This window comes from Phoenix dactylifera, chromosome 5 (assembly GCF_051530095.1).
Source record: "Phoenix dactylifera cultivar Ajwa chromosome 5, Ajwa_hap1_PhDact_Kaust_v1.1, whole genome shotgun sequence".
In the NCBI taxonomy this organism is placed as follows: Eukaryota; Viridiplantae; Streptophyta; class Magnoliopsida; order Arecales; family Arecaceae; genus Phoenix; species Phoenix dactylifera.
Genome location: NC_143194.1, coordinates 174,870 through 246,958, shown reverse-complemented (window position 1 = coordinate 246,958; position 72,089 = coordinate 174,870). Strand labels below are relative to the sequence as shown.

Genomic DNA, 72,089 nt, shown 5'->3' with positions numbered 1-72,089 from the left:
CTGTTACTCCATACATGTATTATGTCTCTTCTCACTACCCTATGCCTTTTGCATTAAATATGTTAAACTTAGCTTGATATTTTAGTTTGGACTTAACACTACTAACACAGTAGTAAATCGCATTAGCTTCTTGCGATCCTTCTCAGTATGAAACTTTGCAAATAAACCTAAGAATATAGTATAGAATTTTTCCCTTTCAATGGTTAAGTGAGGTATCGACCACCAATAATTAGTCGCAAGACAAATGTCTCAGCAATGGGGCAAACCTCATCAACATTATGCACCATCTCAACCTTACTTGCCTCCCAGCAGAAAAAAAGGGAAAAAAAAATCTTTATTAGGAGTGCTAATGCCTTAGGATCTTCCAAAAGTTAGAATATTTTAGCTTCCAGCAATTAGTGTGTGAATAAAAGAAAATGACTATGACTCTGTTCATATAACAGAAAATTATCTCCTCAGACATTTAACTTCCATCTAAACTTCTTTGTGGATAAACCAGATCTAGATGAAAATAATTTTAAGACAAGAACATTTACCCCAACTAGACTGCCATACTATGTAGACAAAAATTGTCACGCCCCGAACCCATCACCCGGGTCCGGTACGTGACCGGCCGCATGAGCCCTAGAGCAGTGCCCTAAAGATCATGCAAAGCCTAAGATAAACAAATAATTCCAATAATTTCATAAATGCCAAAATCAAAGATTAATGTAATTCAATCAAATCCAACTAAAATGTACTGATTTATTACATAATTTCAAATGTCCATAAATAAAAGATAGATTAACTTCTATCTATCCAGCAATCAGACTCCATATTGATCTTATTTCTCGTTCCACCCAATGGTCTCTACAAATCCAGTGCCTCTGAAAAAGGAAGTAAGTGTAGTATGAGCTTTTCCAGCTCAGTAAGAATCCCAACAACCACACACAGTAATAAAAATAAAATAAATCAAGTATCAAAAAAATGCTATTTCATCATTCAAAAAGCTCAACAAACAACAAGTGTATATATCAGTACATATACATAAATCCTTTTTCACATTATGTGATCCATTCACATATTACTCTGATTCCCAAGTTTCAAAATTTTTCACTTCTGGCTTTGGACTAACCAAGTTCATGACCCAGTCCAAGACTGCACAAATCCCACGCATAAGCTCGTGGCAGCTATCCCACGCGTAAGCCCGTGGAGGCTATCCTACGCATAAGCTCGTAGAGGCTATCCCACGCGTAAGCCCGTGGAGGCTATCCTACGCATAAGCTCGTAGAGGCTATCCCACGCATAAGCTCGTGGCAGCTATCTTACGCATAAGCTCGTAGAGGCTATCTCATGACAAGGTTAGTCCAACCCATTTTACATGTCTAGTTTTACATGTTTAATCACATTTCAATCACGTCACATATTTTCATAAATTCTCAAAAATATGTTATTCCTTTCCAATTTAATTATTCCAATACTTTCATAATAAACAAAATGCACACCTCATAGTGTCATACAAGCTCAAAAACAAATAGTAACATACTGATAAAATATATCCAACAATAAATCCAATATATGCATAAATAAAGTGCTCAGATATAGGGATTCGTACCGAAATTGTAGACTGACTTAAACACGAATTCGAATCACAACCTACGCGCTGGGGTGCTGAGTCCCCTGATCAGAACCTCCTGGCTCCGCCGACTCTTCCTCTACAACATCAATTACAAATCACAAACTAAAATCATTTAATATTTAAATATTCTAAACCATAATTCACATCTACTATGGGGTCCATCATCAGGTCCCCAAACATCTCAATCCCTCCAGATCTAGGGCAGTCGGGATAGCCCGACTCCCATCTTGTACCACCAGCCTACGTCATCGCCAGCCATAGCCGCAGCCACGTCGCGACAATAATCGGTCCCGGTGAAGAGACCAAAAGAAGGGGTGGATGAGAGAGAAGGGTTCTTCCTCCACCTCTTTGGTCCAAGGGCATCAGCCAGGGTGGCTGTGCCCTCACCTTCCCCACCCTCGACCACCATTGGCCGAACCATCGCCGGCCGCCCCTGCTGCAGTCGCCGGCGATGGTGGCTAGCCAAGAGAAAGAGAGAAGAAGAGGTCTCCTCCTCTTCTTCTTCTTTTTCTTCTCCTTCTCCTTCTTCTTCTTCTTCTTCTTCTTCTTCTTTTTCTTCTTCTACCGACACTGTCCCCTCCCCCTTCCTCCATTTCTTCCACGGAAAGGCCACCGTGATGGTGGCTCGGCTCCCCCCCACCCGACGGCAGCCACGGTGGCCCACGCCGTCGTCATCGTCGTCACCGGTGGCCAACCGACGGGGAAAGAGGAGGAGAGGACGGAATCACGAGGAAGAAGGCCTCGGATCCGCCATCTCCCATCTCCAACCAAAGCCCTAGAACCCTACTCCGACCTCCCACAATCCCGATTCAACCCCCAATGCCATGGATCCCGGCCAACCGGCGGCCGACGGCGACGAAATCCGAAGGAGAAAAGCCGAAATAGGGGTACCCTGTTTCGGATCCTTCTCCGACGGTCTCGTCGGCCAAATCCCCACCATCACCGCCCTAAGTCCAGGAAATGAAGCATAAGGAAGGGAACCCCACTTACTCGGTCCAACGGCGTGCTCCGGCGACCTTTCCGACGAGGAATCGGTGGAGAAATCCGTGAGTAACCCGGATCAACGCGCGCGGCCCAAGATCTCTTCACCCGTGGGGATCTTCACCGAAGGAGAGTGGCCTTCCTTCGCGGCCGGCCGGATCTCGGCATCCGGTCTCCCCTCCGGCGTCCGGTCTCCTCCGGCGAACCAACTCACGCCGCCGCCTCCCTTAACCCCTCTCTTCCTCCACCACGATCGTGCCTAGGGCACGATCGTAATAAGGGGATGGGCCCGATCTTTTCGGGCCGGCCCATCCTCCTTTTTTTTTGGGTTTTTTACATTCTCCCCTCCTAAAAAAAATTTCGTCCGCGAAATTAACGTACCTGGAATACCAAAGAGTTGAGGGTGTTTGGCTTTTATTTCTTCCTCGAGCTCCCAAGTAGCCTCTCTTTCGGAGTGGTTGCTCCATTGCACCTTTACATAAGGAATGGTCCGACGTTGCAACACTTGATCCTTTCTATCCACAATCCGTACTGGGTACTCTTCATAAGTTAGATCCTCATGCAGACTTATAGGCTCAAAATCTACCACATGGTTCGGGTCCAGAATATATTTCCTCCGCATTGAAACATGAAATACATTATGCACACTTGATAAAGCTGGTGGTAAAGCCAAACGATATGCCACTTCTCCAACTCTGTCCAAGATCTCGAACAGACCAACATACCTAGGGCTCAATTTTTTACGAACCCCGAACCTCATCACACCTTTAGTAGGAGATACTTTCAAGAAAACATGATCACCAACCTGGAACTCTAGTTCTCTTCTTCTATTGTCAGCATAACTCTTTTATCTACTCTGAGCTATAAGGAGCCGTTCTCTGATCACCTATATCTTATCCACAGTTTGCTGTACTATCTCTGGACCCAACACTTTTCTTTCTCCCACATCATCCCAACAAATTGGAGATCGGCATTTCCTGCCATACAATGCCTCAAAAGGAGCCATCTGAATGCTGGCCGATAACTATTGTTGTAGGCAAACTCAACCAGCGACAAATGACTATCCCATGCACCACCCAAATCCATGACACAAGCCCTTAACATATCCTCCAAGATCTGAATAGTGCGCTCCGACTGTCCATCAGTTTGTGGATGAAAAGCTGTATTGAAGTCCAGTCTTGTACCAAGAGCTTTATGAAGGCTCTTCCAAAATTGTGACACAAATCTAGTATCTCTGTCCGACACAATTGAAACTGGAATTCCGTGCAGCCTCACAATTTGCTCTATGTACAAACTTGCCAATTTCTCCAGAGGAAAGCCAACTCTAAAAGGCAAGAAATGTGCTGACTTGGTTAGTCGGTCAACAATCACCCAAACTACATCATTACCCCGAGGGGTCTTAGGCAAGGCAGTCACAAAATCCATGGTGATATGCTCCCACTTCCACTGAGGAATGAGAAGAGACTGTAATGGTCCAGCATGCCTCTGATGCTCAGCTTTCACTTGCTGACACACTAAGTACTGAGCCACATACTGAGCTATATCTCGCTTAATGCCACTCCACCAAAAATTTTCCTTCAAGTCCCGGTACATTTTAGTACCTCCTGGGTGCACTGTATAAGCTGAGTTATGGGCCTCATCAAGAATCTCTTTCTTCATTTCTGGTACTTTTGGCACACATACCCTGTTTCCGAATCTTAAAGAGCCATCTTCATGCACTCGGAATTCTGACCGCACACCCGACTCTACTATTTCTCTGATCTTCTGTAACTCTGGATCCTCTCTCTAAGACATCTTGATCTTTTCAATCAGAGTAGGCTGCACTGTGAGGGTAGCCAAATGTACCTTAGGATCATGTAGTTGTATCTCAATCCCTGATCTCTCCAGATCTAATAAAATATGCTTCTGGGTAGTGATCAATGCTGCCAATCCACTTGAGGATTTTCTGCTCAAAGCATCAGCTACTACATTTGCTTTCCCCGGATGGTAACTGATAGTCAGGTCATAATCCTTCAGTAGTTCTAGCCATCTTCTTTGCCTCAAATTTAGCTCATTCTGTGTGAAGATATACTTCAAACTCTTATGGTCTGTGAAAACCTCACAGTGTTCTCCATACAAGTAATGCCTCCATATCTTCAAAGCAAAAACTACCGCTGCCAACTCCAAATCATGTGTAGGGTAATTCTGTTCATATGACTTTAACTGTCTAGAGGCATAAGCTATCACCTTCCCATTCTGCATCAGAACACACCCAAGTCCTTTACGAGATGCATCATTGTAGATGGTGAAGCCTTCTGTCCCAGATGGAATAGCTAGCACTGGGGCTGTCACTAGACGCTTTTTCAGCTCTTGAAAACTCTGTTCACAGTCATCTGTCCATTCAAACTTTACTTGCTTCTGAGTCAAGCGACTTAGAGGCATGGCAATACGGGAGAATCCCTCAACAAATCTTCTATAATATCCAGCCAATCCTAAGAAGCTGCGCACTTCAGTTATATTGGTAGGTCTACACCACCCAACTACCGCCTCCACTTTCATTGGATCAACAGAGACACCTTCTTTGGAGATCACATGCCCAAGAAAAGAAATGCTATCCAACCAGAATTCACACTTTGATAGCTTAGCATACAGCTTCTTTTCTCTAAGAATTTGCAATACAACCCTTAGATGTTCTTCATGTTCCTGTGGGCTCTTTGAATACACCAAAATATCATCAATGAACACTACTACAAATTGATCCAGATAAGGTTTAAATATGCGATTCATAAGATCCATGAAGGCAGACGGTGCATTTGTCAAACCAAAAGGCACGACCAAAAATTCATAATGCCCGTATCTGGTCCTGAAAGCTGTCTTGGGTACATCCTCTGCCTTTATTTTCAATTGGTGGTAACCAGAACGAAGATCAATTTTCGAGAAAATCTGAGCCCCTTGCAACTGATCAAACAAATCATCAATCCTTGGTAGTGGGTATTTATTCCGTACTGTCACCCTGTTTAGTTCCCGGTAGTCTATACAAAGTCGGAGGCTACCGTCTTTCTTTTTTACAAATAATACAGGAGCGCCCCAAGGAGAAACACTAGGCCTGATAAAACCTTTATCCAGTAACTCCTGTAGTTGTTCCTTCAGCTCTTTCAATTCAGCTGGAGCCATTCGATATGGAGCTTTTGATATTGGACCAGAGCCAGGAATTAAGTCGATGGAGAACTCAATCTCCCTATCAGGGGGTAATTCTGGCAATTCATCTGGAAACACATCTGGAAACTCTGTCACCACCGAAATATCCTCTAACTTGGGCTCCTCTTTCTGTGTGTCTAACACAGCAGCTAAGAATCCTTCACAACCTTTTGCAAGAAGCTTCTTAGCCTGTAGAGCTGAGATTAATTTCATTTGATGAGGTGACTTGCTACCCACCAACCCAAACACTGGCTGACCAGGGATCTGAAACTTGATCGTTTTTTCAAAACAATCAACAGTAGCATGGTATGTTGCCAACCAGTCCATTCCAAGAATCAAATCAAAGTCATTCATCTCTAAGACCAACAAGTCTGCATTCATTTTCCTGTCCTCAACGCCCAAAATACAGTTCTTGCAAACTGAATTAACTAATATAACATCTCCATTTGGCGTTGAGAAACAAAGATCAAATTCTAATGGCACCGGTGATATTTCAGTATTCTTTCTAACAAAATTGGCCGATATGAATGAGTGGGTAGCACCAGAGTCAAATAAAACATTTGCATCATATGACATTAACCTAATCATTCCTGTACATAGTCACAAGGCACCTAATCACAATCTTTATCCATACATGCACAACACATATAACCTAACCAAATTTTATGATATGCCAACAAAAGAAAATATTAGGGATTGATTTATTACCTGTCACCACTGAATTAGAGGCCTTAGCATCCTGCTCTGTGAGTGCATAGACCCGCCCCTGGGTCCTAGGCCTCTGCTGCCCTTCCTCTTGCTGCTGTCCCTCCTGAGGTGCTCGGTTTATAGGGGCTCTCTGAGAAGACTGAGGTGCCTGTCGCCTCTGAGGTCCTCTTGTTGCTGTCGACTAGGACATACAACAGCCTTATGCCCTTCTTGACCACAAGAAAAACATGTCCCTCCAATCCAAGTGCAATCTCGCTTAAGATGAGGTCCTCCACATCTGTAGCATCTAATGGCACCTCGGGCTTGACCTCTATCTCTGGTCCTCCCCATCAGTAGATCGAAACCTTTTCTTCATATTCTTTTCTCTGGCAGCCTGGGCATTGTCAAGCCCTTTTTCTATCACCAGGGCTTTGTTAACCACATCTTTATAACTAGACAGTTCAAAAACAGCGACTTGTTGTTGAATCCGTCCCCTGAGTCCATTTTCAAATTTCCTTGCTCGGTCACTATCCTCTGATATCAAGGTCGGAGCATATCGGGACATCTCTTCAAACTTTGCTGCATACTGAGCAACAGTCATATCACCCTGCTCCAGTCGGTCAAACTCCCTATATTTCTGGAATCGAATACCTTGGGAAAAATATTTCTCATGAAAATCCTTTTTAAATTCCTCCCAAATGAAGGGGGCATCACCCGGACCAAGCTTCCCTTTCTCCATTTCCCACCAGTCAGCTGCCTCACCCGGTAACATAAAGGTGGCAAAAAGGACTTTCTCCTCATCAGGGCACCTTAAAGCTTGAAAGACTTTCTCAATCTATTTCAGCCAGCTCTCAGCATCCATCGGGTTAGCCGTACCTTTAAATGCTGGGGGTGCATACCTCTGAAAATCCAACAGACTGACTCGGTGCTCCGGCTGAGCTGTAGTGCCTTGAAACTGTTGTTGTTGTTGCTGTTGTTGTTGATACATTGCTTGCTGCTGCTGCAACTGTTGCTGCAAGAACTGTTGCTGTACCTCTACCATCCTCATCATGTCTGCTCTGGCAGCAGCTTACTGGTGCACCATCATTTGCATCAACTGTGAAGCACTTATCGTCTCCTCAAGCTGAATACTTGGTCCTTCGGATGTCCCAATCTCCGGAGCTCCCATCTCTGGAGTACTGTCAGTAGGGTCAATAGTGTGCTCCTGCTGTGGCACACCCCGAGTCGGCGTGGATGAGGTACCTTCCTGCTGTCCAGAGGGTGCCCAAGCCGTGGAGCCATCTGCAAATCGGGTCGGCCTTCTGGCACGCCCCCGACCACGCCCTCGCGCCATATCAACCTACACCATTTTTCCAACATCAAGATTATCAGATTGAGAAAATTTTGCATCCTTATATGCTAATCACACCATTTTAATATCTTACGTGTTTAGTGATTTTCCCCACTCAGGCTTACTCGAGTCTAAACCCTAGGATTCCTAAATCTTAAGCTCTGATACCAAATCTGTCACGCCCCGAACCCATCACCCGGGTTCGGTACGTGACCGGCCGCATGAGCCCTAAAGCAGTGCCCTAAAGATCATGCAAGGCCTAAGATAAACAAATAATTCCAATAATTCCATAAATGCCAAAATCAAATATTAATGTAATTCAATCAAATCCAACTAAAATGTACTGATTTATTACATAATTTCAAATGTCCATAAATAAAAGATAGATTAACTTCTATCTATCCAGCAATCAGACTCCATGTTGATCTTATTTCTCGTCCCACCCAATGGTCTCTACAAATCCAGTGCCTCTGAAAAAGGAAGTCTAGTATGAGCTTTTCCAGCCCAGTAAGAATCCCAACAACCACACACAATAATAAAAATAAAATAAATCAAGCATAAAAAAAAATACAATTTCATCATTCAAAAAGCTCAACAAACAACAAGCGTATATATCAGTACATATACATAAATCCTTTTTCACATTATGTAATCCATTCACATATTACTATGATTCCCAAGTTTCAAAATTTTTCACTTCTGGCTTTGGACTAACCAAGTTCATGACCCAGTCCAAGACTGCACAAATCCAACGCATAAGCTCGTGGCAGCTATCCCACGCGTAAGTCCGTGGAGGCTATCCTACGCATAAGCTCGTAGAGGCTATCCCACGCGTAAGCCCGTGGAGGCTATCCTACGCATAAGCTCGTAGAGGCTATCTCATTACAAGGTTAGTCCAACCCATTTTATATGTCTAGTTTTACATGTTTAATCACATTTCAATCACGTCACATATTTTCATAAATTCTCAAAAATATGTTATTCCTTTCCAATTTAATTATTCCAATACTTTTATAATAAACAAAATGCACACCTCATAGTGTCATACAAGCTCAAAAATAAATAGTAACATACTGATAAAATATATCAAACGATAAATTCAATATATGCATAAATAAAGTGCTCAGATATAGGGATTCTTACCGAAATTGTAGACTGACTTAAACACGAATCTGAATCACAACCTACGCGCTGGGGTGCTGAGTCCCCTAATCAAAACCTTCTGGCTCCGCCGACTGTTCCTCTACAACATCAATTACAAATCACAAACTAAAATCATTTAATATTTAAATATTCTAAACCATAATTCACATCTGCTATGGGGTGTATCATCAGGTCCCCAAACATCTCAATCCCTCTAGATCTAGGGCAGTCGGGATAGCCCGACTCCCACCTTGTACCACCAGCCTACGTCATCGCCAGCCATAGTGATGGAGACCTTAGCTCGCCGAGCCTCGATCCGGAGCCCATGGCCGAATCAACCCATGAAGTAGCCAACCTCCACTGTTTGGAGGTATGCCCAGACAGTGGACATCAGCCGCGCGCGGCCAACCGCGCGCCCAGGCCACAGCAGCCGCACGCAGCCCTTTGCGCGCGCCCGCAGCAGCGCGCCAGCCACGACGCGCCCAGACCAGCCACGCGCGGTCGACCGCGCGCACACCAGCCTCAGCAGGCGCGCGGCCCTCCGCGCGCACCTCTGCAATGCGCGTACCCGCGCGCATCAGCCCTGCCGCGTGCGCGCCCGCGGGCACCAGCCCTGCAGCGCGCGCGCCCGCGCGCGACCACACCGCAGCGCGCGCCCCTGCGCGCACCCGCACCCAGCCTGCAGCACGCGCCCCTGCGCGCGCCCGCGCCCGGCCAGCAGCGCGCGCCCCTGCGCGCGCCCGCGCTCGGCCAGCAGCGCGCGCCCCTGCGCACGCCCACGCCCGGCCAACAGCGCGCGCAACCAAAGTGGAGATGGGAGACGTGGCTGCGGCTATGTGTTGGGTACCCGGGGAAAGAGGAGGAGAGGACAGAATCACGAGGAAGAAGGCCTCGGATCCGCCATCTCCCATCTCCAACCAAAGCCCTAGAACCCTACTCCGACCTCCCACGGTCCCGATTCAACCCCCAATGCCATGGATCCCAGCCAACCGGCGGCCGGCGGCGACGAAATCCGAAGGAGAAAAGCCAAAACAGGGGTACCCTATTTCGGATCCTTCTCCGACGGTCTCGTCGGCCAAATCCCCACCATCACCGCCCTAAGTCCAGGAAATGAAGCATAAGGAAGGGAACCCCACTTACCTCGGTCTGACGGCGTGCTCCGACGACCTTTCCGGCGAGGAATCGGTGGAGAAATCTGTGAGTAACCCGGATCAACGCGCGCGGCCCAAAATCTCTTCACCCGTGGGGATCTTCACCGAAGGAGAGTGGCCTTCCTTCGCGGCCGGCCGGACCGGTTTTGGTCGGCGTACCGATCAGCCACTGGACCAGTACCGAACTAGCCAAACAGGCCACAGCGCGCGTCTATTTTACAGAATTATAGAGTTAGCCAAATTTTGATAGAGGTAGCATATGCATACCCCTAACATGCTACCGATTTTACAGAATTTTTTTGACAATTTTTTTTAAATTTTTAATCCAAAAAATATTTTTAATTTGAAAATTAATTTGAATTTTAATTGGTGGTATTGTGTAGGTCAAGGACGCCGAACCGCTACCGGTTGACGTACCGGTTGGCCACCAGACCGGTACCGGTGGAACCTTGGTAGGCAATTAGATAATTGTTCCTCATCCTTTTCTCCATTTTGTGTTTGCTTTTCTGGCATTTTTGGCAATTAGATAATTGAACCTTGAGCTATATTGGTTGACTATAGGAAACTGGCGAACAACTCTTCTTTCTTTTGATAAAGGTCAATGGTCCTGTTCAAGCATTGGTACACAATGGGAGGCTAGCCCAGTAGATTACCATTCTTGTAGTTCTTGTGTGAAGAAGTAAATGATTTGCGGATAGTAGCTTTGCTCGTTTGGTCGATAGGGCAAGCACTCGTTCCGTTCTTGCTTGCTTTCCATATGTTATAAGAGAGATCCGCCATTTCATGACCGAGTTCCTTAGCATGGATTACAGATATCAGAAGGTTACCCAAATCAAGTGAGGGAATGGTTAAGTCAAACATTCGGGCCTTAAGCCAATCCATCTTACCTAATAGATGCAATCAGTATACGAATAAAGGAGCGATATGGTTTTAGAAGAGGCACTCATTATACCGATATTGTTAAATGAATTGTTTGATTGCCGATTGACTGTGCCTACCTATCCCCAATTACACAAAAATTTTCGCTTGGGCATCTGCCAATGATGCCTTTCATTTTCAGACAGTTCCTCGCGCATCAAAGGACTTTAATTAAAAGGTAAACGTAAGGGTGGTCTACAATCAGGAATGCCTTAAGGAAAATTGGTCATAGAGAAAGCACCTATCTCTTATAAGAGAAGAGGAGGGCTATTGTTAGCACAGCTAGCTACTAAAAGACAAGAGCTAGCATCCGGCCTATAACTCTTTAGTTGCCATCCTCAAGGCAGGAGCTTTACGACATTTCCTTACCTGTATTAGAGTATTCCCGCGAAAAGGCGAAATAAAGCTCTATTCATTGACTAATCCATTTTATGACTCGCAATCACTTGTCTGGTGATTAAATTAGTCGTTGTTTACAATAGTTGCTCTTTAGCAAGAAGCACTGTTCAATCAAGTAGGCTAGTTTGAAGCAAGAAAGGGAATTCCATTAAGCAACACTTTTCATGCTAGGGTAAAGTGCTCTTGATGGATGGATGTCAAAATTGTTCTCTGTGTCAATTTGTTTGCAGCATAGGAAGTTTCAGGAAGGCAAATATGCAAAGCAGATTAAATGAAAGAGCCAGGGTTTGAGTATTCTATGGGAGCTACCGTGCAAAAGATTGGGTTTTACTTTCAAGTGCTCTTTCTCGGGCATTAACTTCTTAGCCTTTGGAAATAGAAGGGGAAAGTGCTCTCTCATATCTTATTTGTTCAAGCCATTCATATAGTGGTGCAGCTTGGAAGGCAGCTTAACAATCTAGTCCTTTTGAGTAAGGAATTTTACCAAGGGCAGGCGATCTCTTCAATCGATTCCCCTCCAGGAATTGCTTTTGTTAGTTAGCTGTCCCACACAGTGAAATATTGAACTTACTTTGTAACAAGTATCTCAAAAAGGCTTTCATTTATTTTAAGATTGTTAATGGAATTCCACAGGAATCAAGGAATTCCACAGGAATCAAGCACTTGCAAAGAAGAATTATGATCAGCCACTTGCCTTGTGGACTCAAGTTAGCAAAAAGAAGACTAAACTTAACAGGTAGACCTAGAATCAAGCTAGTAGGAAGTACACTTTGTTGTATAAATAATAAATGAAAGTAGGAAGAACTTATCAGTTGAGGCGTGATTTCACTGTCCTTAAGAATAGATCGCGCCCCTCGGAGAATGGATCTCGGTGTAGCAGGTAATGGCGGCCTATCCTCCAGGATACAACAACTGGATCACTCCAAGCGTACACTCACAGATGCAATGATTCTATCGAACAGCCCAGAACCGCTCAGGAAGACAGAACAAAGAAGTCCTCTCGGGAACACAGAAAACAAGAGACAAAACAAAACAATTCAAAAAATAAAACGGCAAAAAGAAACCTGACTCAAGCCCACCTCCCGCACGTGATGATCAAGCGCGACGCGCTCGATTAAACGTTTCCGGATCGGATTCGCCAATTTTGCCTTGGACCTCCATTGGGCTCCAAGCGTACACTCACAGATGCAATGATTCTATCGAACAGCCCAGAACCGCTCAGGAAGACAGAACAAAGAAGTCCTCTCGGGAACACAGAAAACAAGAGACAAAACAAAACAATTCAAAAAATAAAACGGCAAAAAGAAACCTGACTCAAGCCCACCTCCCGCACGTGATGATCAAGCGCGACGCGCTCGATTAAACGTTTCCGGATCGGATTCGCCAATTTTGCCTTGGACCTCCATTGGGCTCCAAGCGTACACTTACAGATGCAATGATTCTATCGAACAGCCCAGAACCGCTCAGGAAGACAGAACAAAGAAGTCCTCTCGGGAACACAGAAAACAAGAGACAAAACAAAACAATTCAAAAAATAAAACGGCAAAAAGAAACCTGACTCAAGCCCACCTCCCGCACGTGATGATCAAGCGCGACGCGCTCGATTAAACGTTTCCGAATCGGATTCGCCAATTTTGCCTTGGACCTCCATTGGGCTCGTGCACGCGTGGGCTATTTACTTTCTTTGCTTCACCAAGTTAAAAGGTTGAATACTACATAAAGACCTTTTCGGTTTTATCTCTTTCCAATGTGGGACTAAAGAAAGTACACTAGACAAAAGGCAAAAGACAAAGAAGGGCAGACTTGGAATTTTGAAATATTCCTAACACACTTACAGGGATTCAACGCAAAATAATGAGATAGATAGACCGTATTTTCTTCCCTAGTCAAAGTAAAGCAAGCAAGACTTATAAGTCGATTCGGGGCTGTGAGGGGAAAAGATAAAGGAATTGCAACAGCAAGCTTTGGGGGAACTCATGGCATTCATAACGCTCTTTTTACTTTGTATGTTACAGTATTCCCTTAGCTGGGTTTCACTAATGAACTAAACTAAATGACTACAATTAGTGTATATGGAAGAAGAAACTAAGGAGCAAAGCGACTGCAGTAGAAAATTTTTAAGTAAAGCATGCAACAGCAAATAGTAACCTCCCCTTCCCCCCCTTCCCCGAAGAGCTTTCATTTAAATGTATATCCTCCCTCTTAATGAGCAAGTATGGCTCCTTCTTCTAGATCAAATCTTCCTCTAAAGCTAATGTATTTGGCATGCCTTAAGTTAGATAGATCTTTTTTATCCATCATGCTATTGGATGCAGAATTCCCTTTAGATCTGGGTGTATCATTTGTTTTGGCATGTGACTCTTTTCTTTTGCTTGCTTTACATTGAATAGTTTTTTCTTTTTCTTCTGAGTTCTATTTTTCTGAATTTTGGATCCTGTTTGATTCTTCAGATTACCTACTTGATGAAGGTGCAGAATGTAACACTACGACTGATTTGCTATTGGAACGAAGTCATGAACAGAGCTTAGTTGATCTCATGATTCCTTTGCTTGTTTTACTAATTAACCTTTTAAGAATGTTACACGTAAGTTTTGACCATTTATTTTTTTTGACTATATATGCTTATAGGACTTCTTGTTCTTAATTTTTCTTTTCCTATCTGCTTTATATGGCTATAAATCATAACCAATATGCAACGTTCTATCAACATCGGTCTTACAAATCCATTGCAAATTGAATTATGTGATGTTTAAAAATTTTTACATAATCATAATCATAATTATAATCGTCAAGCATTTTCAATATTTGTGCGTACAAGAACTTATGTTGTAAAGTGAGACTTAACTTGAATTAGCAATGTTATAGGTCTGGTCAATGACTTACGCATTGCATGCCAGAATCGTGCTGGCCTAGCATCAACAGGATGTGTACCAAGCTGTACTGTGTTGATGGTGCCAGTGCTCGGCACACAATGGCATTGTGGAGTGCCAAGCATCATTATATATCTGCTACTGTGCTAGTGCCATGTATTGGTAAGGCATTGGCATGATTTGTGTCACGTTATGTTGACTGTGCTGACTGGCACTTGAATCCATGGATCTATGATACCGGTGCTTCCCTAATAATGTCTCATTACACCTAATAGAAAGTAGTTTAAAAAAAATTGTGCAGATCTGTTCAAATTGCTCAAACTTAGCCTGTTGTACCATATATGGCTTACTGATCAAGTGGATAAAATTGATCTGGTTCAAAAAGCAAGGAGAATCACCTTTTTCTACTATAATTAAGGCAAACCAAATAACCAAATAAAACACATACTGTTCTATTCTGCTGCTGTACTCCTGCTTTAATGCTATTTACTATGTAGATATATTTGATATAAAATCTTAGTATAGGAACTTAGGAAGAAATTTTACATAATGTGGATTTACATACCTTACATTCCTAAGATGCATAGAGTTAATGGAGCTCATTTGCAGTCCACGTAGAGGTATAAAATTTTGTTTGAGAAAATTTTGACATCTCCACATATGGGCTGCTATATTGCCCTACTGTGGCTCCCCAAGTGCCGAAGGTGTTGGTACCCAAAAATCCCTGGAAGCTTCATGGTTAATAATATTCGTTGTACTACTTAGTAGTGCTATTGTCAATTTAGTTCCATGGGTATGCAGCCTCTCATGGATGCCAATATATGCTTCTGAAACTACATGTTCTATGATTGGTTAGACCTTGTTCTCTCAGTTATAAAACATGCCGCAGGAGAAATCCATAAGAATATAATTTGATTGAGTTGCTAAAATTTTACTTCATGTTAGAAACTAATTGTTAGAAGTCAGATCTTGGAATTTTATATGTGTATGCATGATTATATTAGTGTTTGCATAAGCATGCATGCTCTCCTTGTCGAATGCTCCGAGTCTGAAATATGCTGGCAAATAAGTACACTTTATGTAGTTTCATATTGCATCAAGGACTTGTGAACTAGGTTTTGTCTATGATAATTAATGGAGAGTCAACTGTTTCTTTGGCATTCATCACATTCTGATTTATCTGCACCAAAACTGTGAAATTGCTATGTTTTAAACCCAAAGCATCGAAGTGAAAAGTCACATACAAGTTCATAACAACCACTATAGAAGTTCACAACTTCTTATGTCTGCTTAATGAATTATATTGCCGTTATTGGTCCTATTCATAGCCTACTATAAATTTCTCCTTCTGATGGATTGTATGACTCTTTGGCTTGATTACTGATTGTTGTTCCTTTCTGTTCCTTGATATCTCATCCATGCATGTAGAACATCAATCTGGGTTATTTGGGAAGGTCGAGAAATTCATGCTCCTTCAGAAGGATATGTATTTTAGTATCTGAATATCCCCAATGTTTGAAAGATGGTTAACAATTGTTCTTTAGAAGCTGTGGTTTAATGAGTGTCTTGACCAGGCTAAACAGTCCTAGTCTTTTAATTACACCAACTTTTCCCCAGGGTACGTGGATACTAGAAGTTTTCATGCCATGGTTATAACCAATATTTATCAGATGCGAATACATGTTGTATGCAGGATGGAAATAAGGCGTTCTATTCTATTAATGCTTTGTGCATTCCTTTTTAATTATATGGAAATAATATATATTTATTTGTTAGTGTATCCAAGCTGTATCATATCCTATTTCTTCAAGATATGCTATTTCATTGTATTTGTATTATGTTGTATCCAAGGATTTAAGTCCTAGTGGGACTGCAGGATGTCCCACAATGTCGAGTGACAGGATGGGGGCACTATCCTGAGTGTTGGGAGGGGAGAGGGAACGGGACTCGACATGACATCCATCGTCCAAGAGCGTCAGGTCATGTTTATGTTAGTGGCTATAGGCATCTATGTCAAAACGAATCATCAAAAATTACTTGAGTTGCATTTTATGGAAGTATCAGTCCTATCTTGGCAGAATGCAATTTCAATACAAATAATGGGTTCATTGACTTTCTATCGCTATTGCATCTGAAAAAAAGTATTGTGATGTTAGTTGAAAAATGTTTCTTTGACTTATAAGATGATAGTTTTTTAACCAATTAAGGTTAATGAGCACTGTTTGTTTATATACGCTTTTAAATTAAAAAGGCACTTCATTTGTAGGAAACAAAGGAGCAGTATCGCAACAAAAAATTACTTAACACACTTCTACAACTGCATCGAGAAGTAAGGTACCATGTTTTTGATTTTTCCTTTAGTTCCTTTGTGGTTGCTGAATTTTTCTAATCCTAAGTGTTAAATTTGCAGCCCAAAATTAGCAGCTTGTGCAGTGGACTTGTCTTTCCCATATGCAAGCTCTGCACTTGGTTTTGGTGCTGTCTGTCAACTTCTTACATCAGCGCTTGCTTGCTGGCCTATATTTGGTTGGACGCCTGGTCTATTTCATTGTCTTCTTGAGAGTGTTCAGGCTACTTCATCATTAGCCTTGGGTCCAAAGGATGCCTGCAGCATGCTCTGCCTACTGGTAATAATGCTAACAACTTCATGGAGCCTCTCTTGGAGCTTCTGATTTCTTTTTGCATACAGAACCTTAAATATCTAGATAAGTCATAATCTGGCTCTCAAAATTTAGATTCTTTACTTAACCAGTGCATTCTCTTATATGTGACTTTATGCACCAAAAGGGTGATCTATTTCCAGAGGAAGGTATATGGCTATGGAAATATGAGATTCCCCCTTTAAGTGCTTTGGGACTTTTGAGTATTGGGTCGATTTTAGGACCTCAAGCAGAGAGAGACATCATCTGGTGTTCACAGCCAGAACACCTAGAAGTGCTACTCGTTCGGTTGACGCCACAACTTGACAGAATTGCACAAGTTGTCCTGCATTTTGCCTCTACCGTATGTGCAGCCTTAATATGTTGCTTTCTCTTGCTCTTTTTTTTTTAAACTACTGGCAGTTGATCAAATCTGTTGTTAATTTATTACTCAGGCTTTGGTGGTCGTACAAGACATGCTTCGTGTTCTCATAATTCGTGTTGCCTGCCAAAGGACAGAATGTGCGGTTGTCCTTCTACGACCAATATTTTCATGGATGGATAATCATGTTAATGAAACATCCCTGTCTGACATGGATATTTTCAAGGTAACAAGTTTTCTGTTATTTTCATTATGGACACTCCAAATGATCTAAAATTTGATATGTTTTTCGTTCAGATGCTTCGGTTGCTTCATTTTGTTGCTAATCTGTGGGAGCATCCTCATGCCAAGGTTAGTGAATTTTCATCTGTATCACGTTAGTCAATGTTCCATTTCTGTGCTTGTTTTAACTTCCTGTCTTATCCAGGTATTATTATTTAAGACGGGGGCTGTGAGAATTTTAGGAAAAGTACTAAAGAGATGTAGCAGTGTGTTTACCACAGATGGAAAGCTGATTCTGGAAAGCAGAGTTCCTTCTAAAAGTGTCACATTTCTTTGCTGGTGCCTTCCTGTATTAAAGTCCTTGGCACTGATTTTTAATTCCCAGTCATCTATAAACCGAACAAGAGTACCTGATCAGTGAGTGAATCCAATACTGACTTCTGACTTCTGATTCTTGATATTTCATTCTGATTTTGCATTTTCTTTGGAATATAAATTGTTTTTACTCTCATAATACAGGTATTTAAATGAAAATATAGCTATTGAAGAAAATTCCTTGATTGTGCAGCATGTCCTTAATTTATGTCAGGTAACTTACCACTCTAGTGTTTTTTTTGTGAGTTTCATGTAGTTTGTTAGGAAATGTATTCTTTAAAAACTTCTTCAATATCTCAAATCAAGGAGAGGGTCATTTGAGCTAGTTGCATGCATATATGATCCAAATTAATCTTACCTTTTGATATTTTAATGAGGATTGTGAATGATTTTTCTTTTTCTGGGACAATTTTTTTTCTTACTATGCAAAGCATACATCACTCATTATTTTTGGTTGGTGCTTTGTTTACGATGTTGAGTAGTCCTCAGAAGCAAATTTCCTTTAATTATTTTTAAGTGATAAGATTTTTGTTTCATTCTTACATCATCCATTTAAAGCTGCCACTCACCTTTTCTTTTTGAATAAATGATTAAGCAAAAGAATGATGCCCGGTAAACATTATGTTTTTTTGCCTTGCTGAACTACAGAGAAATCATCTGTCATTCACGTTCACAGTGCCTTAAATTTCAATGTTTGCTTTATGTGGAGATTATGTTAGGAGTCTGGGACATAATGTGGTGTTTCTTTTAATTTATTTTTTGGGTGATGCCTTTTGAACCAAGGTATGGGTATCATACCGGTTCGGTACCGATATCCGGTACAGATGGCGTATCGACACTTAGGATGCCAAAAACTCCGTACCGTACCGACACTGTGCTAGTGTGGCACCGATACAAGGTCCGGTACCGAGACAACAAATCTTGTTTTGAACCCTTTGTGTTGCTTGTTCTTGGACCTTCTTCATTACTCATTCTTCGACTTTCGATAAGATATCCACAATATTTTAGGGACATAAGGTTGAGAGCATGGTATGCTGAACCAGCCCGTATCGGCCGGTTCAGCTCGTACCGGACTGGTACAACCGTGAAAAATGATCCCGGCCCTATTTGGGCCAGAACTGAACAGTACAGAGCCTGTACCGTCCGGTACAAGAGCGAACCAGACGGAACCGTACCGGTTCGGTCGGTGCGAATCAGCACCCACTGATGCCACAGAGAGTGGCATCTATGACATTTAATGCCACAAAGCCACTCTGTGCTCAGGTGTGTGCTGCCCACAGCGCGGAAAAGCGTTCCACGCACGAGAAAAAGCGTTCCCGCGAGGAGAAACGTGCGGAGAAAGGCGCCCAGCGCGCGGTTCCCCGAGCTCGCGTGCGTTTTCCCGCGCATGATATTTAATGCCATAGAGTGGCATTTAACGTGGGGCGCGCGCGTCTGCCCTTGCGGTCTAAACCGGTACTGTACCGGTCTGGTAGGCGATTGGTTGTCTATCGGTACCGGTACGACGTACCTTGGTTGAGAGAATAACTTGTTACTTACATTTCAGTCAAGATGTTTTGTTGCGTTCAAAGTTCAAACTTTTTGTATTACCAACACAAGCTATTTTATACCATTTGGCACATCTTCTATCAATATGACAATGTTGTTGTTGCTGTCTCTTTGTTGCTAGTCCTTGTCACGTATTGTGAGAATGATGTTTCAGTCAACCCCTGGATATTAGTGGAGACGTGATTTTGCATCTAATAATGACACAATTTTGTCTACAACACTTTAAGGAAGAAGACATCCTATCTTCCCCTTTTCCTTTTCCTTTTCTCCATTTCTTCTACCGTATAAGATCTTTTAATTCTATAGATGAGGATTTAGGGTCAATGGCTGCTGATGTCCTTCCGTTATGAAATTATAGGGTGAGAAAATTGTTGAAATTTTGTCATCATTTGATGTTTTCTTGGTTAGCTGAAGCGGATAATTAAATTTACTAACAACGAAGTGGATCCATGGGCTAAGCTTGCCTTTATCTTCATTTAGAAGACGAGTTTGTAGAACTGTACTATGTTCGAGACTTCAAAACTTTTTCCCTTGTGTGATGAACAAGTATGATGCAGATATTTATCTTCCCTTGCAAAGGGTGAATTTTTATTTTACCCTCCATTTTTGTCCTTCTAACGGCCATGGTAGAAGTGTACTTTCTGCCTGTAGCCTTTGATAGTGTCTACTGAATATTGACGACAATTCTTCACTTCTCCAGCTAGCATATGGATTGTTCCAAGGATGCAGTGAAGGATATAATGGCTTCTCCTTCATAGCTACCTCCACTTGGCTGCCAAATTTAGCCTGGGTATAATGGATCGCAGAACTCAGTGAATTGTTTAACATAGGAGTAATTTGCTCCTTGACCTGAGTATTAAAGACTAAGTATTCTTGGCAACGAAGGATGTTTAATTTAGTTTCCGCCGGAAGGTTTTATTAGCAAGAGGTTGCCCCTCAACTATTTGCTTGTTTTGAATAGTAAGCTCAATAGAGAATGTCACAACATGCCACTTGAGGGAAGTTTTGGCTTCCTAGCCAAATGAAGCTTAAGTGCTTCAAGAAACAAGCTTTTTTCTTTGTTATTCTTCAAATAAATTGCCCACCAAAAACTAGGAAGAATGGAGAACTTGAGCCTTTCCTTGACTAAATGCTATGGAGTTTTGACAATCACCTAAAACTATTCTTAAACAATAAGGCTATGTTGATCTTATGAAGACTAGTACAATCCCAAAATTTGCCATCAAGGAGTGGGTGGGAGTGTCTAATATGCAATGTAACCCTTGAAAAGGTCAAATTTTGAATCCCATTTAAAACTCTTAAAAGAGCCATCTAGGACTTTGCTTAAGATTTGAGAAGGGTGATTGACCCAATGATATATTGGCAAGCAAACAAAGAATTGGTACATGCTTTGCTTTTGAGATTTCGGGCGAGATGAAAGTCCACCTCTTGACCATTACCCACTTATGTTCCCAGCAATCTTGGATCGTGGGAGGAGCGGACTGGGGATAGACCTAACCTTTGGCATTTTTTTGCACAAAGATGCTGCCCCAGGACTTGATCCAACGCGTTGTGCTTGTCATCCCAAGCTTTTTACTATTGCACCTGGCAATCTCCCCCTAGAATCCTCCTCTTGGCTAGGTAAAACATCTTCCATTCCCTCGGTTAATGGTAGCTTCACCAAAGAAAAAAGACTTTGAATTCATAGTGTTCTTGACTCTTCTTTATTGGTGGTGGTAAAGAAAATTTAAGAAATGAGGCGGCAAAAGCTCTACTGCAATTTGAATTTATTTGCTATTGAAGAAATGATGACTAATATGAAGAGGCTGCCAAGCTGTCAATGGCGACTTGGGCTTCTACAACTCTATTGCCTCCATTTGCTTTTTTCTTAACAACTTCAAGGCCATGAAAGTCTTTCTAGTGAAGTCCACCTTGACTGGACCATAGTGTTAGTCCACAAGACTACTTTGCTTGATAACAAGCTAGGTGCTTTGGAATTGAGTGCCTTAGGGTTTTAAATTTTTTCCCCAGTAAACTCCTTTGTTGGAAATGGAATGTGAGGGGAGCTAGAGCTTGTCTTTAAGAGTAAACTTTTATTACACTTCCTGTGAATCTATAGTGGTAGCAGCGAGTGAATTAAGAAAAATGAGTAGAGCCTCATGGGTCACAACTCACAACTCACAATACTTCGCAATGGTAGCATTCTTTTTTACATATTTCAATAGATCATATGAAATGGCCATCGAAATATTTGGTTTGACAATCATCACAGGTCTGATGAACTTGTTTCCTGGAAGACGTTGAACCCCCAGAAGAGTTGTCCTTTGCTTTAATGCAATGATGAATATCCTTATGTCTTCTTTCATGAACTTCCTTTCAATGTTCTGAGTAATTGTAGCATAGGAGAACCTTTTGGAAACTCCACTGTTTATGTCTTTTGTAGTAAAAGTGAATGGGCTAGTATTTATTCTGCCAATGATGTTGCAACAGACTGTCCTCAGGGATGTTGAAGTTAGTGGGGATATCCTATCAAAAGTAGACAACCTTTGAGTAGTGGAGTGTTGGTGGGAAGGCACAGGCATAATCATATTTGGCCTCTTAGCCCTTGATGGCAGATGTGGAATAGTTGTAGCATAAACAACAGCTCCATGATAATATTGCCCCCAATAGGAATTTGAGTAGGGACAACCTCCTTACTTTTGCTTATGCAATTGGTAGTTGCAACAACAGGAGTGAAGTGAGCTACATCATGGATGGTTTCAAGTTTCAACCCCAATTGCAGCTTGAACATTACCTGCCTCAATGATACTTCGTGACCTGCAAACTTGAAACACAGACCACAAGAAGATGCTGTAGGTTGGGGTGCTGGTGTTAGTAGCAATGGACATCATCCTAGCATACACTATGACTGAAATTCTCTCGTTGAATAAAAAACTCAATCAGTAAAGGTTTTCCTTTACTTTTTGCATTGTTCTTGCGATCAGAAAAGGGAGGAGAAGCCAAGTCTTATCAGGCGTGCTAGAATTTATGGGATTACAAATATGCCCTGGTGATGGGTTTGCGGTCATCTTTAGAGAGGTGAGGAATTGGCAGTTAATTTTATAAAGTTGATTTCATCAATTTACACTCCATGGCTTCCAGCAAGCTCCAGAGCCCTGATAATTACCCTTTATTATTAGGCATCTCCAATTCAGATACTTAAAGAAATTGCTAAGAAAAATTAAATTGAAAATGTAATTTTATTGCAGTCCAATCTAATTTATATGGATGGCTTAATGAGGGACATATCCCAAATTTAGAGATCTAGAGATTTATCTTAAACATATCCAATTTAGAGACTTAGAGGCCTATATTGTTTTTGCCCAGTTTAAAGGCTTAGAGGTCTATCTTGAACTTGTCCAATTTAGAGAGTTAGATGTCTATCTTAAACTTTTGGGTAATTGACTTTCCCATCCCTCTAAAGACTCCACTGTAACAAAAAGTCCTTGTTAATTAAATCTAAAACAACCGGTCCAGAAACTTTCCAAACTGTAATTCCCGGTCCCTGAGCCCCTTTTATTTTGAAATAAGATACCGAAAATGCCCCTTCCCTCATGATCTCCCATCCTTCCGAAGAAGAAGAATTTCAGAGACTTTTCAAACTGTAATCTCCCAGCCGCGGCTGCTGCCGACCGCGGCCTGCCCCCTCCCGCGGCCGCCGCCGGCCCGGCTCGCCTCCTCCCGAGCCCCCTCCCGCGGCCGCGCCGCCGGGAATGCCTCCGCCCCTGCCCCCATGGTGGGAAGGTGCCGAAGAAGAGGAAGAAGGGCGTCGTCCCGCGTCCTGCGGCTGTCGCCGGCCACGGCCCGCCCTCCTCCAGCGTCCGCCGTGGCCCAACCCCTTTCCGGTGCCGCCGGCCTCGCGGGAAGAGAAGAAAGAAGAAGAAGGGAAGAAGAGAAGAAAAATAAGAAAAAGAAAAGAAAAATTTTGAACTGGGGTCGACTCCTGCTCTGCTGGGGTCGACTCGTGTGAATCTTGGGTCGACTCGCTCACTTCTACAACAATTTTCTAAGAACACTTAACTGTGTGCACAATCTTGTTAACTGTGTTCGCAGACAACTTAACTGTGTGCCGCCAGCTCGCGGAAGGAGAAAAAAGAAGAAAGAAGAAGAAGGGAAGAAGAGAAGAAGAAAAAAAGAAGAAAAAAGAAGAAAAAAAGGAAAAAATAAAAATAAAGTTAAATAAGCTTGGAACAATTAAATAAGTTTGGAACACACTTAATCTAACATGACACACGGTTAAATAAGCTTGGAACATATTTAAATCATCCCGGAACACACTTATTCTACCCCAGAACACAGTTATTTCGACTGTGCACACAGTTAAGTGTTATTAGTTAAGTGTTATTGAAGAGCTGGGGTCGACCCCTGAAGAGCTGGAGTCGACCCCTGAAATCAGGCAGAAAAACAGCTCTCTGGAAAGCCTGAGAGAGTCGACTCCAGGTGAGCAGAGGTCGACCCCAGGTCTGTGAACACAGTTAAGTTGTCTGTGAACACAGTTAACTTGTCTAGGAACACAGTTAAGTTGTCTAGGAACACAGTTGTTTAGGAACACAGTTAAGTTGTTTGGGAACACAGTTAACTTGTCCGGGAACACAGTTAAGTTGTCTAGGAACACAGTTAATTTGTCTAGGAACACAGTTAAGTTGTTTGGGAACACAGTTAACTTGTCTAGGAACACAGTTAACTTGTCTAGGAACACTGTTGTCTACGAACACAGTTAAGTTGTCTGTGAACACAGTTAAGTTGTTTAGGAACACAGTTATCTAAGAATACAGTTAAGTTATTTGGGAACACAGTTAACTTGTCTAGGAACACAGTTAATTTGTCTAGGAACACAGTTAAGTTGTTTGGAAACACAATTAACTTGTCTGGGAACACAGTTAAGTTGTCTAGGAACACACTTAACTTGTCTGGGAACACAGTTAAGTTGTCTAGGAACACAATTAACTTGTCTAGGAACACAGTTTTTTAGGAACACAGTTAAATTGTTTAGGAACACAGTTAACTTGTCTAGGAACACAGTTAACTTGTCTAGGAACACAGTTGTCTAGGAACACAGTTAAGTTGTCTGTGAACACAGTTAAGTTGTTTAGGAACACAGTTATCTAAGAATACAGTTAAGTTGTTTGGGAACACAGTTAACTTGTCTATGAATACAGTTAATTTGTCTAGGAACACAATTAAGTTGTTTGGGAACACAGTTAACTTGTCTGGGAATACAGTTAAGTTGTCTAGGAACACAGTTAAGTTGTCTGGGAACACAGTTAACTTGTCTAGGAACACAGTTGTTTAGGAACACAGTTAAATTGTTTGGGAACACAGTTAACTTGTCTAGGAACACAGTTAACTTGTCTAGGAACACAGTTGTCTAGGAACACAGTTAAGTTGTCTGTGAACACAGTTAAGTTGTTTAGGAACACAGTTATCTAAGAATACAGTTAAGTTGTTTGGGAACACAGTTAAGTTGTCTAGGAACACAGTTGTCTAGGAACACAGTTAAGTTGTTTAGGAACACAGTTAACTTATCTGGGAACACAGTTAAGTTGTCTAGGAACACAGTTAACTTGTCTGGGAACACAGTTAAGTTGTCTAGAAACACAGTTAACTTGTTTAGGAACACAGTTGTTTAGGAACACAGTTAAATTGTTTGGGAACACAGTTAACTTATCTAGGAACATAGTTAACTTGTCTAGGAACACAGTTGTCTAGGAACACAGTTAAGTTGTCTGTGAACACAGTTAAGTTGTTTAGGAACACAGTTATCTAAGAATACAGTTAAGTTGTTTGGGAACACAGTTAACTTGTCTAGGAACACAGTTAATTTGTCTAGGAACACAGTTAAGTTGTTTGGAAACACAGTTAACTTGTCTGGGAACACAGTTAAGTTGTCTACCCCGGAACACACTTATTCTACCCCAGAACACAGTTATTTCGACTGTGCACACAGTTAAGTGTTATTAGAAAATTATTGTAGACTTATGCTGAGGTCGACCCCTAAAGAGCTGGGGTCCCTGAAGAGCTGGGGTCGACCCCTAAAGAGCTGGAGTCGACCCCTGAAATCAGGCAGAAAAACAGCTCTCTGGAAAGCCTGAGAGAGTCGACTCCAGGTGAGCAGGGGTCGACCCCAAGTCTGTGAACACAGTTAAGTTGTCTGTGAACACAGTTAACTTGTCCAGGAACACAGTTAACTTGTCTAGGAACACAGTTAAGTTGTCTAGGAACACAGTTGTTTAGGAACACAATTAAGTTGTTTGGGAACACAGTTAACTTGTCTGGGAACACAGTTAAGTTGTCTAGGAACACAGTTAAGTTGTCTGGGAACACAGTTAAGTTGTCTAGGAACACAGTTAAGTTGTCTAGGAACACAGTTGTTTAGGAACACAGTTAAATTGTTTGGGAACACAGTTAACTTGTCTAGGAACACAGTTAACTTGTCTAGGAACACAGTTGTCTTGGAACACAGTTAAGTTGTTTGGGAACACAATTAACTTGTCTAGGAACACAGTTAACTTGTCTAGGAACACAGTTAACTTGTCTAGGAACACAGTTAATTTGTTTAGGAACACAGTTGTCTAGGAACACAGTTAAGTTGTCTATGAACACAGTTAACTTGTCTAGGAACACAGTTAAGTTGTTTGGGAACAAAGTTAACTTGTCTAGGAACACAGTTAACTTGTCTAGGAACACAGTTGTCTAGGAACACAGTTCAGTTGTTTGGGAACACAGTTAACTTGTCTAGGAACACAGTTGTCTAGGTACATAGTTAAGTTATCTAGGAACACAGTTAACTTGTTTGTGAACACAGTTAACTTGTCTAGGAAAGCCTGAGAGTCGACTCCAGGTGAGCAGGGGTCGACTCGTGCTGTTAAGGGGTCGACTCCAGGTCTGTGAACACAGTTAAGTTGTCTGTGAACACAGTTAACTTGTCTAGGAACACAGTTAACTTTATTTTTATTTTTATTTTATTTTATTTTCTTCTTTTTCTTTTATTTTCTTTTTTTTCTTTTCTTTTTCTTTTTTTTTCTTCTCTTCTTCCCTTCTCCTTCTTTCATCTTCCTTCTCCTCTCGCGAGGCCGGCAGCTACGGAAGGGGGTCGGACGGTGGCGGCCGCAGGATGGGGCCACCGGGGGGGCAGCGGCTCCTCTTCTTTGGCACCTCCCCACCGTGGGGGCGGAGGTATTTCCGGCGGCGCGGAAGGGGGCAGCGGGTGCGGGAGGGGGCGGGCGGCGGGCGCGGCGGCAGGCGCGGGAGGGGGTGGGCCGTGGCCGGCGGCTGCCTTTTTCGTCTCCTTCTTCGGTGGGAATGGGAGAGGCGGGGGCATTTTTGTCCCATAAAGCAATGTTAAAATATATATGGACCGGTTGTTAAACAACAGGTCAACAGGGATTTAATGTTAAAGTTCGGTCAATAAATGGACCGCTGAGCAAGTTCCCCTAAACTTTTCCAGTTTAGGGACTTAGAGATCTATCTTCTGGATTGAAGACTTGGAGGTCTATGCTGTTTTTTGAGGACCACTTCTGAATGTATGGAAATGGATCCAATCTGGAAAATTGAACCTTTTGAACTAGGGTACCATGAAGGAACACAGCTTAGGCTTATTCTTGAAATTTAAGTCTTTCGGATTAGGCCACCTCGAAGGCATATGGATCTAAGCCCCTTTTTGAAACCTTTTGGGCTAGGCTCCCTGAAAGGCATATGGCTGTGGACCCATTCTTGGAATTCTCCTTTTGGGCTAAGGCACCCCAAAGGCATACAAGCAAAGGACCAGTTCTTGAAATTTTCCTTTTGGACCAAACGACTCTGAAGGCATATGGCTATGAACCTATTCTTGAAATGGTTTCCTTTTGGGCTAAACCACCTTACATCTTGTGATTTTGGGATAGGACATCCTGAAGGAATATGGCCACAAATCTGTTAAGACTTAAGACCACATTGGAAATAGTCCTAAACTGCAATTGAACTATTTTTTGAACAGCTCACATGAACTACTGTAAGCTGCTGCACAAGTGGATTGTTTACGACCAGTTTTTAGGAGTAGATCTGGGCCACATGGGGCTTCTTTTAGACAGCATAAATGGACTGCATTTTGACTGCTCTGGAGGGATCAAAGAGGACGACTGTTTGGGCTGCAAGCATGGACTATTTTTGGGCTGTAAGTTGAAGCTAGAATTGCGCTGCCTTTGTGCTGCGAACGATGGCTGCTTTTGACTGCTTTTGAGATGGATAAGGATTGCATATTTAGACTGATTTTGGCTGCAAAAGAGCCTGTCTTATAGTTGACTATGATTTGTGTGGTTGAGCCACCAATAGAGCAATTTGGCCTGTATCTAGGCTGCTGACATAGACTCAGTTTTGGTGTACTAGGGACTGGACTTGGGCTACGCAGAGTTGGCTAGGAAATCATATAAGGCTAAATTTGGGCCTCATATGGGAGCCAGGTTTATGTTGTGGTTGGGCTGTGCATATGATGGTTATTGAATGCACGTGGGAACTTGATTTGGGCTGCACACACAACCAGGTCACATGTGATCTGAACTAGCAATTTAATGAACAGGTGATGTGCATGGCAATAAAGTGCCCTATTTAGCATCTACAGGAATGCAAGTTAGCTTTGAAATATGATAGGCAGCATTCCCAGTAGTAATGAGTAAAAGAGCCAGACAATATGTGGAGGAATCTGAGGAATAAAAAACAAAAAAAGAACGCCTCGTCTTTCTTCATCTTTTCACTTCTGTTCCCATTCTTCCTCGAATCTTAGATGTTTCACCAAAAATAGATTTTTAGGCCTGGAAAAATAGGGTTGTTAATAGATTTCGAGGTTTTAGAGAAAGTGGTGTTTGGGTGAACAGTACTTGGCTTAAGGAGTAAAGCCTTAGAATGGCACAAAAGTGCCTGGTTGTGGAGCACTGTTAGGAAGAGTTTAACTGTGGCACGGAGTTTAACTGTTAGGAAGAGTTTAACTGCGCATGAGCGTTGCGGTTGACCTGAGCCTGAGGGGTTTGGTTGCTTGCAAGCACTAAAGGGTGTCACGTGTTCAATTTGAAAGAGGTGCTGGGCGGGGGCATACATGTGCATGCTTGGCTATTTTGCTATACTGCTCCACATTTATATGTAGCATGTTGGGGTGCATCATTGGTGTTTCAGCAGGGAAATCACTCATTTTTATTCTGAACTTACTCAATTTGTTCAAACATAAGCTTTCCAGGATTGTACCATAGGAATGGATCAATCATGATTTGCCATGCTCTACAATATGTTGACATAATTATTTCTTTTGGAGTGTATATTTTCACCTCAAACATAGTTGAGTTAAATCTCATGCCAGTGTTTTGTGAATCTCCATCACCTACTACTTAGATGATCTATAATTAGAAACCATATCATTGATTTTAAAATTTATTTTAGTTAATAGGTTCAAATTTGATCCTAAACATTCTCCTAGCTCATTTTGCTCTATTACCTTCCCTCGTTCATCCTATCATCCTCATTCTTCATCTGGTCAGACCTCTTCCTCCTCCCCTTTGCTCCATCTTGTTCATCTCTCCTTAGTTCCCTTCTTCCCCATCTTCGCCTCCTTCCTTCTGCCTCCACCACCTGTTTTCCCTCCCCTTTCATCTTATTCCACCTATATGCCTGAACACCACCTAATTGCTAAATAGTGCCTCTGATGCCTGCACATTGTGGCCGCCTGTTAGAGCTGTGCATGGAAGTCATGGTATGTGCCCCTCTCAATAGTTGTACTTCTATCTATTGGAGAAATTTAATAAATGTAGATGATAAAGACTACCATCCATTTTGGCCAAATAGTATCCTACAGTTGCTTGCATAATCTGTTCGGTTTGAGCATTCTTACATTTTTGTTCTAAGATGTTTGCGAAGATTTTACAGCACTGTTGATTAGGTTAACTGTACACTAGGCATGCTAGCCAATTTAACATAATGTGGATGTGTATTTTGAATCTTTGATCATTTGCATTGTATTATAATTCTAAATCCTGACTCATTCAGATAACAAGATGAATTCTGGTTATAGAAAATTGGAGCTGGTCAAAGTGACCAAACTAAATATGTTTAGCAATTAGCATCCAAGTGTTTAACACAACTCAGCCTAGTTGGGATAAAATTTCTTATGGCAGTCTAGTTGGGGTAAATGTTCTTGTCCCAAAATTATTTTTGTCTACATAGTATGGCAGTCTAGTTGGGGTAAATGTTCTTGTCTTAAAATTATTTTCATCTAGATCTGGTTTATCCACAAAGAAGTTTAGATGGAAGTTAAATGTCTGAGGAGATAATTTTCTGTTATATGAACAGAGTCATAGTCATTTTCTTTTATTCACACACTAATTGCTGGAAGCTAAAATATTCTGACTTTTGGAAGATCCTAAGGCACTAGCCCTCCTAATAAAGATTTTTTTCCCCTTTTTTTTCTGCTGGGAGGCAAGTAAGGTTGAGATGGTGCATAATGTTGATGAGGTTTGCCCCATTGCTGAGACATTTGTCTTGCGACTAATTATTGGTGGTCGATACCTAACTTAACCATTGAAAGGGAAAAATTCTATACTATATTCTTAGGTTTATTTGCAAAGTTTCATACTGAGAAGGATCGCAAGAAGCTAATGCGATTTACTACTGTGTTAGTAGTGTTAAGTCCAAACTAAAATATCAAGCTAAGTTTAACATATTTAATGCAAAAGGCATAGGGTAGTGAGAAGAGACATAATACATGTATGGAGTAACAGGTTATACCTTATAATACCAATGGAACCACTAGGCTTGATATGACATAAAACTATAAAAGAATATTTATTTATATTGAAACATTAGTTGATTACTTTTTTTTTCTTTACTGGAACCTAATTAGGCCAATTAGCATATATGATAGAAAAAAAACTTCTTCCTACCATTGCCTGATAGATGAAGAAAATATGAAATCTTTTAAAAAACTAATAATGCATACATTGAAAAGTACAGGAAATCTAGATAAATCAAATGGGACATAATAATTAGATATATTTGTTCACTATGACTGCTGTTGTTCATAGGTTAATTTGTTTTCTTAGTTAATAACAATTGGGGAGGACCTTGTCATTTTCTTTTCATGGTTCATCAATTTTCTCATTAGAATGCATACTTGCTTCCAAGCTTAAACTGCCAATCAATTATTAACCCATTTTTTAATAGTGAAATGTTTGTTATTACTTTATTTACTATGGATTCTTGTTACTCTTTTGACTGTTTAAAGGTTTAACTACTCACAACTAGTTTATGGATGTATTATGCCAATAGTCATTACTACCATTCATGCACTAAAACGGTTAGCGTTCATTTGCACAACCTATTTCTACCCCTATAACATTGTTATTTCCTGTCAGTTTTGCACAAAAATGACGAAATATTTCATTTGCATGATCAATTTAGAACCAAGGAATGCTGAACCGGCCCGTATCGGCCGGTTCAGCTCGTATCGAACTGGTCCAGTTTCAGACCGGGTCGGTATGGCCATAGAAAATAGTTCCGGCCCCTACGGGGCTGGAATTGACTGGTATAAGGCCTAACCGAACTCGGTGCGAACCGACACTGAGTTTGGTTCGATTTGTCACAGCGCGCTGTGGCATTTTAATGCCAAAGCGCGTCGCGTGAGCATGCTGTGGCCTGTTTGGCCAGTTCGGTACCAGTCCGGTGGTCGACCGGTACGCCGATCGGTATCGATTCAGCGATCCTTGATTAGAACACTAGTTCCTAGTATGGAAACATTTTAACGTTAGGGGCTGGAACCAACCGGTACAAGGCCTAACCGAACTCGGTGCGAAACGGCACTGAGTCTAGTTTGATTTGTCACAGCGCGCTGCGACATGTAATACCACAACACTGTGGCTGTGGCATTAAATGCCACAGCAATGCCGCAACGCGCTGTGCCATTTCGCGCGAGCGCGCTGTGGCCTGTTTGGCCAATTCGGTACTGGTCCGGTGGCTGATCGGTACGCCGACTGGTACCGGTTCGGCGATCTTTGATTAGAACACTAGTTCTTAGTATGGAACAGTTTAACGTTCTTGTTTTTAAGAATAAATTGACCTCATTGTTTTGATATCATTCATGTAAACATTTTACTTTAGAATGATGAGAGATGGTCTCTCCTTAGTTATGATGCTGAAAACATTTGGCTGCTAGGCAGCAGGCAGTGACTATATCTCCATGATTTGATATTCCAGTCAATTGTTCATCCCTCATAGAGTACTCATTGTACCCTTCTTTTCTTTTGCTCATTTTTTCTGCTAACTCTTGAACCTTTTTTTTTCCTTTAATTTAGTTTTCCTCAATCATGATAGATAGATTGTTTTGTCAGGTTCTGCCAGTTGGAAGGGAATTGTTAGCATCTCTTGCGACTTTCAAGGAATTAACTTCCTGCAGTCAGGGTAGAAGTGCTCTTGCTTCCCTCTTTTCACAAATGCGATCTTTTACCCTTGAGCAAACAGAACGAGATCAGAGATATGGTGATAATACCACTTCAAATGAGTACGAATGGAGGTCGCCTCCCCCCTTCTTAAATTGCTTCAAGAAGCTTTTGAGATCCCTGGAGTTGAAGGACTGTACTCTGACAATTGTAGTTGAAATAGCTCTTGCATTGTCTTTGAGTGCTCTCTCTCTTTCCAAGGATAGTGATGAGTAAGTTGAATTTCTTCTTTTTTGCTTACATACCTTCCTTTTATACTGTAACAACTCAGGACCTCACCCAAAATTGCTAGCCGGAAGGTATTATTTGGGTTCCTTGATCCTGTATAAGTATCCAAGATCTACCCAGCGAATAACCGATGTGGGACTAAACACACGCCCGCACGGATCCTCACATACTCCCCCCGTTCAAGCCCTGACGTCCTCGTCAAGCTAAGGGTTCAAATCCATTCAAATCTAATCACAAACACCACGATCAGTCCGTGGTCAACCCCATTGGATCCGTGCTGCAGTGTCCCCTAGTCCACATAAGTTATGGGCCGGGTCCGCTCTGATACCATTTGTAACAACTCAGAACCTCACTCAAAATGGCTAGCCGGAAGGTATTATTTGGGTTCCTTAATCCTGTATAAGTACCCAAGATCTACCCAGCGAATAACCGATGTGGGACTAAATAATTTGAAGACAGAAGTCCTAAGAAAAATATTCTCAAAATTTCTGAAATCCTAAAGAAAAATTTCTCCCTCTTGATTTCCATCTTTAAGTATTTGAACACCAGAGCTGACTGGTAGTGCCAGTTTTTGTTTGATTTAGGGTTTAGTTGATGTGATGTTGGATTAATGTAGTATTTCTCTTCCATCATCATTGTTCAATTATTCTAGTTGAATTTACAAGAATCTGTTGCTGCGCACGGCGCTGCTGCGCAGCAGGCCAGTTCAGGTGCTTCGAAAGACAAGAGGTGGAAGACGATGGCAGTAGAGGAGATAGATCTAGTTTTCTCATCGAATTTGATGGGGGGCAAAATGGACCATCCTGCTCATTACAACAGGGTCGCCAAACCTTTTTTTTAGCCAAACGAACCCCAACGCTGATTGATCCGAACCTCGGTCCCGCTAAGGGCCAGTCCGAGCTCAGACTTCGTCGAGAGCTCAGCCGACCTCAGATAAGTCTCTCCGCCGCTACGGCCCACGTTGACCTTTTCTGATGTTTATGGCGAGGCACCCCTTGTGGGACAAAACCGTGAGGAAAAAATTATCGTACACGAGCTGCGCACGATGTAAAACACATGTGTACTCCCCCAAAGCGAACAATACCTTGCCCTTTACTCAGTCGCCTCAACACTCTCCATGCGCCCAGGCCAAGCCCGAGGTGCGCATATATTCGCCGATGCGCCCCGACTGAGCTCGGGGCGCTCTACCGAGCACACCTCGGAATTACGGATGCTAGGCCGACCTTAGCAACCAACAAGCTGACCTCGCCAATCATATGATGTGACCTCACTGAGCTCAGTCTCGCCTATGTCCGCATCCACGAGCTCGCCTACATGGTCGTACATCGTAACTCCTTCGCGCTATGCTTTGCTTGCTGGCCAAAGACAGTCAAGGACGACGCCATACCACTCCAGCCATACTCTGCTACAACTGTCAATGCCTTATCGTTCACAAGAACGGACTATCTCGGGCGCCTCAAGCAAACTTTAGCTATGCGCCATTTGGCTTGAAGCCATCTCCTCTCATGATGAGAACGGATCATACCTCCGCCACCTGGACGCCTCTACAGGGACTATAAATAGCCCCGTCAGGTAACACCAAGGGGACCCTTTTTTTGGATCCATCTAAGACCCACTCTAACTTGAGCGTCGGAGGGCCCTCAGCGGAACCACCGGTGAGGTTTTGTGCATGTACGTCGTCATATGGGAGGTGGCTCTTCTTCAACCCTCCTTCTAGCAGCTCCCTCGGTTCCTCCGGTGTGGTCACCCTCGGGCCAAATTTGAACCACAACAGGATTCATCGAGAACAGAGCAAAAGAGGTCAGATTTCTGTCTTTCTCTCCATCTTCTTTTACCTATTTTCTTTTTGTTTTGCCAATCTTTCTCTCAATCTGATCTTGATTTTGCTGGGCACGGCGCTGCTGCGTAGCGCGCATGCGCCTGTTGGATCAATATAGTATTTCTCTTCCATCATCATTATTCAATTATTCTAGTTGAATTACAATAATCTGTGGCTATGCATGGTCTGCTGCGCAGCACGCCAATTCAGGTGCTCCAAAAGATGAGAGGTGGAAGACGGAGGCAGTGGAGCAGATAGTCCAGTTTTCTCATCGAATTCATCGAGAACAGAGCAAAGGAGGTCAGATTCCTATCTTCCTCTCCATCTTCTTTCACCTATTTTCTCTTTGTTTCGCCAATCTTTCTCTCACACTGATCTTGATTCTGCTGCACACGCGCCTACTACGCAGCGCGCAGGCGCCTGTTCAGGTGCTCTGAAAGACGAGAGGTGGAAGATGGAGGTAGTGGAGGAGATAGATCCAGTTTTCTCATCAGATTCATCAAGAATAGAGCAAAGAAGGTCAGATTCCTGTCTACCTCTCCATATTCTTTTGCTTATTTTCTCTTTGTTTCGCCAATTTTTCTCTCACACCGATCTTGATTTTCGAGTATTTGAACGCAAGAATCGAGTAAGGATCTTGATTCCTCTAGATCTATTGTTTCTTTGATGCTATACAGTCTGTCTTGATTGGTCGAGAACAAAGCAAAGGATGTCAGATTTCCGCCCTCATCTCCATCTTCTTTCCCCGATTCTCTCTTTCACCGATCTTTCTCTCGCGTTGATATTGATTTTTGAGTATTTGATCGCAAGAACCAAGTAAGAATCTTGATTTCTTCTAGATCTATTGTTTCTTTGATGCGATATAGTCTATGTTGATGATCTTGGAGATTGGAAGAAATTGGAAACTATAGCGCCGATCATTCTCTTCCTGTGATTATCTGTAGATGATGGATTCTTTTATCATTTTTTTTAGGTTTCGAATTGATTGGATGTCTTGAGAACTGAATGAAGGGAAGGAAGTTAGATTCCCTCATCATTTTCATCTTCTGATCATTTTCTCTTGCGGATCTTTATTTTTCAAGATTTTGAAAGCGTTAAGTGAGTCGAAATACAAAATTTCCGTTAGACTTAGGGTTTCTTCGGTGCAATGGAGTCTTTGGGGATGATCTCTGTTCCCACTTTCCGGATTCATTGTGGAAGGAGCGGAGGAATTAAGATTTCTCTCCTTCTTTTTATTTTTTGATATTTTTCACACTTTATACTGATCTTTCTCCCTCTTGATTTTCATCTTTGAGTATTTGAACACCAGAGCTGACTGGTAGTGCCAGTTTTTGTTTGATCTAGGGTTTGGTTGATGTGATGCTGGATCAACGTAGTATTTCTCTTCCATCATCATTGTTTAATTATTCTAGTTGAATTACAAGAATCTGTGGCTGCGCGCGGTCCGCTGCGCATGGTGCTGCTGCACAGCGCACTGGCGCCTGCTGCGAATGGCCCAGGCTGGATGTGCGCGTGGGCACGGGTGCGCTGTCCGCCCGCCTACAGCCAGCGCATGCAAGAGCGTGCTATCCGCCCGCCTTCGGCCAGCGCACATGAGGGCGTGCTGTTGGGCGGGCGCACTGGTGCTTCACCCACCGTGGCCGAGCTCTGGACGCGGCTGTCCGTGCGGCCTTCTTCTTTCGGCTGAGCGTCCGTTGGGCTGATGGGGCGAGGTCTGGCGTGCAAACTGATCCCACGCAATGTTGCTGCCGCCGCTGAACCCCTTTGGCCGGCCAAGGATTGGCTAGCCTCAAGGCATACCAACTGGTCGCTTTGGCCCTCGAATGTACTAAAATAATAAGAAAGAATAAAATAACAAAAATCAAAAGTAGATGGGTTCTCAAGGCAGAGCATAGATCTTCTACGGTGCACGGGCCGCACCATAGTGCTGTGAAGCCCTCGATGACATCCATGAGGAGATAGATGACGTGCACCAAACTTTAGTGCTGTGAAGCCCTCGATGTCATCCATCAAAAAATAGACGGCCATTAAACAAGACGGTCCACGAATACATACCGTCTCATATATGATGCACGTTGTTTTTTGATGGTTGTCTATGTTCTGAAAGCGTTCATCCTGCGCCAGAGGATCTTGGTTGCTCAAGATCCTTAGGACGGACTTCCACCCCTAATGGTGCAACCGAGCTCATGGGAGTCTACCCATAAGGCACAACATAAACTGTCATCAATGGCCCCTCCTCGCTCTACATGCAACAATGGATTTGGACCTTCTCTATGCCGGAAGCCTTAACTAGAAAAAAAAAGAAAGAAATGGAAAATTTTTTTTGAAGAAAGATGTGAGTGGAATAGAGAGAATAGTGTATTTTCCAAGTACTCTCACCCTCTATCCCAATAAGAAAAGCCCTAATAAAACGTAACATTCACTATCGAATCGTCCAATCATGACGATCGGGCATGTTCCATAACCACACGCGGGCATTCCACACATGCTGATATCTGTCTTGGAATGGACATCTAAACTGAAGATTAAGTTTAGATAAAATTGAAACTATCACATGGGAAGGGGGTTCTCATTGGGTTACATATCCAGGACTAACTCCAAGCTCAGGTGAACAACTTCCCTCCAATTTTTAGTCTTATTATTTAATTAGTGGCATGCTTGGTATTGCTTATACATTGTGAGAAGATAAGAAGTCATAAGAGTTTCTAGTTTTTCCTGAGAAGGCTTTTCTTACTTTTCATCTCGTTGAAACACTTTTAGTTAATAATACTAAATATTTATTCTTTAAAAAAATATATTTTTTTGCTTTAAAAGCTATAAAAAAAAATAAAAGACAATACCGAAAAGATCTTACGATTCAAACTCTAACTGAGGTAATAAAGAACCAGCGGAATCCTCCTCTTAACATGTTTCACCGCACGCATTAGTTGCACGCCTCAATACCGAACAAGTCTAGATGGGAAAATCTCCATTGATGCTGCTATTCCAATTGTTGATAAAGCTCCATCTCGAGTCCCTGTTTTAGTTACCCCTGCTGACTTTAGGAAAGTCTATACTTCGTCAAATGGGAAAACCATGTAAACTTCTATAAACATGTGTCATCTAATTTTGTTTCTAATGAGAAAATTTGTATTGATAATTAATTTCAATTAGCTTTAGGATAGCACATTCTTCTCTTATTTAATAGTAGAGTATATATATTTACTTTCTGGATGCTTGTAGTAAATTTTCACGATTTTACCCCTGAGGTAATCGTCTAGAAATTGCCGATGTTTTGGTTGGGTGGAGGAGGGGAGGGCGACCGTGTGCTTTCCACATCAAATGGGCGTTCAAATTGCTGGCTTAGTGGACCATTTGTAAAATCTAACAGCTGATATAACACATTTAAAATCAGACTGTTTCGATTTCGTTTAGAATATTCAAGCATTATTTTCTTATCTGGCCAAGAGCAATAATATTGCAGTACTTGCATGGAGTAAAAGGAAGTTTGCCGGTAGTTGGTGTACCATATTGAAACGGACAATTAAGATGAGGTTTAGCATTTTATAAAAAACAAGAAAGCAATTCAGCGGAAAAATCCTTGCATTTGTAGTATGAGTTTCTCATGATAGGCATATATCATGTATAACTGAATGCCGGGACATGTCGCAATAAGTTAACGACATAACTAATGCGATCTCGTGGTTGAGATGAAGGACTTCTAACACGAGAGCATGCCATACATGAGCGCTTTTCTGATGTCCAAACAAGATTCCAAAAACACAGTAACAAAAGCTGTAAACATTTAACTCAAACTTCTGACACTTGCCCATTCTTTGCTATCAGAGTTAGTTTTTGGCCCTAGTTTCTCTTATCAACCAGTCCCTTACATTTCTATTTTGCAGTAGATAACTAGTGCCCCGAATTCTAGGCACCAGAAACAGGTCGGCGAAGATAACATTATCTACGAATTTTTTTTTTTTCATTTCTTCTGGCTAACGTTTACGAAGAGACTTAACCAGCGAAAGGGACGCCACAGCTCATAAGAAAACCACAAAGATAACAATGTCGGCAAGCACAAATGATGAATCTCCAGGGACAATTAACTAATAATCTTTTTAAAAAAAAGAGGTAACAGTTACTAGATCCCTGCTGGACTAGTTCCAGCAGATCAGATTAACAGTTTGGAAATTAAAAACCAAATACTAAAAAGCCTTAAAATCTGTGAAAATCTTGCATGCCAAATGCCAGATAATGAAGATAACCGTCCTAGATAAGAAGCTGAGGAAGGTGAAGCGCAGAACTAGCTCAGCGGCAAGATTTATGCATGCTTCTTCCAACAGGCAGATACCTGCCCAACAAACTTGAATGAATCAAATAAAGAATGATTAATCGCATATAAGCAAATATATCCAGTTAACATACTCGGGCATTATTAGTCCGCACACCTTGTGCTTGCAGAAAAAGCTCAAGAAAGAAACCAAAAGTGATATTGTTTATATGTAAAATTTTATTTTCGGAATGCAGTGAATAAGCAAGATTACCAAAATATGATCAAACTGATGGAAATGAAATAAAACAACCTTAAGTAGCTTTGTTAAAAACAATACCTCAAGTCATTTGCTCATTTACATTAAAGATTGTTGTGATACATGCCCAAACATGACAACAGGTAAGTCACTAGCTTATCATAGCTCATCATTTTTTTTTACTTTTTTTTGGGTAAACGAGCCATAAAAGGCTACAAAAAACACTTAGAAACAAGTGAAATTTTCCAGATTGTCCAACCAAACCTAAAGGCTCAATATGCAAAACTTTATTCCCATGTCAACTCTCGTGGGCTCTGCAATGATTGGCAATCAATCAGCCAGATCATATCGTTCTCGGATATGAATGTAAAATCTTCTAGAGCTGTGGTCCATATGTATCTTGAATAGAATAGTGAAGATCCCTTTGGAAAAAAACTAGCTCCCGTCGAGATGAAACACCAGAACACTGTCATCAAATTTGATCCAAATTCTACTATAAGCTCCATAAACTCCACTACCTGAGTTCCATTAGTCACACATGATTGCTTTCCCCCCAGGAAATTCTTCCCATTTCATCTCTTGCTGCCCGCCAGCTCACCCAAGCCATCAAGCTCATCATCCTTCGATGTCAAGCCATCCATATTCAATCTTGTTCGACCCACCTACAATTTTCACCAAAACATCACCCTTTTTTTCTCTATCTACTTCCTGCAGTAACTTCTCCTGGCAATCACTTGTTTCCCTTGACCAATCACCGAATACCAGTTGCTTATCTTTTTACCCATCAGCCTCTTGCAAATAACTCCAAATCCTTATCAAGGCAACAGAACTGAAACAAGATACCTACAACTCTCATGCAAAAGAAATGAAATATAATAAACTCATGAAACTCTTCCTTTTATTATCTTACATTAATCCTTCATACAACACTCCTGGAATTCAAATCATCTGTTCAAACAATTTGAATTCCATAACTACAAGATTTAGATTGTTCTTGGTCTTCGTCTAGATGTGATGACAATCAGCATCCAACAAGTAATGCTAACAGCTTTAATGACCAATTCATAAATGCTTTTCCTCTTGATTGCTTCCTTTTTCCTTTCTTCATTCCACTGTTTCTTCTTACAACCTTTGAATGGATAATCAGCACTCGCCATCAAGGCTTGCCCTGACTATCTAGGGTCAGCTTGACAAATCCCTACTTACCAAGCATTCTTATTTAGGGCTATCCTTGATTTTATTACAAGCTTTTTCATGTCCTTACAACTTCTGCCCGTGTAACCATAAGTTTCCTTCTCCTTTTCCTACATCCTCCGGCAAAGATTAACATAACCCTCCTTGCAAACAGTTCCATCATTTCTTTGTAGCATACATCCATACTCCAAAGTGTCATGATCAGACTACCTATCATTCTGTCATTATATACTCATTTTTTCAATATACCCGATATTGTACCGCATATCTACATTAGGATTCTTGTGTCTTCTTCATTTACTGTCCGGTATTCTAAGCCATAAGACATTGTAAATTTTATTTGTTGTTCTAGAAAAGTTATGCTTCAAGTCGCCAAGGCATATATCAATCACATAATTCTCCAAAAGCACGTGCCATCTTCATCCAACTAGCTCTAACTTAATAGCATGTCTTCACGTATCTCCATTATTCTGTATAGCAAATTCTAAATGATGGAACCAATCACTTTGTTGTATATCTTATCCATCAATCTTGTCTAGGGCCTCATCCTCCCTTTTATTTGCACTACACTACTATTATTCTACTGATTGTTAAGCCCTTTCTTCCATAAATCCAATTATGCATTTAGTATAATTTTTTTATTATCAATCAACTACATCTACAAATAGCCTACATTGTCCTACATCTTCAGGAGTATTAGTAGTAAATTCACCTGAAATTACTGTAAATTCATCCATTTCACTCCCAATAACTCTCATTGTTCCACTGATTGTTAAGACATTCTTATATAAATCTAACTTAGCATTTAGTATAATCTTTATATTATCAACCAACTACATCATCCACAAATAGGCTACATTGTGCTACATCTTCTGGAATTTTAGCAGTAAATTCAACAGAAAATACCGTAAATTCATCCATTTCACTTGAACTTCCATTTTCATTTTTTATGCTCGCTAGGTTGCATACTGTATAGTCGCCAAACTTTGCCTCCATTGTTCTAATTCAGCAATCAACCCCATTAATCTCTTATCAAAAACCAAATGACTTTTCAAATTAATTGTACATTAGGTAGACAACTTGCTCCATGTCATGATGGTAAAAGCTTTAAGTGCTGATCAAATACAAATTTTGTGTTATATTTGATAGAATTATATGATTGTGAAATAACATGCTGGATATGCTTCATTCATTAACTGTAGTACATGAAGCTTTGGACTCTAATCCATTTATAAAGATGATGATGGTCGAGATGCAAAAGAACAAATCAGCATGCTTGTTAGTTCCATAGGAAGTTCAATCTTCAGACCCAATCAAAAAACAGGAGAAAATAAGAAATTAGAGAATGCAAGCACACATTCATGGAGAAATCAATGGTCTTCTTCTTCCAACCGTCTGCCTTCTATTTGCTCTACAAATAATGATGTGAAATAAAAGTAAAAAAGGGCATCTTGAAGTCCATGTTCCACCAATATAAGTTCCTCATGCTCCTCTCAAATCAAAGCCCCAAATCCAAGGATATAAGTAACGGGTGATGGGGCCATTCCAGTTTTTCCATGACATGGATTGCTCACATACAGTGGATGTCCTATCACATCTTGGTCCATTTCCCGACTTATCCCATCCCAACACTTAGGACGGTGGGACACCCAGCTTTCCCACCGGTTTTTGAAACCTTGCCCAAATCATTAAAACACCAACTATTCCAAGCACCTCACCGAACATTCTAAAACCACATATAAACCCCAATAACCTATAAACCCCAAGTAATTAAAGAACATCAAAAATAACTTGCAATAGCAGTAAGACAAAAACACAAGTAGAAAAACACTGTAACCTAAAGTTTATCTGGTAGTTGCACTGAATGACTACCTTCAGCAAACAGCCGTTAAGCCAACAGAACTCTATACACGGCTACACTTCACTTTTGAACCCAAATAGAACCAGATAGAATCTGTACAATGCTCTACACCCTTTATATGCAGCAAATCGACCTTAGAAGATTCGAAGTCTCTGTTTTCAATAAGCATTCACAAAAACAACTCCATGTTCACTCTTTCTTGGTCGTGAGACACATTCTTCTATTAAAAGTTTAAGCTACTTAAGATTTTTTAGTTAGGCAGCAAATTACACAAACTTTAACCAAGACTCATCTTCACATTTGCAAATACAATCATAGGTATGTAGTTCTTGCCATCAGTGAACCTTGTTTTTGATGGATCCCTTTAACACAGCATATCCATGGCCAATGCTTGCAAAAGAATAGAAGAATTTCACCACATGAAATCCTACAAATTTTTCAACAGAGCAGTACACAATAAAGTTAATATGTTGCAAGGTCCCATCTTAGATTTGTCAATGCCAAGTTAACTTTTTATTTGGCAGAAACAAATTCCTTGCATAAAGATCCAGATGCCTTATTAATTTCAATTTTGGTTGCTCGCTGAAAACTGTGCAATTCTTTAGCACAATTTGAAAATTGCAACCACCAGAATACACCTTGACAGGAAATGTAAAAAAACTAAGGAAATTAATTCTCTATAAAAGAAAGGCCGTAGCAGAATGGTTTTCTCTTCTTATATGGGTTGGAATCAATAGATATGAGGATGAGAATGGGGAATCAGGGATTACAATGCAGGTTTTGTCGACTGATATTGGGCAGAAGAGAGAAAAGAAGAGGAGATCCCGTTCACAGGAAGCTAAACCAGTGGCCAGATAACGTAAAGTATATGGTTTATTCACAAATTTTTTGATTGAGATATGTTGTACTCAAGAAATTTGCTAGAACAAAAGACATAATACAGAATTAGTAAACTTGAACAAAGCTAATGAACAGTGAATGGAAGTCTTTCATTTGCAAGTACCCAAACATGATTAAAACATTTTATGATTCTTATTTTCTTTTCCCTTTCTTTCTGGTTCTTCAGTTTCTTTATAAATTAACTGAAGCTTGGCACGTGCTAGCAAGTGCAGCATAAGCGAAGGATGGGTAAGCAATCTATTTCATTTCTTTTTTAAGCACAAGAAATGGCAAGCTTTCTTATTTGAGTGTGGGTTATCCTTTTCTCTTCTGAATGGGTGCACAACCCACAACAGGAAAGTCCTTGGTATTCAAGCTTTCATGATGCACATGAAAAAAAAAAAAAACAACATTGAAATAAATGGCAGTGTTAAAGTAGGAGATGGAATCAGTTGAGATTAGAAGTTCCAAACTTATAGAAGAGAAGAGAAGAGAAAATATTGATGGGGATTCCAGTTTCTTGATAGAATCCAGCTTCCAATATCTTCTTATTGAAAAAATGACTTCTACCTTCTCGGTTAAGAGCCTAATATCTTTTTCCTTTTTCCTTAGATGCAACTCCTTTTTGGAGTGGGACTGACTAGTAGGAAAGGTTTCAGATTTTGGGATGTGTTTCTATGCTCTTTTATGCACGAGGCCCACAGTGAGGCTTCAGGCTCTGAGGCCACCTTCATGCAACTAGCGTCTAAACCTTTTCCAATACATATTAATACTTTTTGCCTCTTATCTTTTATTGAAGGGAGAAAATATTGACGGAGATTCCAGTTTCTTGATAGAATCCAGCTTCCAATATCTATTTATTTAAAAAAATTGAGTTTTCCCTTCTCAGTTAAGAGCCTAATATCTTTTTCCTGGTTCCTTAGATGCAACTCCTTTTCGGAGTGGGACTCACTAGTAGGAAAGGTTTCCGATTTTGGGATGTGTTTTTATGCTCCTTTATGCACAAGGCCCACAGTGAGGCTTCAGGCTTTGAGGACACCTTCAAAGCAACTAGCCTCTAAACCTTTTCCATTACATATTAATATTTTTGCCTCTTATCTTTGCCCTATTTTATCGACCATCCCAATCAAAATCTCTCTTTTCCCCACTTCTTTCATACGCCACCTTGGGCATTCCTCCATTTCTATGTCTTCCCATATTCTCATACCCTTCATTATGCTTTCTTACAATCATTTATCTCATGGTCTGCTGTACAGGCCGGTACGTACCGGTCCGGCCTGAGACTGGTACCGGATCAGCATGGAATCCGGTACCGGTAGTTTATTGTTGAAGAACCGGTACGGGACCGGTACGGAACCGGTACCAGTACAGCGGACCTTGATTTATCTTCTCTTTTTTCCTCTACTTATTCTGCCTTAGCTCTTGTTATCAAATTTCTGCTTTCATCTGCTACCAAAAAAATATTTCTTCCTTCATCCACTTGTTCATTGATTCACCAAGTCTATTACAGTGTAAACTAGGTGATAATGCGACCCATCACTAGGAACTGACATGCTATCTTGACAAACACATTTGCAAGATGAATTCAGACAATAAACGCATCTCAAAGTCACTTGTAGACAAGGCATGCACAAACATTGAACTTGAGAATTGTTGAGCCAAGTCACCTCAATTTCACACACATAGCCTCCTTCCCTTATGGCAATGACCAAGCAGCATGTGCAGGACCCCAAATGAATGAGTTGGCCTCACCTAAATCTTTGATCTTGAGTATAGAGCATCTCCTTTTCACTAGAAATTAATGTCATCATCTTTATAACTTAGATAAAAGCATAACAAAAATACTTGTCAATGCTATGAACGCTTAACTTGCTTCGACAAAACATTTCAATAACTGATTTGAGTAGGGGCCACCGAACCATCCTGAGCTAGGCGGTTGAGGCCTGCTGAACCAAACTAGTCCCTCCAACCGGGATGATTCGACTGTTCAAAATGGCTCAAAAGGTGAGATGTTTCATTCGCTCTCTCATCTCTCTCGTTCTCTCTCGCTCTCATCTCCCCTTGCTCACACTCATCTCGTGCTGCCAATCGACACCGACCCCCACTGATCTCTCCCAAATAAGCCCCTTTGTCCCTCTCTCCCTCCCTCTGTCCTTAAGCCCCCTCCCTCTCTCTCCCACCTCGCTCTCTCTCTTTCTCTCTCTTCCTCTCCTATCTCTACACTTTCTTCCCCTCTGCTAAACCCCCTCTCATGTCCCCATCCGATCCTCGAATCAACCTCCCTGCATCTTTGGAAGATTCCCTCCTTTCCAATGTTCTCCCACGCCAACTTCATCCTCCAACACCATTTTGTTGTGCATTTTTTAGCCCAAATCTTTTATAGGGCTCCGACACTGCAAGTGATGTCCAACAATTTAGCAAGAGGGTCACTGAATCACCACTGGCAGCCGCTATCTAAGAAAGGGGACAATGATGACCCCCCATTGAGCATTCTCTGGATGGGGAATCTCTTGCGGACACCGTCGATCCCGAGTCATAACCTCCTTGTTTTGGTATGCCCCGGCATAGTACGGTATGGTACCGTACCAAACCAATCGTCAGCTAGTACAAGCCTTGGTACTAGTTCGGCAGACCTTGAATTTGAGAGTTAGGTCCATCAATGTATATACACACATATAATCTTACCCCTCAATCAATATAATCTTGTCTCGGCATATCCAAATCTACTCACTTATCATCGCATATACATACCTATATGTGTGTGTGTATAGGTACCTAAAACTTTTCATATTTTGACAGAAAACAAAAGAACAAGCTAAGCATTCCGACATCATCCAAAATATCATGCTCTCAAAAAACTAGGAGAAGGCCCCACCATGCAAAGTCACCCACCACAACGCTAATTGCTTTAGAAAAAATGAATCACCACTCCCTTAAGAAGCCATAACTCTTGATGGTGTTGCACTCGCTTAACCTCAACAGCATTCCTAGAGTTCCACTTCACCACAATGCTGCTACATCTTTTGATCCCCTGAACGTTTAGAATTCCACTTCACAAGGGTATGAAGAATTCACATGGCAGCTTTATCTCCCTCTGTTTTGTTTTTCAATTGTGTCCAACCAACAAGTATCAAACTTCCTCAAGCACAATGATAGACCTATGAAAACAAGATTTGAGTTTGTATTTTTTTTTTTCTTGTTGGCTAACAAGGCTGCTAGTTACCTGCTAGCTATGCAAGAACAAGATTCAATATAAATGAAAAGCAAAAAGAAATTGTTTACAATTGTATATGTTTCTTTGACCACTATAGGCTTTTTTCAACAAAAATTAGATGGAATTGTTTGCTTCAATGGATTCCAATTCAAAAGCCACAATCAAATTTTAGGATGCAAATACTTGGGACTGGAAATGTATATTTGATAATGACTTTTTAACTTAGAGTTAGAACACACCCAACTCAAATGCTGCATTACAATTATTTATAAGAGGATAATGGTAGGTTTATATGATGGATTCTATTTCGTACATTTTGATCCTTAGGCTATGAGATTTATAAGATTTATACCAGGCCCTTGGTTTATAGAAATTACTATTTTTCCCATCATCAATCTAAAATGTGCTTTCTGGTTTGCAAGGGGCTTGAATGGGAACTTGTCCAATAAAACCCTTGACTAATCCTTTGAATCGGATCTCACCACCTATCTAGAGATGTTTAGGGATATAATGGAGCTGACATATCGGTGCACTTTAAATTTTAAAATCACTTTTATACATATAAAATATCATACAAAAGCATGGATTGTAAAGTATAAACTACTACTACTACTATATATCATATTAGTCTATTTATAGTGCACACCATATTAATCTATGATTCTATTTATAATGCATACCATCCACTGAAATTTCTCACAGCTCCTTTCAGACTTTCATGTTTGTTAGCATCTTCGTATTTTGTCTTGCAAGACCTAAGCATGATATGACATTAGACAATAAATGGAAACACAAACATCAATCTCTGACTTGAATCAATCGAGTCAATGTTAAAACATGCAAAGCAAATTGCATATGGAGCACTTTGCATTTTATTATTACTCTTCTAAATAAAGTCTATTAAGGGCATGAACAAGCTAGAATAAAGGTATAAGAAAATTATAATTAACTCGACATGGAAAAAATTGCCTACCTTATGTACTCTACCAAATAAAGTTTCTTAAGAGCATGAACAACCTAAAATGAGAATATAAGACTAAAATGAAGGTATAAGAAAATTATTATTAACTCGCCACAGAAAAACTTGCCTACTTATACACTTTACCAAATAAAGTTTCCTGGGAGCATGAAGAAGCTAAAATCAGAGTATAAGAAAATCATTATTAACTACCAAGAGCTACCAAAGGAAGTCAGGTTTCAATATAACATACTACATATATATATATATATATATATATATATATTATGTATGTATGTACATCCCTGAACCAATGAGACAAATTGCAATTTTGCAAACAAGGACTACAATCTTATTCTTGCTGTGATCACTATGCCTTCAGAACAAAAGGGCACCTCTCAAGCATGAGATATAATGTAACAGAATGCATTATATTACTCCTTGCAACGTAATGACAGACATAATCATGATCACCATTCTCTTCGTTTCTTTTTTTATTTCAATAAAGAGAATTTCTATTAAAAATTTAAATCAACTCAAATGACGATCCCATGATTTGCAAATAACCAGAAGTTCTATGAAATAAAAGCACAAAACTACCAAATTAAGCAAAAGAATTGTCTTCTTTGTTCAAAATATAAATCACCTAACAAGCACAGAATTGACTAAAGAGTGATGGTAAAAGTAGAAGCACCAGCAGCAATACCCATATTAGCACCTTACCCAATATGATCTGGTATGACCAAAACAACCCAGTACAGACTAGTGATTCAACCTATCAGAGTTGAACATTCAATTGTATTTATGTGTATCACCAAGGCTACTCCTGATCTGAAACTTTGACTCAAGCCCCTTGCTCACTGGAGTACTTGTTAAAATTAAATCATCTGACTGAATATAAAATCCACATATATGAGATATAACTTCAAAATATGCATGCTTTGATACTCATGTAAGATAATAAACTATGATAGAACCGCAGCACCAATTGATTCCATTACGTTTCCAATCTACATAACCATGTAGCTTTCTAAGTGCTAGTTTTCATCTAAAAAGAAGAAGATATGGGAACAACTTTGATCTACAATAAATAAGAAATCAGTGAAGTTCCTTGAGATTTCATCACAAGAGGAAATTCCACACACATAACTCAAATAAGTGCATTATGCCGATCAGATTAGCATATTATATGGATCAGATATTAATTGAATCTATCGAAAAGAGGAGGGGAGACAAATTGATCCAATTCAATCGCATAATCACAGAGGATCATCTTGCCTGACCAAACAAATGGAAAACCAAATTAAACAAAAAAAAGGAGGGGAAGAAGGAAGAAGCATGCATACCCCGCATAATCACTACTGCTGCGGGTTCTGAGGAGGCTGCTGCGGGTTGGGAGGCGGTGGGGGCGGCATCCCAGGTCTCGGCGGGGCAAACACCACACCTGGCGGCATCCCGGGCCTGGGGGGCAGGGGAGCCGTCATGACGGGCCTCGGCGGTGGGGGCGGGCCGCGCATGATCGGAGGGGGTGGCGGGCCCATGGGGCGCTGCCCGAACTGGGGCGGCGGCATGGGGAAAGGCGCGGGCGGGGCCCCTGGCCTGGCGGCGAACTGCCCGGGGGCGACGGGAGGGCGAGCGCCCCCGGGGGCTGGGGGGAAGCCGGGCATCTGCGGGCCCCGGACGACCTGCGGGTAGGAGACGGGCGGGGCGGAGAGCTGGGGCACGGGGGGGCGGGAGATCTGGGGCTGCATCATGCCAGGGGCGGGGCCTCCGACGCCGCGGACAGGGCCGGCGAGGCCAGGTTGGGCCTGGACGAGGGGGGCGGTGGGGACGCCGCGGCCGGCGGCCCGGCCGAGGCCGGGGCCGGCAAGGGCGGCGGCGGCGGCCTGAGCCTTGGCGCGGGACTCGTCAGGGGGAGGGGGGCCCTCGACGGTCATGGAGACGACCTCCTCGCCGCGGAGGAGGACGAGACCGAGGGTGCGGCGATCCTCGCGCTCTTCGCCAGCTTTCTTGGCTGGCGGAAGCTTGCGAAACTCCTCGCAATCGCCGAGGACGAGGTTCATGTGGCGGTCGAAGGCCATGAACTTGCCCACCAGCTGCCGCCCGTCCTGGATCGTAACCCGCATCCGGTAGTTGATGTATTGCAGCATCTTCGACCCCTTCGACATCGACATCTTCGCTGGTCGACGCTGCTGTCTCTCTCTCTCAATCTCTCGCTACTCTACTTCTAGGGTTTTGGGTTTTGAGAGGCCAACCTGAGGATGAAAGCATTAAAGCAGCAGCGCCGCTGGGACCCAGTTTCCGCATTCTCACGTGCGGCGCGCGTGCGACGGGGTGAGCGCTGCTTCTAGAAACAACAGGAAGGAAGACGTTCGTTACGTTACGGGCAGCGGTCACCGTGGAATTGCTTCAGGCTCTGTTTGGAGCCGTTGGCATAGAGCACTTGAAAATAGAGCTGTCTGAAGTAAAGCTGTTTTGCAGGGGCGATCCGCAGTGGGCATCGCTGCTCATTCATGTGGCGAGAGATTGCCAGATATCTTCCCATGGTCGAGGAGAACACTAGATGGTTGATAGGAATTGGGCAGAGTATTGATGTGGTTGGTGACCCATGGGTGGGTGCCCTACCCTTGAGACGTTGGCCGACTATGGTTGACATTGAGGCAGTGGAGGGACTGCGGGTCTGTGACCTCCTTGTCCCGGGCGGGGTTGCCTGGGATGAGGATAGGTTGGGTTACATGTTTGGGGCACACTTGGCTGAGAGGGTTAGGTCCCTTCCGATCCCGGAGCATGTGGGTCCGGATACCCGGGTGTGGAGCACGTCGTGCAGGACCGGAGTGAGGGTGGGGGACCTCTCCCGTGTGCTCCGGCCAGAGCATGAGCCAGGGCCGGATTGTGCCTGGGTCTGGCGCCTAGGCCTCCATCCAAGGGTCGCACTGTTCTTATGGAAGGTCGCTTGGGTTCGGCTTCCGACAAGAGCAGTACTGAGCGAACGGGGTTTGAGGTTGCCCCCAGAGTGCGGGGCATGCGGAGCTGATGAGTCGGTGGACCATGTACTGTTTCAGTGCATATGGGCGAGGGCGGCGTGGTGTGCGGCGGGGCTGCCATGGGATGGTTGGACCCATGGGGACCAGTTCTTACGAACTATCCGCTGGTGGTCGAGTAACCCATTGACTCGCCAAGAGGCGGTTAGAGCGACCTGCACAGCATACCAGATATGGCTGGCTAGGAATGCTCGAACCTTTGGTGAGCAGAACAAGTCGCCAAGGCTCGTGGCGGAGAGCACCCGGGCGCAGGCGGCAGAGTTTAGTTATGCTTTCTCCTTAGATGGACTTTTGAGAGCTCGGGATATCTGGGGTTCCCCTTCTGCCTCGGCAGTTTCTCACACGGTGTTTTTCACCTGGGAGCCCCCACCCCCAAGCTTCCTCAAAGTAAATTTTGATGGGTCCGTGCTGAATGGTGGCACGATAGGTGGAGCGGGTTTTGTTATTCGGGACCCGACCTCCAGGGTTGTGGCGGCAGGAGGCTGTCAGGTATTTGACTGTACGGTCCCTGGAGCGGAGCTGAGAGCTGCCTGGGCGGGTCTTCGACACGCTCAGCATGTGCTCTCAGCTAGATCAGTCATCTTGGAGGGTGACTCGGCTACGGTCATTAGTTGGATCAAGGGGGGTCTGAGAGCCGGTGCTGCCGACCATCCCTTGGTCCGCGATATCAGGTTGATGATGAGGGACGGAGGGGTGGTCCAGGCGAAGCATGTGTTTCGAGAAGCCAACGGGGCTGCGGATTGGGTGGCCACGTATGTGGCTAACCATGCCGGGAGCACCTTATGGGCTGGGGACGGGGAGCTGCCTCGGGAGCTCCGGGATGTCTTGTTTTTCGATTTTATTGGGTGTATCCGTACACGTGTTGTATAGATCGCCCGGTTTAGCAAAAAAAAAAAAAAAGTAAAGCTGTTATAAAAAGTTATTTATCGTTTGGTAACTGCATTTGTAAAGTACTGTGGTACTTTAACATATATTTGATAAACAAACTGAGAAAGTACTTTTGTATGAAAAAATTACCATAAAGAACATTGGATAGTGTTATACAACAGAACATAATAAAACATAATATATATTAATATATAAATATACAATATAGTATAATATTATTGTAATATAAAATAATATTATTCTAATATAGTATAATAGTAATATAATTATTAGAGTAAAATAATTTTTGATAATATGACATAATATTAAATTATTTAACATAACATATTAATGTATTATGATATAATGTAATATATATTATATTTATAGTATAATACGATAATAAAGGTATAAAAATATTATAATTATTAGTATAAATTAATTTTTCATAATATAACATAATATTAAATTATTTAAAATAAAATATTAATGTATTATGATGTAATATAATATAATATAATATTTATAGTATAATACAATAATAAATGTATAAAATATTATAATTATTAGTAAAAATTATTTTTTCATAATATAACATAATATTAAATTATTTAAAATAACATATTAATGTATTATGATATAACATATTATAATGTTATATTTATAGTATAATACAATAATAAAGGTATAAAATATTATAATTATTAGTAAAAATTAATTTTCCATAATATAACATAATATTAAATTATTTATAATAACATATTAATGTATTATGATATAACATATTATAATATTATATTTATAGTATAATACAATAATAAAGGTATAAAATATTATAATTATTAGTAAAAATTAATTTCTCATAATATAACATAATATTAAATTATTTAAAATAACATACTAATCTATTATGATATTACGTATTATAATATAATATTTATAGTATAATACAATAATAAATGTATAAAATATTATAATTATTAGTAAAAATTAATTTCCCATAATATAACATAATATTAAATTATTTAAAATAATATATTAATGTATTATGATGTAATGTAGTATAATATAATATTTATAGTATAATACAATAATAAAGGTATAAAATATTATAATTATTAGTATAAATTAATTTCTCATAATATAACATAATATTAAAGTATTTAAAATAACATATTAATGTATTATGATGTAATGTAATATAATATAATATTTATAGTATAATACAATAATAAAGGTATAAAATATTATAATTATTAGTATAAATTAATTTATATCAAGGAGGACCTCAGCGTGGGCCGCGAGGTTGATGAAAAAAAAAACAGATGGATTTTGGAAGGTATGGAGAAGAAATTAAAAAACTTTTTTTCTAAAATGTGGTTTAAAAGATGCATACAAAAATAGGAAAGAAAAATACCTTTTCTTGTGGAAGGGAGTTTGACGACTAGGGTTCTTGGCTCCAGCAGATTTTTAGGTTTATAGAGGGACAAACTTTGTAATTATTATATTCTAATCATTTTTGTCAAAAATACAGCTTTCCGACAAAGCTGAAAACATCGTTTTTGGAAAGCTCCAAATTGGAGCTTTCCTTCAAAAGCTGTTTTCAGCTTTCCGAAAAAGTTGAAACAGCTTTCTAAAAATTTTATCAAACACCATTTTTTTTATCTAAAAGTACTTTTGGAGGCTACTTGAGTTGACTGTAGAGTCCCCCAAAATGCCAATTCGATAATTATGAACCTGATGAAATTTTTTATATATGATAGGGCCTAAATTGGATCTACGAATCACAAGCTGATATGTGGCATAGCAAGAAATGAAATTGGACCTACATTTTTGGGCTAATCTAGATAAGAAAGTTAAGAGATAATCCTCCACTTGATCTAAGACTCTAAAGAGTTCAATTTTAGCTCATCTATAAAATGGACTCAAGATTAGAGGTCCAATTGAGTCAAGTCGAGTCAAGTAGCTAGAGGCTCGAGTTTGACTCAAATCAAAATATTCAGGCTCGAAATTCGACTCGAAATCGATCGAGTCTTAATATCGAAGCGACTCAATCAGAAAAAGACAATGCTTGAGATCGATTCGGCTCAATTTAAGATGAATATCAAACAAACCATACTCGAGCTCGAATTCCAGCCTTGGTTATAATTAAAATATGGTTAAAACAAAATATAACATAATATTATATTTTAAATTTTAATTAATAATATATATTATACTTAAAATATGATATTATTAAAAATGTATATACTTGACTAGGCTTGCAAGCCTTTGAGTCGAGTATTTTGCAACTCGAGCTCAACTCAAAAAATTGTTTGAGCTACTCAAGCTCGATAGTAGTCGAGTCAAGTCGAGCTTGGATTTGAATCAAGCTCAAGTAACTCGCGAGATGTTTGTACCCCTACTTAAGGTCTCAAGTATGAACACCAGTAACAAGCTTTCTACTTTCTCTTCTCCTTTGTCTTTTCCACATCTCCTATTCCTCATAGCCCGGTCCCTGGCCAGATCAACTACGACGAACTCCTTTACCCATTTCTTTGTGTGCAGATCGACACTTCGTCTTCCACCACAACAGATCAATCAATTCCCTCTACATCTTTAGATCATCAGATTGGGTTCTAGTATAAATAGATTGGCACCGTTTTTGGAAAATGACGAAAAGATGAAGTTGAGAAGAGGAAATAATGCAAAGAGCAACAAATTAAGGTCAACCAAACATCAAGCCAAAGTCGCATGGCTCATAGCATGGCCAAATCCATTAAGCAGTTTAATATGCCCGTGCAATAGGTGCAGTCCTTAACGGCAATGGTGCAGAACCTGCTCCCTAAGGGGCCACTCTTCAACCAAACAAGCAAAAGCAGCTTGACCAACCAACGCAGAGTAGCGAACGACTTCGTTTGAAGAACACCGAAGGAACCCGCCAAGGTAGTTGAGATCTAACTTGCTCAGAAGCGAGCTCAAGTCTAGGTAGTCTTCTTCATGCCAACTTGAGAGGACTTCGATGAGGGAGATGGACATCAACAAGAAAATCGAAGAGATGGATTAGAAGATTAGACCCATGATGCAGAATATGAAGGTGAAGGGAACAGAAGCCTTGGAAGTCTTGGAGCTCAGCACGTAGCTACCTTTTATGAAAGAGATCATGGTGGAGCTCTTACCTCTAAGGTTTAAAATGCTGCAGCTCGATTAGTATGACGGCACCTTAGACTTTATTAACTATCTTGAGTGCTAAAGCTCTCATGCTGCTGTACAGCATTTTGGACATGATCATGCACCGAGCCTTCTCCGCCACTCTTAGGAAAGTAGCTTGGTTGTGGTATTTAAGTCGTCAATATAGCACCATCAACTATTTTGATCAGCTCAGCTGGCAGATCGTCAACCACTTTATCAATGGTAGAAGATCCAAGAGGTCCTCGGCAAGTCTGGTGGCTATTAAGCAGAAGTCAGATGAGTCGCTCCAGCAATACATTAATCGTTTCAATACGGAAGCCTTGAAGGTACGTGACCTAGATCAGGTTGTAGCCATCACTGCAATAGTGAATGGCATGAAGAACTCATACTTCATCTTCTCTCTTTCAAAGAGGTCACCCAAAGATCTGTCTGAGCTGTCGACATAAGCTGAAAAATATATCAAAGCCGAAGAAGCAATGTTCACTCAGAAGAAAGGGAATGAAGACCAAGCTGAGAAGAAGCACGAGGGTCACAACAAGCGAAAGTCTAACAAAAAACTGAGCAGAAAGTTGAGATGCGATGAAGGGGCTTTCAGATGAGCTAAGAGCCCACATTAGAGATTTGAGAGATACACCCCTCTCAACACTTTGAGGAGTTAGATTTTGATGGAGATCAAAGACTGAGTGTGCTAGGCTTGAAGGTTGAAGACCAGCTCTAATAAGAGGGACCGAAGCAATATATTGTCACTTCCACTGTGACCATGGCCATGATACTGAGAACTGCGTACAACTCAAGGATGAGATTGTAGACCATATCTCGATATGACCTCGGCTAGTACATGGACAACTAGTACAGGTGCAGAGATGCTGACCAGAATAGGCGTACTCCCAAACTAAGTGAGGACAACCAACCTATTCCTAGGGTGATTGCCATGATCTCTAGAGTACCAACTATTGGAGAAATTCCTCAGCCTGAAAGATCTACACTTAGAAGGTAGACTTGAAGGGGATCTAAGCCTCCCATAATCATGCGGGCCTGAAAATCTAACTATCTCAAGACTCGCTATCAGTAAGATCTGTAATGTCAAAGTTTTGTTCTTTTATTGCTGATTATCTATCAAATTATGTTTTGGCTCTTCTTCAAAAGCCATGCAAGCATCCTTAGGGATTCAAGTGTTTAAGGTTGGACTTATATAAAAGTCACCTTTCAAGGTGCGGGAACCGTGGGACTCATCCTAAGACCACCGACATCGGATCACGTACAAGTGGTGATATAACACAAGCTGAGGTGCAAAATCTTAGCTCAGGCTAGGCTCGGAATCACAAGTGGGGAGACAACACTAGCCGAGGAGAAAAGTCCTAGCTCAGACTAGGTTGAAGCAACACCTAAGGGATCCATCCCAAGGACCACGAAGATGAAATGTCCTAGCTCAGGCTAGGCTGAGGTGACAACCATGGGATTTGTCCTAGGGACCGTCAGGATGAAAAGTCCAAGTTCAGACTAGGTCAAGGCAAGACCCATGGGATCCATTCTAAGGACCACCAGGATGAAAAATCCTAGCCCAGACTAGGTCGAGGAAATACCCATGGGATCCGTCCTAAGGATCTCCGGGAGGAAAATCCGGCCTAGCTTAGGCTAGGGCAGACTGAAAGTAGCATGCCCGATTTGATTGGTCACAAACAAAGAAAATTGGAAAGAAAATCCTACCCCGAGGGCTAAGTTAGATTGAAAGTGGCATGGCTGACCGATCATAAGCAAAGCCAGCAGAGGAGAAAATCCTAGCTGAGACTAGGTTGGATCGAAAGTGGCATGCCTGACTTGACTAGTCGCAAACAAAGCGAACCGAGGAGGAAATCCTAGCTCAGCTAGATTGGATCGAAAGTGGCAAAGCCGGATCTAACTGGCCGAGTGAAAACTAACCAAGATGAAAAGTTTTAGCACTTCCTAAGCTCGGATATGGGAGATGGCAGTACCCAACTTGATCAATCGGCTGCTAGGCATCAAATAACTCATCCACAAGAAGATCTGTAAAACCAAACTCTAGGAGGGTAAAAACCAAACTCCAGGAAGGCTCAGGTTCAGAAACCAACCTAAAGCCAAATTCCTATAACTTAGCCCTTCTGAAAAGGTCAGGATAGGTTTATGTCCATCTGTTATCACCTGTTACAGGCCTATCTTTTGTTCAATGTCAGTTATGCACTTTTATCCAGACTAAGAAGTAGTGAATACGAGCATGCAAAAAAGGGACCTTTCTTTTATGGGGGACTGATTTTGATCCTGAACAGAAAGGCCATAGAACTCTAGGAAAAACTCTCCCTTTGGATTTATTTTTATAGTTAGAAGCAGGAAGATGGAGTATAATAACTATTTTGCTCTATCTTCTGCTCTAACAAAACCCAGTTTAATCTTGCCTGCTCTAACCTCATAGACCTACATATTTTTATTTCATAACCATGCAAGGGGATTATCATTATGGATCTGTATATGAGCTGTGTTCCATGGCATTGACCCAAGAACATCAATTCTAATCAGAGGAGGACTGCTGTTTACTTGGTGGATGTGTGGTATGTATACTGGTATTTTTCGGGAGTCACTACAGAAGAAATATCATCTCAAGGTGAACCTCTCTTCTTCTCACTCCTTTCAAATGCATGTGCTGAACGCCAATGCAAAGTTAACAGAAACATTGATCTTATTTTTTACCGAAAACAATAGGGGACCTGCATTTGTTGCATTTATAGCTGTTTTAGAATCAGATAAAAGCGATTGATGATGGAGGAGTTATGCACATTTGTAATTTGCCGAATGTACGCAATTGCACATATTCTCTTATTTTTTCTAGACGAGGATTCTTGTCCACTAGAAACACCTCGGTTGACTTATCCATGTGCACTTTGCTTGAGTACATGGGTTGATCCTTCAGTGACCATTAGGTTAGAAGATGGAGGCTGCTTATGTGTTTTTCGATATTTCCTACTATTTCATTCACATGCAATAGCTGCACAACCTTGGCCATTAATTTGGGGTTGGTTTACGGATTGTAGAGTGTTGTGGTTGAAATTCGGCCTGAGGGTGTCCACGCCGGAGGGAGTCGAGGAGACGCAGGCCGGGACGGAGAAGGGCCGCCTCCGGTGCTCCGGGGTACCTCCAACAAGACACCGGCTGGGTTGGAGAAAAGAGAGCCATCTCCTGCGCTCCGGGGTACCTGCACAAAGCCTTCATCGGGCATCCCAGCAAAGGCCCTCCGATGGCTAAGTTAGCAGAATTTTGAAGGGTCCTATTGTGGTTGGGAGAGAAGTCCTCTTGGAGTATTTTTTTATGGCCTCTTTTATATTTCTTACCAGAGTGCCTCGGTGGCGGAGGTATTGAAAGATATCCTATGATGCTTGTAGCGATAGCATGCTGAAATTTAAAACTTTTTCAAAATTATTGACTGTACCTATTCAGATTGCCTACATGCCCCTTCGCAAGGGGGATCAAGCCATACGTAGTTCTTTTAATTTTCAAAATCGCAGTGAAAAATCGAATTAAACATTTTAATTCTAGCAAGCATAAGAAATCAAATTTCAATTTACCACTACAAGTATTCATGATCAATATGCCGGGATCGTTTAAACGATTATGCTAAAATCATTGCACGATTAATTATAGATCTAAAATGAAATTATTAATTAAGTTTTAAACTCAATTAATCTAACACCCAACTAATCTTCGAATGTCTATCGAATAGGCTATGAAGATTATTCTGTGAAGAGCCCTAAAAGAGGTTTAACCCTCGGGGATTGGAACCTATAAGAGATATCTTTGGATCTAGATTCATACTTTTATGGAATCTGAAAGTAATGGATCTGATGCTTGAGCTTCGTAGCCATACACTTGTTTGGCCTCTACAAGTGATCCACGCGAAGCTCCTGGAGTGATCCAATCCCGCGGAAGTGCTAGCTTGCGCAGGATCTTTCTTGTTGCTAAATTTTGATCTTTCAAACGCTATCAACTTTTGATTCGCCTTCTTAGAAGAACTTGAAGGAATGGTTAGTAGGGATTGAAGAGAACTTAGATCTGATCTAAAAGCTCTTATTAGAAACCCCGTGTTGGGAATTGGATCCTAAATGTCAATCATCAGCATATTGATGATTGAATTTTGTACATGAATTGATAAATTAATAAAGTGTTATTTGACATTAATCATCATTTCATCTTCAAATAAACTCTTATATGATGAAGTCCTTAGAACTTATGTTATGATAAAGGAGGATTTATCTTTGAGTCCTTAAACTTGTTCGCGACCAAATGATATGTTGTTACTAGGACGACAGCATTATCGAGATTAGGTCGTTGTGTGAAATATACGTTGGTTGTCCTCTTAACTAAGGAGTGTGGAGACACTGGTATGCCACACAGGTGAAGTGTAGGAGTACATTTCACTGAACGTGACCAATTTCGGTATACTCTACTGTTAAGAGATGTTCCGAGTGGATATGGATATAAGTTTGGCCCTCTGACCTGAGACCGCAACCTGTGACTAGCAAGCAACTCACTGTATTTTGGTACCGGACTACCTGAATTTCTAATTCAGTGACGGAAGGTCACTGGGTGCAGTCAAGTACTTGTGTAGTCAGTTGTGAGTCAAGATGGAATTGACCCCTTCTGGAAATAGGAGATAATATCTTGTGATTAATTTAGCAAAACCTTGGCCAGGGTAATCCCAGTAAGGAGTCACATGATATCTAAAGTTAATCACATAATGGATGTACTAATTATAGGGTTGACAGTGAGCTCTAAGTCATCCTGGCATTAGGAGTCAAAGGGATTGAATTATACAGTAACTATAGTCCAGGGTTCCAGAATATTTGCTTTGCATATATTCGGCTTATCCGGACGTCGGGTACCATTGCTAGATGGTCACATCGATTAGTATAGGAAGACGTTTCTATACTACCGGCTTAGGTTCGAACCTATGAGGTCACACGCATAAAAGTTTCTAGGTTGATCAAATGGTTGATTGATGATTAAGAATCATTCAGGGGTAATTTGGTCAATTCGATTGATAAATTATCCTAAGAAAAAGTTGCATTAAAATAATTATTGAATTATTGGAGGATTAATTAGCAATTAGATTGCTGATGAACTCAATTTGATTGAGCAATTGGGCTTAGGTTGAGCCAAATTGAATAGGATTCAATTTGGGCTGCATCCTAATTGGATTGGGTTCAACCCAAGTAGATTGAGCTTGACCCAATTGATGGGACTTGATCCAATTGGATTATACTTGATCCAAATCAATTAGAAGATCTTATTTGATGAGGATTATGAGTCCAAATAATCAGAATTGGATAAGAAGAAGAATTCCTAAATTTTAGGAACCCATCCTTATCTTCTTGGAGAAGAATGAAACCTTGATTTATCCCCAATATTTTTCACACCTATCCTATTTATTTTTGGCCAAAAATTGGCATGAGAAGAGAGGAGGCATGGGGCTATATTCCCTACAAAAATGGCGCCTCAAATATTCCTAAAAATATTTAGATGAATTTCCTAATTTGTAGGGAATGCATGGTGCATGAAAAAGGGTGGTCTGCGGCTAAACTTTGGACGCATGAATTTCTATCTTTTAGGGATCCAAAATGTACAAAATTTGAATATATTTATCTTCTCTTAGCTGCCAAATCACCAGAATTTTTTGGAAATTTTATCAGCCAAATTAATTGGCTAAATTAGGTGTGAGGCGTGGGGGGTCTTTTGGCTATAAAAGACCCCCATGCTTAGGGTTTAAAATATACAATATTTAGAGGTTTCAAAAAATTCTGAAATTTTTTTTTGAGGGCCTCCATCCCTTCTTCTCCTTCATCCTCACATCCATCCTCCATCTCCTTGAAGAAAAATCAAAGGTTGAGTATTTAGAAGAAGAAAGCTTCAGCCACTGTAGTGTTCCTGCGCGAGCTAGCACTCCCGCGGAAAACGATCTCCTAGGGCTTCGCGTGTACTTCTCGTAGAGGCCATTCGTGTGCGTGGCTACGAAGTCAAGGATCAGATTCAGAAGTTTCTTTCATCATAAAAGGTATTAATTTTATATTAATCTTTTATTTTGGAGTCAGGGTCTAGGTTCGATTTCTCGAGGTTTTACCCTTCTTTGGGGCTCCTCATGGAGTTATCTCCAGAATGCATTCGATGGATATTCGGAGATTAATCGAAATAGAGTGTTTACCTTTCAGATCTGATTGATCATGCATAAAGTTTTAGCATAATTGTTTAAACGATTCCGACATAATCCTATGTGTTCTTACAATGCTGATTTCTATATTTGATCTTGCAAGTATGCATGAATTAAATTGTTTGATTCGATTTTTTCGCTGCATTTTTGAAACTTAAAAAGAACTACGTATGGCTTGATCCTCCTTGTGAAGGGGTACGTAGGCAATCCGATCAGGTTCAACCATGGTTTTGAAAAAAAAAAAAATTTAGCATGCTTAACACCGAAGAACCTAGGATGCACTTTCACCCCTAACAGCTATTTCGAGATGGACTTAGAGGAGAATATGTGGGGCAAGATAGAAAGCTGAAAAAACTATTTTTTCTTTCTTTTCTCTCTTGGTTTTTCTTATCTTTTCATATTTGGCGACACAAGGAACTCTTCCTTTTATAGGCACGCCATCTGATCATTTGAATTCAAAATTCAAATGAAAATTTGGTATCTTGTTGGCGCATGAAGGGGATGGTTGCAACAAGATAGATCTTATCTTGTTTGAATTCAAAATTTAAATAATATATGGTTCATGCGGGTAAGATAAAATCGAAATGGATGGTGATGATCTTCCATCATCATCTGCCCATTCTCCCACATGTTCCACGATCCAAATCTCATGAGATTTCATTGAAAAACCACTTCTGGATCGAATCCAGAAAGTTCAGAATGTTCGCAAGCTCCAAATTTTTCGGAAGGAGTCGACCTTCCCGATCTCGAGTCGATTCCAAGTCGCCTCGAGTCGACTCCTTCCCTTTCGAGTCGACCCTGGCTGAGACGACAGAGAACCTTTTTCCTGATACGCCCAGCGAGTCGACTCCTTCATAGCTCGAGTCGACTCCAAGAAAACTTGAGCCGACTCCAAGTCAGGAAAATAGAAGAAGACGTTCTCTGGATTCTCTGAGAGACTTGACCCCAGCCAAGCTTGGTCGACTCCAACCCATCTCGAGTCGACTCCAAAGAAACTCGAGTCAACTTCAATCAGGTCAAAAACTCTAATTGAACCCAAAATTGAATCAAATTCAATTTTGCTCATCCTTAGTCCAATTACTCAATTAAATTGAGTTTATTAGTAATCTAATTACTAATTAATCCTCCAATAATTACCTTAATTATTTTATAGGATAATTTGCCAATCGAATTGACCAAATTATCTCCGAATTATTCTCAATCATCCATCAGCAATCTTGATCAATCAGGAAACTTCTATGCGTGTGACCTCATAGATTCGAACCTAAGCCGGTAGTACAGGAACGACTTTCTGCACTAATCGACGTGACCATCTAGCAATGGTATCCGACGTCCGGATAGGCCGAATATATGCGAAGCAAATATTCTGGAACCTTGGACTATGGTTACTGTATAATTCATTCCTTTGACTCCTAATGCTAGGATGACCTCAAAGTTCTGTCAACTCTCTAATCAGTACATCCATTATGTAATCAACTTTAGAAATTCTGTGACTCATCGCAAGGATTACCCTGCTAAGGTTTTGCTAAATTGAACACAAAGCATTATCTCCTGTTTTCAGGAGGGGTTAATTCCATCTTGACTCATGCACCGATTTCGTAAGTACTTGACTGCACCCAGTAACCTTCCATCCTAGAATTAAAAATTTTGCTAGTCAAGTACCAAAGTACAGTGAGTTGCTTGCTAATCACTGTGGTGATCTCAGGTCTGAGGGATACTTATACCCATATCCACTCGGAACATCTCTTGACCGTAGAACATTTCAAAATTGATCACGTTCAGTGAAATATACTCCTACACTTCATCTGTGTGATATATCATTGTCTCTACACTCCTTGGTTAAAAGAACAACCAATGTATATATCACACAACGACCTAATCTCGATAATGCTATCGTCCTAGTAACAATATATCATTTGGTCGCGAATAGGTTTAAGGACTTAAAGATAAATCCTTCTTTATCTTAAAATAAGTCCTAAGGAGTTCATCATATAAGAGTTCATTTGAAGATGAAATGATGAATAATACCAAATAACACTTTATTAATTTGTCAATTCATTTACAAAATTTAATCATCTACACACTGATGATTGACTCTTAGGATACAATTTCCAACAGGTATGGCCCCGGCAGGTATGGCAGGGTATGGCCTATGGCAGGTGTAGCAGGCTATGGCCCTTGGCAGGTGTGTCCGGGTATGGTCCTGGTTGACACGTTATGGCATGACCAACAAGTAAAGTACGACATGGTAAGGTTGTTGCAGGCGATGGCTGCAACATGTGTTTGTGGAGGTCGGCTCGGTCTCTGGCGGAGGTCGGCTCGCTCAATAGGGTTTGGGTGGTTCCATGCTTGAGTAGGATGATCCATTTTACCTCCCATCATTTGCTCCCCGACTTTCGAGTCCGAGTCATTCTTTGGCTCGGGCGAAGAAAGTAATCGAGTCGCCGATCGTCCTGCAATACAGTCAGGCATTTGTGAAGATATAAGTATCAAGTAGGGCGCACCTCTTATGTTGCTGGAGCTAGTGGCTTTAGGCTAACTTTTCGAGCCGAGCTTGGATAGTTTAAGCTGCCACATCATTCCAAGCTGCCACATTATTCCAAGCTGAGGTGGTCGAGGGAGCTCTTTAATGCGTTGCGTGTGCGCTCCCTTTCGAGGCGTTACTTGATGGTATACGAGGGGCTAATCATCAATGCCCTATCTTCCGAAGCGGCCATCATGATGATCGACCTTTAACGCAACGATCCAGAAAGATTTTCTGAGGGAGCTTCTGGGCCTGCCATGTGGTAAGATCTGGCCGTTCGGCCACCCAGGTGGGTCGATCGGAGTTGTCAAGGTAGGCTACATAAAGCCTTGAGGGGGGCCTTAGGGCCCCTATTTAAACTCTATTCTTGCTCTTCTTCTTCCTGGCCGCCATCGCCGTCGTCCTCAAGCTCCACTTCAAGCGTTCTTGGTGCTTTGCAGTGGATTTTTCTCCCCCATCTTCAGTTTTTGGTGATCCTTCTCTCTTTCCGGTTATCTTCTCTGGTGGAGCCTTAGGTCGGTGTTCTCTTCCGTTCTCGGTCGCTTGGAGATTTCATCCTTCTCTCTTTGATTTTCTATGAGTGAGGCGGAGACCTTGATTGCAAGGGGCTTGCCTTCGAGAGCTTCTGAGCCCAGCACGGGTCCATCCCGGGTTTGGGCTTCTCCGAATGCGGGGGAGGCCGAGCTTGGGTTGGACCATAGTCCGAGCGGAATTAGCTCAAGTCTGACCGAAGAGGAGCTGGGCTTGGTCCGAGCTCGGTTCTCCTTCCTGCACGAGTTCATTCTTGAGCTCCCGGGACCTAGGGCTCGGGTGACTGACCCTCCTCGAGGCCGGATTGGAGCGTATGTGAAGACTGTCCGAGCTGGTCTAAGGTTTCCTCTTCATGGGTTCTTGAACTAGCTTCTGGCGACTTATCGCCTCATTCTTGCGCAGCTCGCTCCGAACTCATGGAAAATGATCATAGGCTTTCTCTCGCTTGGCTTGGCTCATGGTTTTCCCACCTCGGTAAACGTCTTTCGGGGCTGCTTTGTACTAAAAGCTAGCCCCGCAGACAAACGGTGGTGGTACTTCTCTTTTAGAGAGGCCGCATACTCTTTCGAGGTGATCCTTCCTCCATTCATAGGTGGAAGGACAAATTCTTTTTTCTTACTTCCGAGCGGTTGTGGGGGTTTGACCCAACCTGGGGCTCGCCGCTGGCCACGGTGAATAAGTGCCCAAGCGATCACAGTTCGAGCAGGAGATTGTAGACAGGCTGCTCCGGTTGGGAGGAACTGTGAAGCTTCCCAACCTGCTGAGTGAGAAAGTTTTGGTGAACATCGGCGTGAGCTCAGCTCATCCCAAGAGTAAGGGCAACAGGGTGATTTTTCTTTCTTTTCCTTTTCTCCTTTCTCATACTTGATTCTTATTTGAGTTTCGGTTGTCAGAAATGGCAGGGATGGTTTTCAGTGATGAGACCTTGATGGCCTGGTATAATAAGAGAGCGACCGCCTCGGATGGAGCTCGTCCTGAGCCGAGGTCAAAGAAGCCAAGGACCGCATCTTCTTTTGGTGTTACGCGGGGCGAGCCCGCTCGAAAGGCTAAGCAGCCCCCACCGACTGAAGAAGGGGTTGAAGGAGGATCCGCGGTGGAACAGGCAGTCGCTGCGCCTGGCGGCGACACTCAGAGGGCCTGCAAGGTTGTCTGATTGTGGAGATCGGGTCCTGAGTCGGGGAGTGGACTCGGGGTTCCGGTTTCTTCTGGGGTGCCGACCTCTTTCGAGGCCTTAAGCTCTTCAAGAGCTGATCCCGCTCCCTCTGAGCTCGGGAGGACACTATTCCTACCTGGAAATCAACTATTCGAGGACGATTCGGCCCTCGAATCTAGCGATGTCACTCGCGTGGTCTTCTGCGGCGCCATGCTTCCGGCCGACCGATCACGGCTGCAGTTGGGGTTCGAAGGCTTCGTCGATCAGGCATACTGTGCTGGCATCTTGGTGAGTAATGCCATGCTCTTACTTTTATATTTTTCCAAGTGCTCGACCTCGGCTAATATTTTGTTTTTTGTGTCAGCACCTTCATGTGATTGACATGTTGGTGGCCGCTGCGTCCAACTACTGAGATCGGGCGAGGTCATCTCGGTCAAAGGTGGAGGCCGCTGAGCGACAGAAGCAAAAGGCCGAGGCCCAGGCGATGGGTGCCAAGCAACGACAGCAAGAGGCCAAGGAGAGTTCTAAGTTGCTGCGACTTGTGCGGCAAGGAAGATGAAAGATTGTCTCACATATTGCTTCATTGGTTGTATGCTCGCTTCATTTGGCAACATTTTTTTGGGTTGTTTTATTTTTTTTTCTGGGAACAGAGGAAGGGGTTAGATTTTTCCTGAAAGCATAATGGGCCGTAGAAAGAAAGAGCGAAAAAGCACACTCCCCTTGCCTTGATAACAAACCCAACGCTAAAAAGAGACCTCCTACATGCACGGGCGAAGACGACCGAAGCTCAGATTGAGGTCGGGCTCGCTCGGATCCAGGAGGTGGAGCTCGAGCACGACCAAGCTTGTTCGGCGCTTCGAACCATCGAAGGTCGCATTTCTGAGCTTGAGGCTACACTGGCCGGCCAGAAGCACAAAGCCGAGTAGCTCGCTAGGTTGGCCGAGGAGTGGGTCCGGGAGGCCATCTAGAATTACCGCCAGTTTGAGGTGTATCTGGATGAGCTGGCGGAGGAGGCCACTGACGGCCTAATTCGAGATTTCGAGAACTGTCGCGATCAAGCGCAGCAACTTTGCCCCGAGATTGACTTCAGCGGCCTTCATCCGCTTCTGGCTGGAGTCGCCAAGTCTGCGATCATGGCTGAAGTGGGCGAGCTTGCTGAGTTACACGAGCTCGTCGCCGATGTGGACGAAGATGCTCCTAAGGCCTTTGCTGAGGCCACTGCTAAGGCTGCTGCCGAGGTCGGGCCTGAGACTGCGCAAGCCGCCTAAGCTTTACTCCTTGTTTTCTGTTCCTTTTCTTGCCATTCTTGTAAAGTGGGCCACTTAGGCTTTTTTATAGTTGACCATTTTTGTATTCGATCCGACCTCAAGGTCGGCATCTTTTGTACTCGGCCTTTGGCCTTTTGACATTAATAAAGTACATTTTTTGGCACTTTGTGTTTCAAAGTTTTAGCAAGTGTCTGAGCTCGTCTTACTTTGCATCTTATGTTGGATTTTTGCGCTTGGCATTCGCTTCCAACTTAGACTTAGGATAAGAGGGTCTTATAGAGGCGATGAAGAGCCCACCGCTTTCGAGCTCGTCCGCTGGCGCACTTTAGGTGCCAAGGTCAGACATCAGGCCCGCTTCGGGCCTCTATACAAAAGCTAAGATCGGGACCCCTTTTAGCCTTCGCACTGTAGTTTGTTAGGGTATCTTTTAGGTAGAAGGTCATCATGAATTTTGATACCTTTTGACCTTGTAAATCTTTTTAGGCTTTAACTTGGGCGTGCGAATTAAGGTCGCGATGCCCTTAATTTTTTTCTGAAGTCGAGGGAGCCTTTTCGGCTCGCGGTCGACGCAATAAGATGCTCCGATGCTAGGGCATCATTATACCTGCAGTCGAGGGAGCTTCTTCGGCTCACGGTCGACATTGTAGGGTGCCTCGAGCTCTGATCGGAGTGTCATTGTACCTGCAGTTGAGGGAGCTTGTGGTTCACGGTCGACACTGCAGGGCACCCTGAGCTCTAGTCGGAGCGTCATTGTACCTGCGGTCGTGGGAGCCTTTGGCTCGCGATCGATACTACAGGGTGCCCCAAGCTTTGGTTGGGGCGTCATTGTACCTACGGTCGACGGAACCTATGGCTTGCGGTCGACACTGCAGGGCACCCCGAGCTCTTGTCGGGGCATCATTGTACCTACAGTCGAGGGAGCCTGTGGCTCGCGGTCGACACTGCAGGGCGCTCCGAGCTCTGGTTGGAGCGTCACTGTACCTGCGGTCGAGGGAGGCTGTGGCTCGCGGTCGATATTATAGGGCGCCCCGAGCTGGTTGGGGTGTCATTGTACATGCGGTCGAGAGAGCCCATGGCTCGCGGTCGACAATGCAGGGTGCCCCGAGCTTTGGTCGGGGCGTCATTGTACCTACGGTCGAGGGAGCCTGTGGCTCGCGGTCGACACTGCAGGGCGCGCCGAGCTCTGATCGGGGCGTCATTATATTCTTGATGACTTTTGCATATTCCTTCGTGCACTTCCCTCATTGCGTAGTCGGCTTTTGAAGGGCGGAGGCATTTGAGGAGTGGCGATGTGACCAACTGATGGTATAGCTTGCCCTCGTACATGGGATATGTTGTTGCTCGGTGCTCAAATCGTCGGGCATCAATCTTATCTGCAGAGAAGACCCCGCCTCATAGGAGGTTAATAGGAGGGTCCCTCTAGCTCGGTTCAGTTTCTTTGCATCAGACCGATTTTGGGTCCTCTATGCTTGATACCTTTTAGAGGTATTTTATCATTGGTGGCTCTCGAGCTTCGAAATCCTCCAGGACTTGGCTCATCGCTAGCTAGGAGTTGCTATAGACTTTTGGACGGTGGGCATTAAGCTCTTTCACCAATTTTAGCCCTACAACTAGCGCTTCATATTTCGCCATATTGTTGGAAGTGGAGACTTCAAAGCGCCGGGGCTGCTCAGCTACTACTCAATTCGAGTTAGTGAGGAGGAGGCTTGCACCGCTGCCCCCTGAGGTCGAGGAGCCATTAACATCTAGGACCCATGGCTCTCGGAGCGTCTGGATCTTTCGCTCTAACTCCTCGACTTTTCTGTCGAGCTCGGCATGGGGCGGACCCCACCTTTGATGGTTGTTCCCGTGCTCGGGCCATCATGCTTAGGGACCGAGCTCGGTGGTGATGACGCTCTCTTTTGTCAGCCTCCGTGCACTGCCTAGCAGGGGAGTGACATCACGAGCGCCGTAGTAAGGAGTCGCGCTTGCGAAAAGGAGGTGCATGCTGGACTCTCGCTTGCTGCGGGTCTTGAACAGCCGTAGTGAGTGTTTGGATTTGCTGGACGAGTAGCTTGAACTGCTCTGGTAGGACTTGAGAAATTTGATCTGTCGGTACCGCAGGGGGTGGGCTTCGAAGTGAGTTGTCGGGAATTGGTGCCCGATGCCTCGATGCATTAGAAGTTCCTCTACTCCTCAACTTTATGATCATGACTTCGTCCCTTCTTCTAGCGCCAAATGTTGTGGTTGAAATTTGGCCTAAGGGTGACCATGCTGAGGGAGTTGAGGAGACGCCGGCCGAGACGGAGAAGAGGGCCACCTCCAGTGCTCCGGGGTACCTCCAAGAAGACACCGGCCGGGACGGAGAAAAGAAGCCACCTCCTGTGCTCCGGGGTACCTCCGATGGCTAAGTTAGCGGAATTTTGGAGGGTCCTGTTGTGGTTGGGAGAGAAGTCCTCTCGGAGTACCTTTTCATGGCCTCTTTTATATTTCTTACGAGAGTACCTCGGTGGCGGAGGTATGGCCCTTGACAGATATGGCAGGGTATGGCCCTTAGCATGTGTAGCAGGGTATGGCCTTGGAAAGTGTAGCAGGGTGTGGCCTTGGTTGACACGTCATGGCGTGACCAACAAGCAAAGTACGGTACGGTGAGGCTGCTACAGGTGATGGCTACGACATGTGTTTGCCAAGGCAGCTTGGTCCCTGGCCGAGGTCGCCTCCTCTGGCAGAGGTTGGCTCGGTCTCTGGCAGAGGTCGTCTCAGTCTCTAGCCGAGGTCGCCTCCTCTGGCGGAGGTCCGCTTGGTCTCTGGCCGAGGTCGGTTCGCTTTTTGGCCAAGGTCGGCTCGCTCGACGGGGTTTGGGTGGTTCCATGCTGGAGTACGACGATCCATTTTACCTCCCATCATAGAGTATCTGTTTCTATCTCAATATCCAAAAAGTAAAGTGTCTTCAAAGCATTTCTCAGCTTTTCATTCTTCATAAAGTCTTCCTTTGGGTTACCCAACCCATGAGCTTGGGATACCTTATCAGGGAGGCCATTTCTCATGTCTGTTCTACGTTGCATGCTTCTAGAACTCTTACTTGGATACTTGCATGTTTTGGCATCAGAATTGACTTGGGCTCTATGTTATCCCAGCTCCAAAAATTATGGTTAAAATTGAGACTGCACATGAATGTGTATGAATAAATTTATGCCCTTACGCAAATTTTTGAGTTCATCTTAGTATTCAAAAAGAAGGGTTGCTGTTATGTAAATTTTACTGTAGAGACAAATAATCGAATCACTTCATGTCTATGAAATAACAATGGCCAAGATCAAATATGGACATGTCTTAATAATGCATTAGAAAAAAAAACAAAAAACAAATGCACATGCCTAATATTTCTCATGTACATTTTGTTATTAAGTATGTTATTAGATACTTGATTTATTTGTTCATATGTTTTTCTTTTTACCATTAGAAAGTTGTGATCTTCTGAAAAGCAAAAGGAGTATTGCAATTATTGGTTAGTGGCACCTCACTTTGGTTAAACGAGAAAGGAAATTTATTTGAGTAGTTTGCCCCTTAGGCAGATATTTGGCCCACCACTTGAATATCTGCAGTTATTGCAGATTTTCTTGTGTGTGACAGCTGAAAAGAGAATCTCAGTGATATAAACCTAAAGATGTTAATACCAGATATTCATGATCTTTTTCTCTTAGCGCCAATGTTTTTAACTTGACAAACTTACATTAACAGCAGGCTACTTATTAACATGAATTGTCATGTATGCACTTTCCTAAATCATTTCCCATATTTTGCTTGTATGTGCTTTTGACTTACTTGAGTGAGGCTTATCATGTCCATTGGTGCATTTTTACTAGTATCTTATAATTGTCTTTCAGACTCGCCATGTGACCCCTGCATGGTCCATTGCTGCATGCATTGGTGTGCCATCTATCAAGAGCATCGAGAAATGAAAGGGCGCCTCTCTGATAATGCCATTATGCCGATGACTATTGTGAACCCACCTCCATTGCAGGAAATGAGCATGAATGAAAGTCATGGTTCAGCAGCCTCTGCTGCCAGTATTCAATAGATCGAACATGCCAATTTAGAGATGGAAGATTTATAGATAGCGTGTTTTATGCAGATAAGGTTTGAGGAATTTTTGATAAAAATGCTTTTATCAAGAGACTTTTCTAGATGCCTAGGTATAGCTGGAGAGCTTTTCTTCTGTTGGTTTGATACAGAACTAATGCAACTCTAGAAAGTACAAACTATGGATATCTGTTTGTCATTTCAAGATTAATATCTTGTCCTTGTTGGCTCAATTCGAAAAAGTACTGCAACTTTCTTAAGGTTCAAGCAATGATTTGAATTCATCAGTTAACTGAGGGTTGTTGCTCTTCAATTCTTAAGGGTGCTTCAAGGCTTAATTGGTCTTAGAATGGCTGCACTAGAACCATATGTTTGAAGTGCTCAAACTGGACTCGAAATTTTCTCAAGATTTGCACACCTATGGCAACTTTCAACTATCATATCTGGGCATCTATCTCTATGATTCCGATGCTTGCTTGCATCTGTTTTTCCTTCTTCGAAATCATGGATTGTATGTCTTTTGGAATCATGCATTTTATCTAATCTACTAGACGTATGGATGACATTAAACATATTTTATGACTATAATATTTTTCCAACACTAACAGATTCAAAACCAAGACTTCTCTAGAATCCTTCAGATCCTTGGTAATTTTGTGGAGGAAGTAGTGTTGGAATGCCTCGTTATGATAACTGAGAAATGGACTATAACTGAAAAACTGTATTGGTGGTTCGTCAACTTTATGATCGAGTTTTATATTACAAGCACGAACCTCAAAGTTCTACGTGCATGACATCCCTAGTTCTCAGTGAAAGCTCGTATTGCCTCCGAGGTGGGGAAAGCAGTCTCCCCAAGCTATATAAATATCGCTCTCAATGGGGCGCATTTGCTATTTGGCCAGTTTAGGTGCTTCAAAAGACGAGAGGTGGAAGACAGAGGCAGTGGAGGAGATAGATCCAGTTTTCTCATCGGATTCATTGAGAATAGAGCAAAGGAGGATTGTTCTTGATTTTCGAGTATTTGAATGCAAGAACCGAGTAAGGATCTTGATTCCTCTAGATCTATTGTTTCTTGGATGCTATGTATTCTGTCTTGGTCGAGAATAGAACAAAGGAGGTCAGATTTCTATCCTCGTCTCCATCTTCTTTCCTAGATTCTCTCTTTCACCGATCTTTCTCTCGCGCTGATATTGATTTTCGAGTATTTGATCATAAGAACTGAGTAAAAATCTTGATTTCCTCTAGATTTATTGTTTCTTTGATGCGATATAGTCTGTGTTGATGATCTTGGAGATTGGAAGAGATTGAAAGCTATAGCACCGATCATTCTCTTCTTGTGATTATTTGTAGATGATGGATTCTTTTATCATTTTTTTTAGGTTTTCGAATTGATTGGATGTATTGAGAACTGAATGAAGGGAAGGAAGTTAGATTTCCTCATTGTTTCCATCTTCTGATCTTTCTCTCCGGCGGGTCTTTATTTTTCTCCCTCCTGATTTCCATCTTTGAGTATTTGAACACCAGAGCTGACCGGTAGTGCTAGTTTTCGTTTGATCTAGGGTTTGGTTGATGTGATGCTGGATCAACGTAGTATTTCTCTTCGGTCATCATTGTTCTAGTGACACGAGCCATCCAGGATCATCAATGTATCCGGTCCATAAGTCAAGTAGAGAAGAACATCCCATAGACAGAGAAAATCTCGTAGAGAGAGAAAATCCCATAGAGAGAAAAGTTCATAGGGAGAGAAAGTGGGGAAGAGTGAGAAGAGAGCAGAATGAGAGAGAGAGAGGAGAAAGGAGGAGAGAAACGAGAGAAAGAAGAGAGGAGAGAGAAGAAAAGAGAAACTCTCTTCTTTCTTCTCAAAATAGGGGATCCGTCTCCCCCTTCCTTCATGATTGGATCTAGAGGCGGCTGTGGTGGCCAGCTCCGAAGGCGACAAGAGGTGGCTCGGCCAACCTTGGTGGCCGACGGCGGCAAGCAAGGGCCAACAACAAAAAGAAGAGGATGAAGAGGCCGAAACTCTTTCTTCCTTCTTGGTCTTTGACGGTGGGGCTCCGGTGACGACCCAAAGCATCAAAGGGGACAAGCCCCCTTCTCCGGTGACGAGCGCCGGCAAAAGGAGGAACAACCAGGGATTTCGAATATAAAAACAGAGGATTAATAGGGCCTTTTATTCTTGAATTTTTCCGGCAAAGACTCGACTGGAAGCGAGGCTTATGAACAAGGAAACTGAGGAGAAGAAGATCAAGGCTCATATCTGTGATTCCAATGAACCTTGGCTGCATTTCACGGCGAGCATGGGGAGCTTAGGCCGTCGGCAATCTAAGGAAAAAAAGAGAAGAAAATGATGGAGGTTGTGAGATCTATCGGTAAAGGAGATTTGGGGTGGTCGCTGACTTAAATAGAACTACCGGCCTGGGCCGCTTCGTTGGTTTAATACCGTCGTTTTCTTTTCTAACCTGTGCGCCGGACTTGCCTCCAATAATAAGTAAAGCAAAATCAAGCAAATTCTGTAAAACAAATTGATATAGTAGCTAAAATAAAAGTTATACATTTCCATTTCAGGGCTGTTTTATCTTTGTTTGTCTATGAAGAATCATTCTTAATGAAAAAAAAAAAATCATCTTACAACCTGATATTTCCTATCAAGACAGAGAGCAGAAGGGGCCATCAGAGGAGAATGAAGCATC

At 42.1% G+C, this 72,089-nt stretch overlaps 2 protein-coding genes across 3 annotated transcripts; one reads left to right on the top strand and one right to left on the bottom strand.

Moving 5' to 3' along the window:
• Positions 1-13,737: 13,737 nt before the first annotated feature.
• On the top strand, positions 13,738-32,141 carry LOC148703291 (protein virilizer homolog). Its single transcript, XM_088721165.1, has 9 exons — positions 13,738-13,988; positions 16,541-16,608; positions 16,685-16,901; positions 17,062-17,277; positions 17,369-17,521; positions 17,593-17,646; positions 17,723-17,934; positions 18,037-18,106; positions 31,803-32,141. Exons 1-9 carry the CDS (start codon positions 13,941-13,943, stop codon positions 32,124-32,126), a joined length of 1,362 nt encoding a protein of 453 aa, XP_088577291.1. The 5' UTR covers positions 13,738-13,940; the 3' UTR covers positions 32,127-32,141.
• A 5,877-nt stretch (positions 32,142-38,018) lies between these two features.
• Positions 38,019-48,833, bottom strand: LOC103699965 (uncharacterized). Of its 2 annotated transcripts, none has more exons than XM_039121307.2 (2): positions 47,918-48,833; positions 38,019-38,299 (listed from the first exon to the last, which is right to left on the bottom strand). In XM_039121307.2, exon 1 carries the CDS (start codon positions 48,743-48,745, stop codon positions 47,930-47,932), a length of 816 nt encoding a protein of 271 aa, XP_038977235.1. In that variant the 5' UTR covers positions 48,746-48,833; the 3' UTR covers positions 38,019-38,299; positions 47,918-47,929. The 2 variants fall into 2 exon arrangements, with proteins under 2 accessions (XP_038977235.1, XP_038977234.1); XM_039121306.2 differs by having other exon boundaries at positions 38,019-38,287.
• Between the last annotated feature and the right edge of the window lie 23,256 nt (positions 48,834-72,089).

What these genes read in the sequence shown, in the direction of transcription:
- LOC148703291 (XM_088721165.1), top strand. Translation starts at nt 13,941, where the DNA reads ATGATTCCTTTGCTTGTTTTACTAATTAACCTTTTAAGAATGTTACAC. An exon ending in GCAGCATGCTCTGCCTACTG is followed by an intron (nt 16,902 to 17,061) that starts GTAATAATGCTA and finishes ATGCACCAAAAG; the next exon opens with GGTGATCTATTTCCAGAGGA. An exon ending in TCCTGCATTTTGCCTCTACC is followed by an intron (nt 17,278 to 17,368) that starts GTATGTGCAGCC and finishes TTTATTACTCAG; the next exon opens with GCTTTGGTGGTCGTACAAGA.
- LOC103699965 (XM_039121307.2), bottom strand. Translation starts at nt 48,745, where the DNA reads ATGTCGATGTCGAAGGGGTCGAAGATGCTGCAATACATCAACTACCGG.